Source organism: Engraulis encrasicolus, chromosome 2 (genome assembly GCF_034702125.1).
Source record: "Engraulis encrasicolus isolate BLACKSEA-1 chromosome 2, IST_EnEncr_1.0, whole genome shotgun sequence".
In the NCBI taxonomy this organism is placed as follows: Eukaryota; Metazoa; Chordata; class Actinopteri; order Clupeiformes; family Engraulidae; genus Engraulis; species Engraulis encrasicolus.
In genome coordinates this window covers 3,826,540-3,889,112 of record NC_085858.1, presented here as the reverse complement: position 1 = coordinate 3,889,112, position 62,573 = coordinate 3,826,540, and the positions used below count along the sequence as shown (strand labels likewise).

Sequence of the window (62,573 nt, the reverse complement as noted above, 5' to 3'; positions counted from 1 at the left end):
CTCCCGCGCTCGCTGAAGTATTTCTCGTCTCACCTGGTCGTGATGCACTCGTATAATGATCGGTCGAGGGGGTCCTTTGGGGTCTTTCTCTGCGAGGCTTCTGTGCGCCCTGTCACAGATAGGCAGCTGGTTTTGTTGTTTGGGCATGTCCAATGTTTCGTTGAAAAAGTCCTCCATAAACTCTGTAACCATTGGTCCCTCCGTATCCTCCGGGATGCCTATCACTCTCAAGTTTTGACGGCGGCTGCGAGATTCAAGGTCCTCTAGCCTGTTGCTAAGGGTAGCATTTTCTTTGGCCAGCTGAGCACACAGATTCTCCAATTGTAATGTCCTGGAGTCCACATCTTCCAGAGATCTTTCGACATCCGTCAACCGTCCCCCAATAGACGTTACAGTTGTTTGTACCGCTGCAATCGACTTATGGGTTTCTTCCCTGAACTTTTCCAACAGGCTCATCAAGTTAGCCAATGTCGGCTCGGTGCTGTTAGCTTTCACGTNGTCAGCCGTGTTGGCCCAGGTTGGCGTCGAAACTTGGCCTCTCCCCTTGGTCTTTCCCCTTCCTGACATTTTTATAGTAAAATGTGTCACTGCGGTTTGCACTGGCAGGTTTACAGCTGTTAAGTATCAAGTTTGCGTTACATTATTGTCGAATATTTCAGGAGCTGGTTTGGGACACGTCTACTCACTATCCATGCTCAGCAGCGCCTAGAAACTACATTTTAACATATGTTAAACTGTAGGGAAAGAGAAATATTTCAGCAGTGGAAGAATTTTAATAGGTGTTACAGAAATTACTTTGTGTGGATTTAAACAAAAATAAGTGTGTGCATAAATATGGGCACCCCAAAGAAGATATGGTAACACTTTACAATAATGGTGCATTATTTGTAATGGAATAATGTTGGAAGTAATGTATGATTCATGGTGAATTAATACATAATTTATGTATGCAGTGATGTTTAATCTATTATTAGTCAATGAGGAGTCACTATTGTAGTCATGATGACTCACCATTAAGTAATTGTGGTACAACCAAGGGTAATTAATGGTGTGAATTACAAGTGTTAATATATCATATATTAACACTGCTGATAAAAATCCTGATATATCGATCCAATCATACATGAATCCGACCTTAATTAATGATGCATGAGTAATAATGGAATAATGTTGTAAGTAATGTCATCATCACCACTGTGGATAATAATCCTGCCATATGGATCCAGTCATATCTCAATCACAGGTCAGACAGGTCATAACTAGTCCTGGTTGTAAAACCATTTAATTTCACTGAGGAAAAAATAGACTAAGCTAGGGATGCCTAGGTGAAAGTGGTCAGGGGGCTAGAATTTTTTCAAGACTTTATTTCTGACCTGAAAATAGGCCTACTACACTGAGTCACACATTGATATGCATGAAATTACACAGAAAGGCCGATACATACAAAAATTGCATTGGTACCACAGTAGCTTCACAATGAGGCTTAAAACGCCCTAGCCTGTTCTAAAGAAGTGTGCCTTTGAAAACATGATATTGCCCTATCCATGCAGGTCTACATTTATTTAGATAGGCTAGCGTTACTCAACGGGGGCAGTACAGCCCCCCAGGGGGCGTTGTAGAGCTCTAGGGGGGCGTTGAGAAGGATACAGGTGAGAGTGGGCGGGGCTTAGTTCCCATTAAAGCGGATAGTCCATTTTATTTTTCAATACTAAGGGGGGCATTGGCAGGCTTATGATCAGGTCAAGGGGGCGTTGGGAGGCTTACGATGAGGTCCAGTGGGCGTTTCCTTAAAAAAGGTTGACAACCACAGAGATAGGCTATTAAAAACTGGATGCAAACAAAACACAAAAGATTGGTCTTCACACCCCTGACTCGTCACACTCAAGTCGGAGTCACAGGACTCGAGTCCACATCTCTGATAACATTACTTACAACATTATTCCATTATTACGCACGCATCATTAATTAAGGTTGGATTCATGTATGATTGGATCAATATATCAGGAATTCCATCAGCAGTGTTAATATATGATATATTATCACCCAGTGAGCAGACGCAACGTCTTCTGATTGGCTGAGCAGGTGTCCTTTATTCCCCGGTAGCAGGACACCTATGATGTCATGCGGGCGTGCGGGCGTCCAAGTTGCTTCTTCTCTAACTTTCTGGCGAAGTGCCGTTACTAGTTCTATCGCATCTGGTTGTCTAGTCAAGACCGCGTCGTTAGTTCTATCGCATCTGGTTGTCTAGTCAAGACCCCGTTACTAATTCTATCGCATCTGGTTGTCAAGTCAAAAACCCAGTCGTCAATTCTATTGCATTTGGTTGTCAAGTCACCAACATTCTGCGCGCGTCCTTACATGCCTCCGATAGAGGCGCGTCTCACTAGATTAGGAAGTGGTGTCCATGGCAACGTACCAAGCGCAGTGGTGAATCTACTTTCTCACGAAGCCTTAGATCAAGATATTAATAAATTAATACTTCAATACTGGTAACCGGGTGATAAGCGGAATAGCGGCCTTCGAGGTGTCCCGATATCAAGGGAAAATGGACTTGGCGAAGCGAACAGCCCTTCGGCTGCGCCGTCGGGCTGTTTAGAACGCTCCGCCTCGTCCATTATTTCCCTTGATATCGGGACACCTCGTCGTCCGCTATTCCATACTTAACACTTGTAATTCACACCATTAATTACCCTTGGTTGTACCACAATTACTTAATGGTGAGTCATCATGACTACAATAGTGACTCCTCATTGACTAATAATAGATTAAATATCACTGCATACATAAATTATGTGTTAATTCACCATGAATCATACATTACTTCCAACATTATTCCGTTATTATTCATGTACCATTATTGTAAAGTGTTACCGAAGATATGCCATTAATATGAAGTAGAGCTCACCTTTGCTGACCTAATGGCCTGTGTATACTTGCTACACAAGAAGACTGTCTGGTGCTACTGAATAGTTGCCAATTATTCTATCCAGAACCCCTCTAATTCAGTCAGGTTACTGATCCGTCTTCTTTAGACATACTAGTTCAAATAAATTCATTCTTTTTCAATAATGGTGATATCTCAAGATTGGTATGACCATTTCAAGACATTGCACTTGTTATTTTGCATTAACTCATTGTTGAATTTTGATCAATGCAGTGCAATCACTGTCCTGCTGGAAAGTCCAAACTCTGCTCAGCTTTAATTTTGTGACTGACACTTGAACATTCTTTTGAAAAATCTGCTATTTGAAAGGAATTAGTGAGGCCCTCAACTGTAATAATTTTGTAATAATGTGAGAGCCATGCAGACCTAGCAGGGTATACTTCCGGCTAGATGTCATAGCAATGGGCGGTGGACATGGCAAAAACACACAGAAATTCTAAGGTCAAATATGCTCAGTCTCATCTGACCACAGTATGATGATCTCCCAAAATGTTTTTAGCTTGTCCAGATAAGCTCTCTGCATAAGTTTAGCAACTTATTTCTGATGGATACACAGGAAAGCCTGTTAATGCATCACCCATCCAATGAGCTTTTGCCTTGTGAAAAGTATACGTGGAAGGACCCATGTCTAAGTCTGCACTATCAGCAGCTATGGTCTTGCAGTTCTATGGAGGTGTTATGTAGTGTGCCTGTTACCATTCTTACCATCCTTTACTCATGCCTTTTTAACTATTTTTCAACAAACTGCATTTTCCTTTCACGAGGACCATTCCTGTGACTTTCCATGCTTTCCACTCAAATGGATTTCCATTTCTGGCAGCGGAGAAATATTGTCCAAGACATCCAGATTACTTTGTGTACCTTTCTCGCTATTCATAGTAATGAATTATCTTTGCTTGAGGTCTGCAAAGAGTTGTTCAGAGCCCCCTATATTGCCACTCTCCAAGACAGAACTTAGGACAAGCCTAGCCTGCTATTATGTGTGATAAATAACATTTTAATGACTAATCACTTCTGTCTTAGTGACTGAAGGGATTCCAAAGTCATTAAAAACAATTTGTGCTGTAAAGGTGAGCTCTACTTCATATTAATGGAATAACCTGTTTGGGGTGCCCATATTTATGCAAATGCCCATTTTTGTTTAAATCCACATACAATTGTTTCTGTTACACCTATTAAAATTCTTCCACTGCTGAAATGTTTCTCTTTCCCTACAGTTTAACATATGTTAAAATGAAGTTGTTACTTTAAAAGCTCAATGAGAAATAAACCAATGTAATGATTTTCCAAAAGGGTGCCAAACTTTCTCATGGCACTGTATGTGCAGATATGAATACATAAAAGGTTACTAGCCAGGTGGCTAATGACGTGTTCAGGCCAACAGAACAGGGATAGTTGGTTCACAATGCGAAACGAAAACTACTTGGTTTGTCATTGTGAACCGTGACAACAATGGGTACGTCAACAGGCTCACCCGGGTAACACACAGTCACGTGCTGAAAAGTACAGGGCCAGTTATGGGTGCGGGTAGTTCGGGTGTGGGTGGCACAGTGTGCCAAGCCCCCCACAATTGGGCTTGCATGCCCATGGGGACCCAGGTTCGAGTCTAGCCTAGGTAATCAATTCCCAGCCCTGCCCCATCTTCTTTCCTGTCTCTCTATTTAAAACCTTAAATATCTTTTGAAAAATGTATTTTTTAAAAAGGCGTGTGCTCACCAGTTCCTCCACAGTGGCAGGTCCTTTGGATCTGAGACGCAGCGTACCTCTCCCAGTGCCAAGCTGAACCCCCGACCTAGAGCCACCCCTTTGGCTGATCATATCTGATAGAGAGTGCGCACGCACACACACGCACAAACACACACACACACAGACACAGACACACACATTATACATCTGACAACATGTATATGGGTTAGTTAGTGCAAGTTAAAGACAGTATGGTATTGGTGGTTTATTAGTTTCCTTATTAGCTGATGAAGGCATCACTACTCTTCCAGGCATCTTCTTTTCCAGGCTCAGGCACCAGGCTCTGTGGTGGTGGCGTGTGTCTGTGTGTGTGTGTGTGTGTGTGTGTGTGTGTGTGTGTGTGTGTGTGTGTGTGTGTGTGTGTGTGTGTGTCCGTGTGTGTCCGTGTGTGTGTGTGTGTGTGTGTGTGTGTGTGTGTGTGTGTGTGTGTGTGTGTGTGTGTGTGTCTGTCTGTGTCTGGGGGAGTATTAAATAAACCCTATTACACAGCAGATAATCAATTGATAGGAGAGCAACTGAGTTCAAACTCAGGCTGCAAATAGCTTGCTAGCCTAAAATGTTCATGATGCCTCTGGAAGTTGAAGGAAGGGGATTAAAAACAAGAGTGTTGTATATTTCCTGAAGAATCCTCTCCGATTTAATATAACACAAAGTAAGAAGAGAAAAATACTCAAGATGCTGTTATTTCCCTAATAAGAACTACAATATAAAACAGAACATATGTGCTGTGCATAATTGATGTATGACTGGTAAAGGGTTCCTTTGGAGAGTCCATGGTTATGGTCAATGCCAACGGCAGCCCGTTCCTAAAGGAGCAGCCCTAGCAGTGGCCATCTGGTCGGGTCAAGAGCTTACAGTTTAAGACAAGAGGTGTCGGCTTATCACTAGAGGTGCGAAGAGGTGAGTAGGATTTAACCACACCACCATGACACACAGTTTAACACACAGTTAGCTAGTCAGAATTTGTACAACTTGGGATGAAATGGGGACTGGTTAGTGTAGCTGAAGAAAATGACATCAGTTCACATCACTTACTTTGTAATAAGTAGTAAAAGTTAACTATTATGACTTGTGTTATTTATAATAGTAAACTATCATAACTTATTCATGCCTCTAACACCAGTGACAAACAGAGGCAAAATGAGTGAGGCGAATTGAGGTGAAATTCAGTGTTCCATTCTAACAGCTCAATGGATTATAGCGGCGAATTAAATCAATTGAAACATTTGTGCTGTTGATTTCATTGGCCACCACAGGCGGAATTCGTTCCTCATTTGCAGAATATTGAACTTGTCTCAATATTTTCGCCTTCAATATAGGCCTAAAGTGCATGGTTAATCCTGGTTTGTGTTCATAGTATGGCCCTTGACGGACTTAATAAAATTTGTGCCCCCTTAAATGACAAAAGTTCCCCACCACTGCTTTAGGGGTTCCACACTTTGAGAATGCGGTTGACATAACTAACCAACTTCATTAACACTAGTAATAGACAACCATTATGACTAATATATGACCAAGTACGACGAGCACTTACCGAAAGCCTTTAAGGGTTCCACCAGTTTGAGGACAAAGTTCTTGGCCCTGGGCAGCTCCTTGAGCATCTTGGCAACCTCGTAATGTCGACAGCCAATCAGCATGTGGCCGTTGATGGACTCGATCATGTCCCCAACGTTGATGACCTGAATCTGGTGGATCACGCTGCCTTCTCTTATTCTCTAAAATTGCACAGAATGGCCCAGACAATCGTCAACTCACTAATGCATACACTCATGGAGGTTCAGATTAAGTGGTGGATCAGGCTGCCTTCTTTTATTCTCTAAAATCGCACAGAATTGCCCATATAGTTATCAAATCACTGATACACATTGATAGATCCAAATTAACACCTGCCAACCGGTCACATACTGGTGAAAATGTGGCTGGTGATGATACATTTTGGCTGATGATGATTAAAAAATAATAATTTAGGGTCCTGCATACTAATGAAGGCTGGCTCACAAAGTGGTGGATCACGGCGGCTCATCTTATTCGCTACAATTGCAGATTTGCACATATATTTTACAGTTTCAGTGCGTGTTAATGACACATTCCAACAGTTTGCTTCAAAGTCAGGATTGCACACTGAATAAGACACTAAGGTCAAGCAGAAATTGACCTTTCTCAGAGCAGAGCAGGTGCTTCAGGTTTCTGCTACATCAGTGCTCTCTGTGCTCACATTACAAAAACTGTGTTACAGTTAGGGCTGGGCAATATGACGATATATATCGTTATCGTGATATAAAAGTCTATATCGTGACCTTTCTCCTATATCGTTTATATCGTGATAGTAATTTTATCAGTTGTATACAATTAGCCTTTCGCAAAACCCCTCCCACAAACGGCCGCCAACCAATCCGAACTCAGCAACGGTAACTAAGGAGTGTAGAACTTGTCGGAGGTCCGTCAAAAACCTGCGATTTTAGGGAGACATAAAACGTGTGCCTATGGCACCGTCACGGTCCGACACCATCTGAAGATTGATTAGGACCTCGTTTTTTCACTTTCCCGAAGCAAAAACCTCAAGCGGACTGATAACAGGGATGGATTAAGCCATGTGGAGGCTATTAGCTCCACGTGATCATATTTAAAAGTAGCAGGCTAACTGTGCAGTCTTGTTTGCTAATAGGGCCTATAGACCCCTTCCCCCTTACATTTAGCTGGCAGCTGGTACCCTAAACAAATAATCAATGCATCGCTCAGACTTAAGGACAATATTATATTATATTATAGTTTTGGATTCACGGCATTATGATTCAAATTTTATTGGGAAACTACTAGTTGCGTTGTTTAATATGCGCCAAATGCACAGCCCACGGAGCAGCCCCCACCCTATCTGCTTCCCGGTTTGTGTCTGTGTAGCCTATATGCGTTGAGTGTGACAGGACAGCAAAAAAAAAGTAACACTGAAATGGGGCTGCGCTTGTTCCAACCTTGTTATGAAGATATTAACTGTCAACTAAAACCATTAAAGTGAACAGAAGAGAGACGCCCAGTGTGACTGCCCAAGAGCTGCGCAGTGTGCCCAAAGCCCGTCAAAGGTCTTGGCGGACGGCTGCAATGTCCCAGTTTACACCAACTATGAAAATGTCCTGGTTACAGACATTACATCGCCATCATCAAGTTGTTGTATTTCACAGTTGAATATGGCTTCTAGTAATCAGCGTGTGTAGGCCTATACAAGAAGTGTAGGCTACACACATTTCCTATGAAACGCAGCCAAAACGTGTGCCTGGTTCTAAGTTTTTGACGGACGTAGCAACAATAACTAGGGGGCGTGGCTTTTGCGAAAGGTGAATTGAATATCATTTAATTACATTTCATGTTGTCACAATACACACTATAAGTTCATGTAACTGTAAAAATAACAATAAAAAGATCCATTTTAAAGAAAGGTTGTTTTGCGACATGAAAAAATAAAAAGCAAATAAAGAGAATAACTGAAAACGCATGTAATTGTGCTATATCGTGATATATACAGAGTTCCCACTCTAATTCAGATATGAAATTCCATGATTTTCCATGACTTTCCAGATCCAAAAACGGAATTTCCATGACCACTTCCGTAAAAAGAAATGACCTAAAAACGTTTTTCAGTGGGCTCATTGCATTCTAGAATGTTGCACATTACAGCGCAAAACCAAACCGTCTATGGCGAAGCGTTGTAGTATAACCAGTAAGAAACAATGTTATATACCAAACAAAAAAGATTTTGCTTTTATTCAACTGTCAAGAGAATCCCATGATATTCCATGACTGTGCATGCAAAATGGTAAAATTCCATGACTTTCCATGACTGGAAAAACATTTATGAAATTCCATGATATTCCAGAAATTCCATGACCCGTGGGAACCCTGTATATATCGTTATCGTGATATAAAGCAATCCATATCGTGATATAGGTTTTTTTCTATATCGCCCAGCCCTAGTTACAGTTTTCTTCCAACACAGGTGACTTCACCCGAGTAGTACCTGTGCTTATCGCAATCATCTGATTCGTAGCCGGTTGGATAAAAATTGTGTTTTTTATTTTCTGAGCCTGGGATTGGAATTTGGAACCTCCGTTCTCACCTCAATGCAAGACACATCATCTAAAGAAATGACTCCACATTGCATTACACTACACTTAGCTGGCGCTTTTATCCAAAGTGACTTAGCTAATTTAAACACAGGGTATTAGTTACAGTCCCAGTGTGGTGTTAGCTGCCTTGCTCAAGGACACTTCCGTCATGGAGAGGGGTAGGGAGTGGAACGGTGGGATTCGAACCTGCTGCAACCCTCTGATATAAAGCCCATCTCCTTAAAGGGGTATGCCACTATTTTGGGGCTTAATACAGTTAAAATCGTTGGCTGGGGTTTATAAAGGTGGAAAAGTGTCTTATTTTTCATGTTAAGCGTTGTCTTGCTTTAAGACAAGTTAAAAGAGGGAATATGTCGCTAAGCTAGTGAAAGTCAATGTATCCGTGTAGCATTGTAGCATGCTACATGGATACATTGACTTTCACTAGCTTAGCGACACATTTCCTCTAAGTAAGCAGTAGACAGCAGCAATACACAACATTGTGTATTAAAGAAAACAGTGAAATGATCAGTGTGCGGGAGTTTTCTCAAATTGTCTGATTAGTGACCCATGGGTCAACCCCTTTGCACCTGCCAGCTGAGACCAAGGAAAGCCCCATAAGTTTAACAAATTAGACAGCACATACTGTACCTTGATAAAGGCGTAGCCAGCTCCGTTGTCGGTGATGGTGAGTCCCAGGGCGTCCTCCCCCTTGTACACCTCCACCTCTTTGCGCTGGCCCTTCACGTGCGCAAAGATAAAGTCCTCCAGCCCGATCTGGCCCCCCAGCAGCTTCTCCATGTCCACCTTATGCGTGTTCAGTGTGCAAAACATCACCTAGGAGAATTATAAGGGGAAAAAGGTGACAGAGAAAAGTGAAAAAGGTAGAAGACTTAAGGGGAAAAAGTGATATGGATAAAAAGCAACAGAGGGAAAAAAGGTACAACTTGCAACAAAAATGGCCTGCGGCCTGACTAAAGAGAAAACTGCCGCTCTGTCTAGACCAGTGATTCTTTGCCACCTGTACTCATTGGTCTATAATGCAGCTCTGCACATTCCAAATGACCTGATTTCCCCTGTCCAATTCAAGCAGGTGCTTGCCTGGTTGAATGATCACCTGGTTGAACTGGACAGGTAAAACCAGGTTATTTGGAATATGTGGCACTGGATTGTATAACTAATGAATCCAGGTTGCCCATCACCACTCATCCACACAACAGGTGGAAGCGTGTGACTGTCAGGCATGGCGTGCTCACCTCAGCAGGGGGTATCCCAAAGGCCTCGCCTATCTTGGCGTAGAGTTCCCGGACATTGCTGAATCCCTCGATTCGCCCCGTGGGGCTCCCGTGAGCTAGCTGAGTGTGGAAGATGAGTCGTGGGCGAAGGCTGGTGGGCGGGGGTGGAAGACCCTCCTGGGCGGTAGCTTCCCCGAGCCCGCCGCCTACTCCGTCCATGCCATCCAGACCTGGCACGTTCATGCCCGCTCTCACAGGCTCTGCCTCTTCATTCTCGACTAGTGGAGAAGCCTTCTTTCTTCGGCCCAGTCCTAAAGGCATCTTAATGTGTCTTAAGTCTTTATGGAGGAGTGACTGTGACAGTAGTGTTTTCTATGTGTCTGTGGCGCACTACAAGCCAACAGAATAATGAATATGTGGACACTGCACTGCACGCCTTGCAGTAGCTGAGATCTTGTGTGGGACAAAGGGTTCTAACTCTTCACATCTCTAGGCCATCTCTCCAAGCAATGCCTGTAAACATGACAAGGCAGAAACAAAACAGTAGAGAAGACAGAGTGGCCGTGCATGATGAGGTGGTACCTTTGAAGAATGTGTTTTCCAATCTAAGTTGTTGGTTAGCACTGCACTGCGTGTCATGCTCATAACGGCGAGCATTGCTCTCGACTGTCAAACTGTCAGTGGATAACTAGACTGGACATGATGTGTGATGATTGACTTCCATATTGATTTGCAGCTAAATTAGCAGGAGTGATTCACACCCATTGATTGAAACTGCCACTGACTATTATCAATGTATAACTCAAGAGTGCGTCAGACAGTATTGCTCAGGTTTATGATAGAGGTGTTCACAAACAGCAGCTGACGGGACGATAAACAACTGAGCGGTGTCTCAAAGCTAACTAGCTGGGTTAACGTTACCTAATCAGCTATCGTTAGCAGTGATGTCTGGGTTAGCTCGTTGATTGAATTTGCCAGGCTGATTAGCATTTGTAAACTTCCCATAATGGCCCGTCGGTACACCTCGTGATTGTAGAAATAACGGTATGCACCCCACTGAATAGTGCAATATATTTGTAAACAGTGCATGTCACAGAACTAGCTGCCTGCTAGGGAGGACTGTTCGCTTAATGCGTATCACAAATTGCCTTGGCGTGTTAGCATACCTGCTACAAATAAGCAGGCAGAATGAAGAAATGTTATTTCGGAGCGAAGCATCTTAGCTAGCATAGCAAGCTGTGGTTAATACAATAACTTACCGACTCCGAGAAGCTGTTACATTCATTCGCAGCTGGACATCTTCACCATGTCAGAAAAAGCGTTGGCTGTAAAATTTAATTCCTGTGGTTGTTCCAATGTTACTTCTTTCTCGACGAAATTTTAGCCACCGCTAATAATCGAGAGGGTGGGACATCTTCGTTTTTCTTCTTCACTTCTTAATATGGCCCAGCCATCACAAACACAAACCAATACTGCCACCTACCGACAGTACAGTATGAATTAAAAATACAATGGGCTTATGCAATTTTCGGTCATGACTACATTTTGAAAAAGGCCAAAAATCATGTTGGGCTTGCTTTAATATATGAAATGGTCATATTTTATCTTGCGTATGTCCTATTTTGTAGCCTAGTGTGTGCAATATTTCTAACTTCTACCCAAATGGCCATAACAACAGTCATAAGGGCAGTCATGGCTAAGCGGTTAGGGCGTCACACTTGTAGCCCAAAGATTGCCCGTTCGACTCCCAACCACCAGGTTGGTGGGGGGAATAATCAACCAGTGCTCTTCCCCATCCTCCTCCATGACTGAGGTACCCTGAGCATGGTACCGTCCTGCCGCACTGCTCTCTAGGGGCGCCATTGAGGGCTGCCCCCTTGCACGGGTGAGGCATAAATGCAATTTCGTTGTGTGCAGTGTCCACTTGTGTGCTGTGGAGTGCTGTGTCACAATGACAATGGGAGTTGGAGTTTCCCAGTTGGGCTTTCACGCTTTCATAATACAGACAACACCTAATTTGTTAGTCTCAAGAAGCGGCATGTCTTCATGTTTCAAAAAAGTGATTTACCTGGCCTCCTGGAGGGGTTTGGGCCCTGTATCGCAAGGACCCCATCTGTCCTTTTGTCTGTGTGTGTTTGTATGGCTGCTGTGTGCCTGGGTTGTCTGCAGGGGGCGCCAAACACACTACATCAAATGCATCTGTTGCTGGGCAGTGGGTCAGGCTGCGATCTCTCTTTTATTTATTTCTTTTTTTGTTGTTCAGTTGTAATTCTGATGTAGGAATCAGGAAATATTCATCTCTGAAGTGGACCTGTCAGGCCGAACTAGTCTCCCATGACAAGGCTCGCATAATTTTGCTCTCATCTTTCTTTAATCGCCCACATACATTTCGGGCAGAGCCCTTCTTCAGCATGTAATGGCTAATAAACAAAGAAAAAATCTGAAGAGTGCTGTCCGTCGCTTCCAACATTCATTCATATATGTTGATGTGGGATTCAGCACCCAGTCAAAAACGATGAGAATTAGGCGATAGTGCATGTGAGTGCCCCCCCTCCACTTATTAAATAACCTGGCTCTCGTCAGAATAGATGAATTGTGGTTCTGCCTGAAGCTGAGCGGAAACCCTCAGATCTGGTGAGACCCAGGTTACACATGTCAAGCCCTGATGTTATTGAGGATGACCAATCACAGGAGGGAAAATACATCAGGACTCAGCTGTAGGAAAGGGGACACTCATTCAAAGACACTGAAGTACACATGTTGGGAGATAGGCCTACAATGGGTGGTTTGTGAAGGGAGAGAGGGATCCTTTTGCCATTTGATCACCTCACAAAGCCAACTTTAAACAGCGAAAAAGGCTGTGTGTCACTATCTGCTACTCATATCTGTGTGTGTGTGTGTGTGTGTGTGTGTGTGTGTGTGTGTGTGTGTGTGTGTGTGTGTGTGTGTGTGTGTGTGTGTGTGTGTGTGTGTGTGTTAAATTGTACCAGGCCCACTGACAGGGAAGACAAACAGGCCTGTTGTCCTGGGCCCAGGGAGAGAAAGGCCCCAGAATTGGGACCATATTACATTGAGAAGAAAGCCCTATTGAAAGTAAGGCCCTTTCAGACATTCAGATTTGTCCTGGGCCTGGCAAAAGCTGTCACCAGTGATGGGCAGTAGTTTAACTACATTCCCCAGTAGCTTGGTCTTAGCTTCACTACTTTATGTATTAAGTAACTTCCCTGTAGTTAAGCTATTTTTTGTCTCAAGTAGCGATGTAGCTTCCACAAAAGCTACATTTTGTCCCGCAATGTTGCTCGAAGAAAAAATGTTGACTATCTTTCCTGAGATCTAGGCAGTCACACAGGGGTTCCAAGACCCACCTGCATGAAATGAAGTCAGAGGTGGGATATACTTGTAACTTCGGTGCACACGCCAGGGAGTGCCCCATACCGTCCCTCAGAAACATATCCATGTCCCCCCTTGGACTTATTGGGGTCACCCTACGCCTGTGGCCTATAATGATATTTGAAACATAGGCTACTGAATGTATAATAAATATCAATAAAATATAGTAAAATAACGTTTTTTTTAATGAAAGTAGGCCTATATCTGTTATTTTATCAAGCTGACATTATGTCGGGACAATGTAGCTTCTGGTGTAGTGAACTCAGGGCTCCAGACTAACTTTTTTCACTGGTTGCACTGGTGCGCCTAAAATTTTTTTTTAGGTGCACCAGCACAGAATTTAGGTGCACCCAAATGTTTTCACCACCCCATACACACACGCACCTCAGCTTTAAAAAAATAAATAATAATAATTAAAAATAATGACAATAGCAACAATAATAGAATAATAATAATAGTAATACATTATTTTTATCATAAATAATAAATTATTATTATTATTATTATTCTATTATTGTTGCTATATTTTAAAAGACCTGGGGCCTCATTTATAAAACTTTGCGGAAGGAATGCGCCAAAAGATGGCGCACGCACGAAACCCAGGATGTGCGTGCGCAAGAAAATATTCAGATTTATAAAGCATGGCGCACGCACGTTCCACGTCGATTTCCCTTTATAAATCCCAACTGACTCTGAAGTTGCGGCAAATGTGCGCACCTGTGGACACACCCATAATTATCTATGAATATTCAGTGAAACGCCCAAAATGAATATTTATATCTGTGGACGGCGTGCGGAAAGCAGACGAGATAGCCTATTTACCACATGTGGAGCAAACAGTTTTATTAAATAGGCCTAGAGAACGTTGGACAAAGTGGAGCGGTTAAGTTTGGGAAGTCGTAGGCTACAAAAATAAAACCTTGAATTGCAGCATGTGGATGGTTATGTTGACAAAAATCACGCTATACCAGAAGTAAAAAATAAATAAAATAAGGATGGCATGGACATGAACCTGCCAAGTCATGGACATGTAGGCTAGTATTAATTGAGTTGTGAACAAAGGGAAAAATAGCTGCGTCAAGCAAACATCTCACATGGCATGTCCCCATGTGAAATTCACCGGTAGAAAATCTATTCGCTGTGTCATCGCACCTCATACACTGAAAGAAAAGTTATTTCAGATATACATGATAATATCATGGACATCGGTTGCACATGTTATTTTCATGTTTCCTAAAAATAATGTATTCATGTCATTCAAACATGATATTGGCTTATAGAACAAACATGATATTTTCATGTTAATATTTTATGTATTATTTCAGTTCTTATTTCATGTATAATACATGTTTCTGCTTTGCAAGAAACATGTTTTTTTCATGTTTCATTTACATGATAATATCATGGACATCGGTTGCACATGTTATTATCCTGTTTCCTGAAAATAATGTTTTCATGTCATTTGAACATGATATCAGTCAGTTTACAGTGTATGACAGTATATGAATGTCTGATAAGTAGCAATATATATGGCACATAAAAACATGATTTTATAAAATATATAAAACATTTACATAAACATAATTTCTGTGCTAACTTAACACAGAAATTGTTTTGATGTAAATATTTTATTTTATGTATAAAACCATGTTTTTATGTCCTATATATATTGCTACTTGATCAGACGCTCATATACGGTCATACACTGTAAACAGATATATCATGTTTATATTGTTATATATTGCTACTTGGTCAACCAATATTTACATGCTTTTATACTTGAGAATGAAGAGACTTAAACTGACTTAAAACTGCAGGTTTTTTTATTATGATTATTTCATCAAATACACTTTCCAACGGTACTCAACAGCTTAACTCATTCAGTTAAAAGTGACTGACACCCCCAATATGCCAAGTCATTTTGGAGAGAGAGAGAGAGAGAGAGAGAGAGAGAGAGAGAGAGAGAGAGAGAGAGAGAGAGAGAGAGAGAGAGAGAGAGAGAGAGAGCATTAAATGCACACACAAAACTACATCCAAGAAGATAAAAGGCACCTTCATTTCAAAACATTCATTATGATTGTACCAAAACATACAAGCACTTGCCAACAGCTTTGAGAGAACAAAAGGAAATGTCAATGGGGAGCTGCATAGATAGATAGATAGATAGATAGATAGATAGATAGATAGATAGATAGATAGATAGATAGATAGATAGATAGATAGATAGATAGATAAATTCTGTAGACAGTAGTAAAGTTTTAGTTCAGGGACATAACTTTAGGCTACTTCACAATGAAAACTCCAATGTATTTCCAATTCATTTTGAACAGCCAGATCATGGAAGACCCTTCAGGTACATTACGTAGACAAATGTTGAAAATGAACTCTTGTCAAAGTATCTAAAAAGCAATGACCTCCTAAATGCACACAAATTCTGTAGACCTTAGTCAAATTTTAGTCCAGGGACATGACTTCAAGCTATTTGACAGTGAGACCCAATATGCAAATTGAACTTTTCCAACAGAACACTTAGCCAAGTCATTCATTTCGTTCGGGCTTGCTCTGCTCTCTCAGTCTCTTCCAGTATGATTGTGTGTGTGTGTGTGTGTGTGTGTGTGTGTGTGTGTGTGTGTGTGTGTGTGTGTTTTGAATGCTTGCTCTGAGGTGAGGCTCAGTCTCTTCCAGTACGAGTGTGTGTGTGTGTGTGTGTGTGTGTGTTTTGAATGCTTGCTCTGAGCTGAGGCCCAGTCTCTTCCAGTACGAGTGTGTGTGTGTGTGTGTGTGTGTGTGTGTGTGTTTTGAATGCTTGCTCCGAGGCTCAGTCTCTTCCAGTACGTGTGTGTGTGTGTGTGTTGTGTGTGTGTGTGTGTGTGTGTGTGTGTGTGTGTGTGTGTGTGTGTGTGTTTTGAATGCTTGCTCCGAGGCTCAGTCTCTTCCAGTACGTGTGTGTGTGTGTGTGTGTGTGTGTGTGTGTGTGTGTGTGTGTGTGTGCTTTGCTGCATTGTTGGCTGGTACGTGTGTGTATGTGTGTGTGTGTGTGTGTGTGTGTGTGTGTTTTGAATGCTTGCTCCGAGGCTCAGTCTCTTCCAGTACGAGTGTGTGTGTGTGTGTGTGTGTGTGTTTTAAATGAGTTGGTTTTTCAGTACCTGAACCTTTTTGGACAGCATGGTGCCTTCCAGCTCCATGATAATTTTCTGCAGGACTTCAAAAGTGCGCTTGAGGCCGTCGGGGTAGTTCAGATTTAGGGCGTAAATCAATCCAAACAACAACGCGACAGCCAATGGCACATTATCCACATCCTGCAACACCTGCTGGCCTTCCAAAATGATGCCAATGTCATCTGCTTTGCTGGTGGCATCTGCTTTGACGATGTAGATCCCTACAGTCGTTTCCTCCATTCCCTCTTGCACTTGGATTTCGTCTTGTGCCTGCAGAGGGAACAGTCAAACGAAAGAGAAGATCAAACAAAAGAACAGTTGTTCAGTTGGAGTTTGTTGGGAAAATGGGTTAGTGTTTGGAGTTGGTGGTTTATAGAAGGAACTCCCAACATCCCTTTCATGGAAAACTCTACTTCTACGCCGTAACCTGTTTTTGGGCAAAAGGGAACGTAGCCCCTGCGGATGGGGTAGGCTGCAGGCCTGCTCACTTTTTGCTGAAAGTACTCAACTACCATAACATTGCAATGACAGTAGCGAGAGCCATAAGTAACAGATTCAGACATAACCATTACAATTTCAGTGACAGTAAGGTTAAAACATAGGCTCTGCGCTATGGAGGTTAGAGAGAGAGAGGGCACAGAGAGAGACAGTGTGGCAGAAGAGAGACAGAAATAGTGAAGTGTGAGAGAGGGGAGAGAGAGTGAAAGAGCGAGAGAGAGGACAGAAAGACAGAGAAAGGGGAAAAAGACTGAGACGGAGAAGGGGCACAGAGAACATCATCACCTTGCGACATGCACAGCACACTGCTTGTACTCACCACAAACGCGCGAAGTAGACATTTGGGGTCTTCATTGAGGTACACACACAACGCCTTCAGGATGCATTCACGTCCTCCATCAACATCATCCTGCATCAAGGAAGGATACATTATTTTATGGAATTTTAACAAGGAACACACACAATGCCTTCAGGATGCATTCACGTCCTCCATCAATGTCATCATCATCCTGCATCAAGGAAGGATACATTATTTTATGGAATTTTAACAAGGAACACATACAATGCCTTCAGGATGCATTCACATCCCCCATCAACATCATCCTGCATCAAGGAAGGATAAATTATTATTTCATAGAATTCTATGTCAACACTAATCAGCACTATCCCAAAATTCTCAAATTCTCTTACCTCAGTCATGCAAGCCAAAATGTTCTCTAGGCGTTTGTCAATCTGTCCTCCTCTGTTTTTGAACAGCTTCAGCAGCTTGTCAGACAATATGTCTAGCTGGGACAGGAATCTCGACTGCAAGGGCATTGTAGTTATTCTCTTGAATTCAGCATTTATCTGAAGACACAAAAGAGACAAATCACATACAACTTATAATGCCAAACTCTATGCTAACTTCATATAGGACAGTGGTTCTCAAGCTTTTTTTGAACAAACGCCCCCTTGGCCTCATCATAAGCCTGACAACACCCCCCTTAGTATTAAAAAAGAATGCCCCCCAATAGCAACTAAGCACCTCTCCCTATCGGCTGTATCCTTCCCACCGCCCCCCTAGAGCTCCCTACCGCCCCCGTTGAGAAACACTAATATAGGGCATAACTCGTCTACTTCAAAAATCGAGAGAGAGAGAGAGAGAGAGAGAGAGAGAGAGAGAGAGAAAAAGAGAGAAAGAAAGAAAGAAAGAAAGAAAGAAAGAAAGAAAGAAAGAAAGCGCGCAAGAGAGAGAGAGCAAGAGAGAGAGATAAAAACAGTCAGTCAAGTCTCTGTTTTTGACCAACTGTTGCATGCGCACAGTGATGCAAAATTAAAGCATTCCATGTCTTAAATGTGCATGGACATTCTGAAAACATGCATGAATACCTTGCAGGGCGACCAAAGTCCCGAGTTTGCGCTTCTAATGGGTCAGCAAATCGCCTTGCTGTCAGCAAAATGCCTTGTTGGAACGACTATGAGCGCCCCTTACAACGCCACATTCACCTGAGAGAGAGAGAGAGAGAGAGAGAGAGAGAGAGAGAGAGAGAGAGAGAGAGAGAGAGAGAGAGAGAGAGAGACAGAGATAGAGAGAGAGACAGAGAGAGAGAGAGAGAGACAGACAGAGAGAGAGAGAACAACAGTCAAGTTTTTCCGTTTTTTGAATTTTTTCACCAACTGTTTCATGCACCGTGATGCAAAATTAAAGCATTCCATGTCTTAAATGTGCATGGACATTCTGAAAACATGCATGAATACCTTGCAGGGCGACCAAAGTCCCGAGTTTGCGCATATAATGGGTCAGCAAATCGTGACTTGTTGGAACGACTATGAGCGCCCCTTACGACGCCACATTCACCTGAGAGAGAGAGAGAGAGAGAGAGAGAGAGAGAGAGAGAGAGAGAGAGAGAGACAGACAGACAGAGAGAGAGAGAGACAGACAGACAGAGAGAGAGACAGACAGACAGAGAGAGAGAGAGATGAAAACAGTCAAATCTTTTTGTTTCTGATCAACTGTTGCATGCACTGTGATGCAAAATTAAAGCATTCCATGTCTTAAATGTGCATGGACATTCTGAAAACATGCATGAATACCTTGCAGGGCGACCGAAGTCCTGAGTTTGCGCATATAATGGGTCAGCAAATCGTGTCTTGTTGGAACGACTATGAGCGCCCCTTACAACGCCACATTCACTTGAGAGAGAGAGAGAGAGAGAGAGAGAGAGAGAGAGAGAGAGAGAGAGAGAGAGAGACGAAAACAGTCACATCTTTTTTTCTGACCAACTGTTGCATGCGCACAGTGATGCAAAATTAAAGCATTACATGTGTTAAATGTGCATGGAACATTCTGAAAATGTGCATGAATACCATCTACTTGCTGCACCCCAGTACCATAATCAAGCAAGACTAACTTACCAAACAAGACCAAGTTTAGTACAATCACACAATACATACAAAATAACGGAAAGATAATGACATTAAGTAATGTGCATTTAGCTGCTACAAGACAGAACTACCGTTATGACATGCATGTCCTTGGCAATTACGCGCCATTTAGCTAGCCATGCTAACACTGGTGAATGTTAATTTTAACCAGCCTTCGCTGCTAACACTGTATTACACAATATGGGGCACTGAACCTAATGTTCCCTCAAACTCAACATTTCGGATTTTTTTTTTAAACTTTACCTTGCAAATAAGTATTTCACTCGTCTTTTAATCTCCGAAGTGAAAAAAGTTCTTCACGATGCTAACAGACATAACTACCGTAAAGACTTGTACCGGTATGTCCTTGGCAATGATGAGCCAGTTACATTGAGAGTCTCAATGGCCAGTTAGCTAGCCACGCTAACACCGGTGAACGTTATTTTTTAGCCAGGCTTCCTACTGACATCGTGTTACACAATATGGGGCACTGAACCTAATGTTCCATCGAACTCAACTCAAACTCAACATTTCGGAAAGATATTAGTAATTTTACCTTGCCAATAAATCCTTCCATCGTCAAATAATCTCCGAAGTGTAAACGTTGTTCCCTCCACAGCCGATTCTGTAGTTACTCTTGTCGAGGCAGATGAGAAAGGAAAGATGGTGGGTGTGCACTCACGGCATAAGTGTGCTTAGAATCATCTTTTTTCTTCCAACTGTCAACTGTCTTCCCACAAATGACCTCTTGTACAAGCAGGAGAGAAACAGAAAATTTCTGGATCTACTTCGCCTGATTGCCGACCATAGCTGAAGCTGAGGCAATTTCAAAAGCGTTGCGTCACCGCTAGGGCAGGGCCCAGGCAGCATCTCAACCTCGTTTGAGTTTTTAATGACGTGTTTAGAATCAGATTGGGCGGAGATTAAAAAAAAAACTAACAATTTCATGTTTTCTCAGCATGAATTTATCTAACAAATTGTTCACCGTCCTGAATATAATAGTTCTACATGATTTATACATGTTTGGAGAAGGAACATGAAACAATCATTTTCAATATACTAAATAATTACTTAAACATTCAACAACCCCTGATTTCCATTCTTTTCAGTGTATGCACCGGGTTTAAACTTTTTTCAACAATTACCGTTGGTCACTGCGCGCAGCTGTCTGCTTTCAGTTCAAAGCGACGCCCCAACTGTCGATCGACATATCCACAGACAGCATGACATATGGGCATTCTCTAGTCTGTATTTATTAAATGTGTGTATTATAAACGTACATTATCAGTGTATAAGACCAGCTGTCAAACACCTCTGCTTTGATGACGAATAACCGCATGGAAAAGAAATGACATGCAACAAGTGAAACGAAGCTGTCCATTAGCTACTTGCGCTTGCCTGTATGGCTGAGAAAATCAACCATTACAGATGCACTTGGGACTCGAGCAGATGATTCTGCAACTGGTTTAAATGTTGACGTACTTCCTTGCAGACTCGGAACACTTTATAGCCTACCGATACGATTAGGCTATAGCCCGATACTGGAAAGGTCCGTGGTTATTGTTAATATAATGTAGGGTATTTCCAAATGTAACGTAGGCCTATCCTAAACGTAGGCTACAATTTGAAGCGTCTATTAATGCATGTGGCTATGGATATGCCAGGTAGGCCTACTTATTATTTTCCACCATTACCAAACAACAAACAACCGCGTTTTCGTTGCGAACTGGATTAACTAATGTTAAAGTGGCTATCGTGACACGTGACCTTTGATTTTTTTTCTTCAACCAATTTCGGGTCGTTCTTCCAGCTACCTCCCGAGGTCGCGCTTTCCGCGTTTGGTCTTTTGTTTAGTGCCTACGCATGGGTCAAACTTTGCGTGGAGCTGCGCATGTTTACCGCCAAGTTCTTTTTCTATTAGTAGAGCGGCTACAGGAAAAATCGTGCAAATTATGATACAAGCGTGAAATTCGGCAAGTATGTGCTCAAGACCCATACGATCAAATCTACCCGATTGGCCACTTGAAATGGCGGCCATTTTCCAAGATGGCCGCCAAAAAAGACCCCAGAAATGGATTTATTGCATAGAATTGACCTAGAAAATTATGATACAAGCATGAAATTCAACATGTATGTGCTCAAGTACAATATGATAAGATATACCTGATTGGCCACTTGAAATGGCGGCCATTTTCCAAGATGGCCGCCAAAAAAGACACCAGAAATTGATTTATTGCATGTAATTGACCTTGAAAATTATGATACAAGTATGAAATTCAACATATATGTGCTCAAGACCAATACAATCAAATCTACCAGATTGGCCACTTGAAATGGCGGCCATTTTCTAAGATGGCCGCCAAAAAGGACCCCAGAAATAGATTTATTGCATAGAATTTACCTAGAAAATGATGATACAGGCATGAAATTCAACATGTATGTGCTTAAGACCAATACGGTCAAATCTACCTGATTGGCCACTTGAAATGGTGGCCATTTTCCAAGATGGCCGCCAAAAAAGACCCCAGAAAGTGATTTATTGCATAAAATTGACCTACAAAAGTATGATACAAGCATGAAATTCAACATGTATTTGCTTAAGACCAATACGATCAAATCTGTCTGATTTGCCATTTGCAATGGTGGCCATTTTCCAAAATGGCCACCATGAAAAACTCTAAAAATGGATTTGTTGCACAGAATTGAGAAAGGAAATTATGTTACAAGCACAACCAAGAAATTTGGCAATTACAGTATGTGCTTACGACCAGCACAATACATTCTAAAATATTTTCCAGTTTAAATGACAGCGATTTTCCAAGATGGCCACCAAAAAATACCATAGAAATGGATTTGTTGCACAGGATTGATCAAGCAAGTTATTATACAAGCATCAATTTTGGCATGAATGTGCAAAAAAAACCAATACGATCAAATTTTCCTGACTCGCCACTTGAAATGGAAGCCATTTTATAATATGGCCACAAAAAAGGCTGAATTTAGCCCAAAGGTGAGCAAAAAAATGATGATACAAGTATGTAATTTTGTGTGTTTGTGCTTAAGAGCAATAGGCCTATAATCAAATCCACTCATTTGCAACTTGAGAATGTATGGTATTTATAATATGGCCATCAAAGAAGACACTAGAACTTCATTAATTGCAATTAATCTAGCAGATGTGGCCCAAATCAATGTTAACATTCACTGTTTGAATTTCCAATGATTTCATCATAGAAGGAAACACAATCAAGGAAAAAGGCATATAACTACAGGTATAGGCTACCAATGGTAACCCCAGCTCTCTGAGGCATATGAACCAGACATCTCACTATGGGTAACGCCCGCGACCATTCGCCAAAACTTGCTTTCAATCTTGCCGTCATGCCAATGAGCTGCACAGCTGGGGATCCCGCCCTCTCTGAGACAAAGCCCAGGTGCACTGGGCTCTGAGCTTCAATCTGAGGCAACTAACCTTTGAGCTTGTGGGTGAGTGTAGCAATCTAGTGAGATGTCTCGTTCATCTCCCTCAGAGAACCAGAGTTACCCTCGGTAACCTATTGTTCTCTCTCTGTGGAAACACTCAACATCCAACTATGGGTGCTGCCTCCATTGATATTAATTCATTTAATATCTTTATAATTTCATCATCCATGCTAACATATTTAAGGAGAGTGAACAATTATTTCCACCGAATTTGCAATATGCACATATGACATTTGCACATTTCTAGGGTCTTTTTGGCCGCCATCTTGGAAAATGGCCAGCATTTTAAGTAGCAAATAAAGTAGACTTGATTGTAGGCCTATTGGTCTTAATCGCATACAAGCCGAGTCGCATACAAGCCGAGTTTCATCATAAATTGCTTGGACAATTCTGTGCAATAGATCATTTTCTAGGGTCTTTTAGTTTTTTGGCAGCCATCTTAGAAAATGGCCGCCATTTCGAGTGAGTAATTGGGTAAATTTGATTGCACTGGTCTTAAGCACATACATGTTGAATTTCATGCTTGTATCATAATTTTCTAGGTCAATTCTATGCAATAAATCAATGTCTGGGGTCCTTTTGGCGGCCATCTTGGAAAATGGCCACCATTTCAAGTGGCCAATCAGGTAGATTTGATCATATTGGTCTTGAGCACATACATGTTGAATTTCATGGTTGTATCATAATTTTCTAGGTCAATTCTATGCAATAAATCAATTTCTGGGGTCTTTTTTGGCAGCCATCTTGGAAAATGGCCGCCATTTCAAGTGGCCAATCAGGTAGATTTGATCGTATATGTCTTAAGCACATACATGTTGATTTTCATGCTTTTATCATAAATTTCTAGGTCAATTCTATGCAATAAATCCATTTCTGGAGCCCTTTTTGGCGGCCATCTTGGAAAATGGCTGCCATTTCAAGTGGCCAATCAGGTAGATTTGATTGTATTGGTCTTAAGCACATACCTGCCAAGTTTCATGCTTGTATCATAATTTGCACGATTCAAGCCAAATTGGCCTTGTAGCCGCTCTACTATAAATACCAAACCTTGCGGTGAACTTGGCGTGCGCAGTCTTTTGTGCGTACGCACCCGTTATAAATGAGGCCCCTGGAGCATTTCATGTGCTATAGACTAGTCTTCCAAATGTGCTCCTTATAAAAGACATGACAGTAGGCTACCTAACTAACACATCTTGGCTACAAGCAGTTTGGCTGGTAGAAAAGACCAAATTAGTAGCCTTTTAGTCAGTATGTGTTTGACTAGTAAGATCAACATACCAGCCATTTCTGCAATAAGGCAACGCACACGGCACAAGCACAGAGTTACAATATGAAGATGGATAGATGGATGGATGGATGGATGGATGGAACAAACCCTGCTAAAAATGTCATGATTTAATATGATATGATAACATGATAAAAACCATTAGACACAAATAGCCTAGCTTATGTTTACAGTGGAATCTGAGGTGGGTTTTGTCTATTTCCCCGTTTTGAGCGCTCTCCCTCTGCATAATGATTGTGGTATCGTATCTTAGCAAGTGCTACGAACAGACACGACAGCACTAGTGCGCTCGCTCGCTCACTCTCTCTCTCTCTCTCTCTCTCTCTCTCTCTCTCTCTCTCTCTCTCTCTCTCTCTCTCTCTCTCTCTCTCTCGTGGTGCATGAACGATGCCTTGCCGACTGAGGCAGTATGTAGCCTGCCCTAGTCGCTATCAAAAAACTCTCACAGAAGTCCCGACAGACTAGCGCGTCACCTGTTGTTTGGCCAACTCTGCACGCGGCTCAAACGGGCAATTATTCGCAGCCGTCTGCGTTTTTGTGTGGCAATGTTTAATATCCGCTCAAGCCATTTCGTTTTTCCCCGTGATTGTGACTCTCGTGTTTAAAATATCCTCACGTCATTTTGCTGTTTTTACCGTGCTTGTAGCCTAACTCTCTCGTCCGTTGCAAAACTCGCCTGGTTGAGAACACAAAACTCGCTGCCACATGTGAACTCGGATAGTTGAGCGAAGTCGAACATTCTATTCTGAAACGTCGGGCTGCCTGTGAACGAGGAAGGGGGAGAAAGCTACGGTAGTTCAGCGGAGTTGAAGGAATGACCGCATCGACACGTTTTATTGTGTGATGATGGGCCACTACTGTAGAATGACTATTCATTTTATGTCCATTAAAACGGTTGTTTGGTAATTGATTTGGTTCTACTGATGGCTGGTCGCACCGGTGCGCCTAAAAATATTTTTTAGGCGCACCATTGAAAAAAATGGGCGCATATGCGACCAAATTGGTCGCACTCTTTTTCCGCACATTTTTGTAGCTTAGCTCACTACATTTCTGATGGTGGTAGCTTTAGTGTAGTGAAGCTTAATTTATGGTTGAGTAGCTGATAGCTTAGCTCACTACATTTTACAAGTAGCTTGCCCAACACTGGCTGTCACTAGTAGCCCTGACCAGTAAGAAAAGCGGCAGGCATCAACATTTATTCAACATTGAGGTGTGTTTAGGAAATATCTTTATTATTGTAAGAATGTGTAAGAAGAAATGTAATTTCAAATTCTTTGTATGACCAGTGCATGTAAAGAAATTGACAATAAAACCTACTTGACTACTTGACTTGACTTGACTTGAATGTGCTTAGTGTTCAAATACCTTAGCTACCTCAGATACCTCAGATCTCAAGTCCGGGGCCTAGATCTATATTAATTATGTGCACGCACACTTTCCACAGATTAAAAAACAAAAACAAAAACAAAACAAAACACATTATATAAATGTTGAGCTTGGTTGATGACGACTTTGTCCCAGATTTTGATTCTGGTCCACTGTGAACACCCCTGTCCTGGATGTTGGCCTAATGTTTATGAGTGATGACGGTTTTAAATCAGTGGTTCTCAGCTTTTTTGGACTAACACCCCATTGACCACCTTGTAAGCTCCCCAACTCCCCGTCGCCTCCACATAAGCTTGCCAATGCCTCCCTCCCACACTATCACATCTAGACAGAGGAAAGGGTAATTATATGAGAATGCTGTTCATTGATTATAGTTCAGCATTCAACACCATAATTCCCCTCACTCTTGTCAAGAAGATGAAGTCACTGGGGCTAGACTTACCTCTATGCAACTGGGTGTTAAACTTTCTCACAAGCTGCACGCAAGTTGTTAGAGTGGGTGGCACAACATCTAACACCATCACCATCAGCACTGGCTCACCTCAAGGTTGTGTGTTAAGCTCCCTACTCTACAACATTTACACCCATGACTGCAGAGCCAGCAGCAGTCAGAATTCCATCATCAAGTTTGCTGATGACACTGTAGTGAACACTGTATAGTGGTGGGACTGATCAATAATAACGATGAACAGGCATATATAAATGAAGTTTCTAACATCTCACAATGGTGCCAGCACAACAACCTGGCACTAAACGTAAGCAAGACTAAGGAAATAAATGGTGGTGGACTTTCGGAAAAAGAGGGGAAACTACACTCCACTTTCCATCTGCAAACAACCAGTTGAGAGGGTAGAGTGCTTTAAATACCTTGGTGTTCACATCACAAATGACTTAACATGGACAAACAACACACACAACATCATTAAGAAATCCAGGCAGAGACTGTACTTTCTGCGCCTGTTGAAAAAGTTCAAAGTTTCCACACCCATCCTAAAAGCATTTTACTCCTCAGCAGTGGAGAGCATCTTAACAGGGTCCATCATTACCTGGTACGGAAACGCCACAGTGCATGAACAGAAAGAACTACAAAGGATAGTGCGCTCTGCTGAGCGCTGTATTCGTCAAGCTCTGCCTGCCGTGAAAGACATATACACAAAGAGAGTGCTATCTAGGGCCCATAACATTCTCAAAGACCAGTCACACCCAGGATATGGACTATTTAAAAAAATGAGATCTGGAAGGTGACTGTGCTGTCACAGAGCTAGAACTGAAAGACTGAGAAAGAGCTTTTTTCCTCATGCCATTTGCTTACTGAATTCCTCCTAATTACTTTGATTGAACACGTGTACACACAGACACACACAGACACACACACAGACACACAGACAGACACACAGACAGACACACAGACAGACACACACACACACACACCTTTTATTTTTATTTTATTTCTTCTTCACCCTTCTTCTGCACACTTGTTTTGCAACGGCCATGCATTTCATTACAAGTGACACGAAAGTGTCTCTATGACAAATAAATATCCTTGAATCCTTGGTATTAAAATATAAAATAGACAACTCCACCCCAGCAATTGACCCCCCTCTCAGTTGCCTCCTTTTCAACACCCTCCCTACTGCTCCCCTGGGTCGCTTTAGATACCCTGTTTTAAATGTTCATAACACATATCCAAACATAGCCCTCAATATCAGTCATTCTGGGCCATTGGGAGGGAAAGTGGAAAACAGCGATCCTAGCGGTTACGTTCCAAACACCAGGGTGATCCTATTGAAACTCCCATAGACAAGTTTTTAAAAAAATCCCACAAAGATATGACTTGGAAGTATAACACCAGACACATTTTTCAGCGTACACAATAGGATGAACTGCTACCTGTGAAAATCTCAAGTCATTTTTTGCCCTTTTAAGAAAAATAGAAATTGTGCCAATCTGGTCGGAAACGGACTACAGCTCCCAGCATGCTGTGCTTCGCGCCTCGTTGACAACACAGAGAAACAAATGAACGCGAACGAACGCAAGTTCTTCGCATATCTTCACATTCTTGTAATCCTATGAGTTCCACATTGTCTTCTTATTACACATATATACACGCGATCATTTTGGTATGGTTTTAAATTCTCTAGTAGATATGATGGCTTCTGTGGTGACGAGTAACCACCTCTCTGGCTCATGTTTGGCTATGCTAATTTGGCTATGCTAATTACATGGAGTAAACAAGCCACACATGCCAGTCAGTGTAGTTCTATATTAGCTTTTTAAAGAATATCAAAATCAGCTCAGATCAGTGAAAAACCGAACATTTTACCACCTGGTTCGATAAAACGGGCCAACGTGCCCATAATATGACTGCCACTACTTCTACTTCGTCGTCAGGGCCGAGATGTAATTTTTCAAAGAAAAAAAACATTCATTTGTTGCAGGGGGTTGGAACGTTGCCAGCAGGGGGCGATGAGATTACTTTCCCTCCCTATAGGTCAGAGCTCCAAAATATCTCCTGCAGGCCAGGTCACCAAACCATTTGGTCTGCTATTCTGGTACAGTGGCTTCTTGCACACCTCATGACATTACAGACCAGCTCCTCATACTACTAGACATGATACACAGAGTACCACATTTTATAGAGGTCAACAATATAGCCATACCATTCTGATGTACAGATGACTCATCTGAAGTGGTTGCTAAACTCTCGCATTTACCCCCTTGCTGTAGGCTACTTACTGTGTGCATTTTCATTACTGTATGTAATTAACAGGAACTATAACTTGATTCACTTTATGAGATTAAGATTTGTGAGTAAGGTTGAGATGAAAGGATGAATCATAAGACATCAGACAAATTAGTGGATTGAGTACATCTTATGTTTAATCAGTACAAAATACTGATAACTTTACATCATTCACACATCAGTCCTATAACAAGGTTGGGTGGGGAACGTTTCTCGGGTTGCATGAAGGTGCATTGAAATGAAACAATGTTGGTGAGTTCGGAGAATGAAACTGGAGTTTGCAGTCAGAACACGACACACTGGTTCAGCTGCTTGTGTAAGAGTTAGGCTACATTGCATCCCAATAGGGACATGTGCATATGGTTTAATCCCCCTGCAAGACAAATTCTGCAATAGACATACAGGTCAATGACGTTTTGGTAGAAACACACATCAGGGCGGTGCAACCACAGCTAACACTACAATTGTATGGATTACAATTTGTAATGGATCATCTAAGAAGCATATTCAGTGCAGTACATTAAATATCAATATTACATTAATAACCAATTACTAATGTATGATGGGAAATAGCTGTGATTGTACCGCCTGATGTCTGAGGCCAAAAAAACATCACTGACTCATACATAGCTGTGTCCATAAGTGTGCATAGCCTTGCAGAAGTTGAGAAACATGGGCCTCCTTTTGATTCCATCAAAAATCATCCAAAAACAAAAAACACCTTTGAATTTCCAACTTATCATTCACCATGCAAGTGGAAATGCTTCTTTATGGACACCGTCTCTCCTCAGTGACTTGTTTATTCTCAATAACGACTGCTCTGTTTACTATTGTAATGTTGCTGCAACTGCTGTTTCGTATTGTAATGTTTCTGCACATTTGCTCCTGGGCTAAACTGATTTCCCTTTGGTGCTGTGCCACGGAAACAAAAATACAAAGAACTGTCAAAAATACCAGTGCAAAATGGCAGGTCAACATTGGATAAACTTTAATCCTCTCCCTGATTAACACAGATTTTTCCCACAAATCAGTAATACTATCCGGCTCGGACAGCACAGCATTTCGATACAATGCGCAGATTTTTCTGACTAGAGCAATAACCTATGGAGAGTTACTTGGAATTACCACTAAATAATACGGGAATCAGTCAACTATCAATAGGGGTAGCCGTGGCCTAATGGTTGGAATTAAGAGCAGCGGGTTGCCGGTTCGAATCCTACACTTACCTCTCCGCACACCTACATTTATGGCCCTTGAGCAAAGCACCTAACGCCACATTGCTTCAGGGGGAGTAACCAATACTCTGCAAATATCAAATAAGTCGCTGTGGTTAAAAGTGTCAGCTAAGCGTAATGCACTGGAGGGAAACCATACGCTCATGATAATAATCAGTGAAACCGGAACATGTACAGTAACTATAAACACTTCAACTTTACATGTAACATCCCCACTGCACTCGCTCACTGGTATGGAAAAATCAGGATTAGGCCTTTTGGTGACATTGCCCTCATAATTACTTCTAATGGGATTGAATTAACATAATTGAGTGGCTGAATGGCTAAACCTGACCAGCACCATCAAACTGCCTAAAATCAAATAAATAGTCCCTACACAGTGGAAAAAGGGAGCCAACATTTCCCAAATTTTGCAGCGGGTATGTACATTTATGAAAACAATGTTATGTACATATGTATATCATGTATATTATATATTGTTCTTCAAGAGAACAGAAACGCTTGCTTCAGGCATTCTCATACCTGAGATACAAATAGGACCAGATTTAAAGGTTTGGCACACAGGTTTAACATATAACAAAACGAAAATCATGACCTTGCGTCGTCGCAATGACACACAAACACGTGGAACAGGAGCAGTCACAGGTCAGGATAATGTTCTGCACAGGCTAAATCTCTGCTAAAGCCTTTGGGAAAATCTGGGGCTTAATAATGTGCCTATAACTTGAACCCTCAGAGGCTGGATAGGAGGGACGTTTACCAACTGAATTCATAGACCATGAGGGTATACTAAGAAGCTGGTTTAGTAGTAAACCAGGTTAAGTTAACCTTGTGGTAGAGGTAAATCATCTAATAGCAGTGCCTGGAGTCCTCATTTTCTTAGCTAAATGATGCTCTCAGATATATCTATTAGCAGGGTCACCACTTCCTGCAGGTTACCCAAGCCTGGTTTATCACTTAAACATATTCTTAGTATTACCCCCATAGGTCTCCGTTTGTAAACGCTTTGTTTTCACTGGCTGGCTACTATAACACCCATTGTAGTCACCAAAGGCTGAAAGTGTCCTATCCATGCATCAGTGGAGTGGTTGCCCCAGGTCTGGCGTTTGTTCGAAATGCGCAAAAAATGTCATCGGCGCATTATCTACAGCGAAATAAACTACTGATCAAGGGGATGCATAGGACTCGCACTGCTGTCCCATCTGCAATGTGAAGCTACATGGGAATGACTACTACTGATGCATAGGGGTTAAGACATAACACAGCATTGCTGTCTGCTATGACCCTTCAGATTGTTCACAGTGATTGTGAGTGTTTCAAGTTATTAATGGGTGGCAGGGAAATTAAAATGGTCAAAATAAATGTTATATACAATAACATAAAATAAAAACTTTTTTTTAAAAAAAAGGAAGGTGTGAGTGCATGTGTAGTTGCACTTTTCTTTTTTCCCCAAAGTTCACTAGAAAGTTCTCACTTGATCTCAATGGTACATACGTAGAAAAGAAAAGCAGAATATCAGGTGCAAAAGCAAGAGCGCTACTGGGATGAGGCAGTTTGTTTTTAGTGTGGGATGGCAGCTCCTCTCCTGCCGTCCCGTATGCTGAACATCACATCACGTCACAACCCCAACATCATCATCATGAGGGCATTGTAGCGAAGGGGAGTAGAGTTGCCCCGCCAGGACTGGAACCCAGACCTTCTGGGGTACCAAGCTGAGGCTCTGACCGCTGGCTGCAGGTCCGAGTTTGAGTCCCGGCGGGGCAACTCTACTCCCCTTCACTACAGGCATCATCGTCGTCCTCGTCGTTGTCGTCACGGCGGGAGGATCTGACTGAGTGCTTCGCGAGTGCCCTGGCCCAGCTTGTCTGGGAACTTGACCACAAACTCCACCACCATGTCCCCCCTCTTATCCGGACACTTGGAGAGCGGCAGACCCTCCCCCACGATGCGCTTCTTCATGCCCGGCTTGATGATGTCACGAGAGGTCACAGTGATAGTTCTGCCATCCAGCGTCGGGGCGCTGACCGTGCAACCACACAGAGCCTGCGAAGGGAAAAGCGACAGATGTTTGTGCATTAGAATTGGCATGAATTAATTAACAGATTGGCCATCACAGTACCAGTTTGGGAGCTGATCGTGCATCCACACAGAGCTTGAAGGGAAACAAACAGATGCATGTGTGAGAATCTTTATATCTTAAAGGGACACTGTGCAGGAAATGGCCAAAAAAGGTACAGCAATTATGCTGCTCATTGAAACTGGGTTGGCTATCGCCAAATTTGTTATTTACATGAAAGTTTACTAAGTAATAAACAAATATTTTCTAGTATGGTCCAAGTAGTCATTTTTGCAGCTAAAAATGGCTATTTTTGGAAATTCAAAATGGCGGACCATGGAGAAGATCCCCCTTTTCATGTATGAAAAGTGCAATTTTTCCAGTCATAATGAATACTTAGAATTTGATGGTGGTGGTAAGTATTCATGAAAAAGGTAACATTAATGAATGGGCAGCATGGAAATAAACAACTAAAAGTCTCACACAGTGTCCCTTTAATATTTATTTTTTTTGTTTTGTTTTGAGGGTGGTTAGCTATTCCTGATCCTCACTCCAGTCCAGAGGTGGTTTGCCAACCACAACAACAAGATGATGTTTGAGAATCAGCATTGGAGGTAGAGTATATAGGATTGTGGGCTGAATAGGCATTGCAACTATACTGGTAATTTCCATTGAATCTAAATTCAGGAATATTTACTTAGTTATAAACCATGATTTACTGCTCTAACCAAAGTGAAGCAGGTTTTGCAGCCAATGATGTCCATTTCTGATCATTCAAAATGGCAGAGACACGTTGAAGATCCATCTTTTCATGTATGAAAACTGTAATTTTCCAAGTAAATGAATAGGCCGGCGTAAAAACTGACAGTGGTGGAAAATATTCATGAAATAGGTAACTTTGTGAATGGGCAGCATAAAGCGTGAAAGTACACTACTACTCTACATACTTCTCATACTACTACACACACATTTGATTAATAGATCGGCTGTTACAGCAGCTGTTGATAAATATGTGCAGCACCTCACACAGCCGAATAAATGACTTATCTCTACTAACAGAACAAGGCTAGTCTTGTCTGACCATTACGTCAACTTCCTGCTCCCGACATTAAGCCCTGGGATAGGATATACTTTTAATGCAGGAAATAAAACAAGATGGATTTCCTGAAGGAGGATGTGTGAGGGGGTGAGTTATGATCGGGGGTCACTAACAGGCTGCCGTTGACACCTTCGTAGGTTGCCTATGGGAAATCGCATAGCAACCAGAGACACTCTACATGAGACGAAACGGTTAAGAAAATGTCAATAGAAATGAACTGGGGCGATTCGTAACGTCAATAGCGTGCTTGCACATCTCCCATCTTTCTCTTCAACTACACACTTCAACTAATGGCCTTTGTATAGTGTGTTGATGGAAAATTTCACATTATTAGCCATATTTTGACAGAGGTGAGCCCCCTTCTCCATTTATTTCCATTTCTCAGACCTACCTCATAATGGCTGCCACGGATTGCCGTGAAAAAGGGTGCAGGCTCAGCTCTAGTCTAATGTTCTACCTCTATGAACACAGTCCAGCTCACGAGACCACAGTGACAAAATGGAAACGTCTGGCAGGACCAGGTGGACTCAGCACCATTGGCTTCCTGCCAAACACACATATTATATTTCAAGAAGGGGCTAAACCTACAGTTGCTAGAGACCAATTAACAAGGGATAACGTAAAATCCCATTGTAAGAAAACGGCGGCTGTGCTGTGGACTAACAAATGAGCTCATGGACCCACGTTTTCAGACAACCTGTTGAATACAAATCTTGAACAAATCAATCCAGGGGAATCAGGATAAGGAAAAAGATTACAGCCTGGAATTTAAGAATGTGATGCATTGAGTGTATTTTTTCTCTTTCTCTCAGACGCTGTTGACACGTACGTATATGGATAACTTTGAAAACTAATTGGTTTAGGCCTTTCGTTTACACGTGAAGAGTTTCAGAATGCGCATGTCATAACTCTGGTTTGAAAAAATAACACATTTAATGTTCTTTTTATCCACGTCATGTTTACGTAAACAGCTGAAATTAAAACTGCCTTTAAAAATATCAGCATATGTGTCACATCCATGCAGCGGAATATAACTCACAAAGTTGACAGCAGGACATTATTCAAGCACCCATTTCTTAACTCGTACTGTAAGGACACGTGATGAATGCAAGCTTGTGTGGTTCCTTGGCCATCCCTTATGGCACGTTGACCTCATGACAAGCGACACAACAGACACCGTACCGCATTTTTGGACAGCCTGTTGCACAGGTAAGTTAGTACTAGTAGTTGGAATAGAAGGCCAAAGTGGGCTACACCTACAGTATGTGGCCAGCACACACTTCCATCTTTGAGGGATATCGAGACGGAGTAGAGCAACAAGTGCATCTTTCTGGCTCCCTATTCACTAGAACTAGGCTCAGCATACTGATGTATTTAACACTTTCATCTTTGAGGGAAATCATGGTGCTACTACAGTACATCTAAAGTAGTGTTTCTCAACAGGGGCTCTACAGCCCCCCAGGGGAAATTAGGGGGCCCTAGGGGGGGGGGGGGGCGTTGAGAAGGATACAGCTGGGGGGTGCTCAATTGTATTGCCAGGCCTATAATGAGGTCAAGGGGGGCGTTGGGAGGCTTGTGAGGACAAGGGGGAGTTTGTTCAAAAAAGATTGAGAACCACTGATCTCGAACCATTACGTGGGCAGGGCATCTTTAATGGATATCCTGAAGGAGTAGACCACGTCCTATTCATTACAACTAGAAGTAACGCACAGTGTTCCGTACAGCGCCACCTCACAGAATGGCGTTTCCGCAATCAAAACAATGCCATTCGGTGTGATGGCAACCATCACACGTATTGAATGGCTCATGTGAAAGAGGAGGTTGTCGTCTTCAAAATAAGACCACATCGACTTACAGTGGAGCATTGTGGTTAATGTATGGATTGATTATTTGTGCCAAGTGCCGGTTAGCCATGAGCCGCTAGCTTCCGTCGGCCTGAACAAATAAGTAACAGTATTCCGTACATCTGATTTACCTTAAAATGCTGCATTACCAATGGTTTTCATGCAATTATAATGTTGGTGTGTTTGTTTGTTGTCAAACTATCCCTTCAAAACAGAGTTTGAATGACTACAACACGGTAAAGATAACTTTGAAAGCAACATGCATGCTAGCCGGAAGTAGCTTGTTGCAACCTTGTTGCAAAAAGCTACATTGCAGCCAAGAATGGCACTTCCACACGCGGTTGCTATGTTATTTTTACCGTGTTATATTCACTTAAACTCTTCATGGAACGAATAACAATTAGTTTAGCACTTCACAAACACATACACATTAGATCGGTCATGAAAACCATTGGTAGTGCACCGTTTTAATGTAATGAAGTTGTACGGAGTACTGTTACTTATTTGGTCAGATGTGTTCGGAATACTGTTACCTATTTGATTTAATCAATCAACCCATACATTAACCACCGCAATTCTAGTTGGTCTTATTTTGAAGACGACAACCTCCTCTTTCAAATGAGCTATACAATAGGTGTGATGGTTGTCATCACACTGAAAAGTTTATTTTAATCGCGAAAACAGCATTCTGCGAGGAGGCGCTGTACAGAACACTGTGCGTTGCTTCTAGGCTCAGCATATGTGTTTTACACTTATATCTCGGGCAGAGTAGACCCAATTGAGTACTTGTAACTTGTTAAAACTTTTAAAACTTTAACTTGTTTTATTTTATTTCATTTTATATCTTATTGTTCTGTTTTACCAACATTCCACATCTCAAGATGCTCTGGTGACTTTCTTTTTTATCTGCACATATGAGTCCTTTCACATGACGCACCAGATTAAGTGAAAGAGCACTGAGGTTATCTTTCTCCTCCATATGTATTTCACTGTATTGATATCCTGGCTGAGTGGACCACGTCCTATTCATTAGAACTAGGCTGTCAGCCTACTCAACTTGGCTAAATCTACAATGGGTGGGCAGTACACACACTTACATCTTTGAGGGATATCCGGGCCGAGTAGACCACGTCCGATCCGTCCCGTCGGAAGACGGGGTGCACCTTGTCCTTGACGACGAACACCACGTCGGCGGGGATGTTGGTGGGCGTCTCGTCGCCCTCGCGGGGGAAGGTGATCTTGGTGCCCTCCTTCCATCCACGTCTGATGTCCACCGTGAGGATCTTGTCTTCGCTGCGCATCGAGCAGCCGTCAGCGTTCAGCCGCTTGCGCGAGATCTTCATCTTCTTGGTGCAGCCGGAGAACACCTCCTCCAGGCTCACCTTCAGTTCGTGGATGACGGGCGGGTCCTTCTTCTTCTCGCGGCCCCCATGCACGCCCCCGTGCACGCTGCCCGGCCGCGACTTGAAGGAGCGCTGGAAGCCCCCCATGCCCATGCCGGGCATGCCAAAGGCGGCGAACGGGTCGTCAATGTCCATGTCATCGTCTCCTCCTCCACCACCGTGTCCGTGCGAGGAGAAGAACTGGTCGAACGGGCTGCGGCCGCCGAAGAACTCAGCAAACATGGCGTGCGGGTCGCCATGGAAGGTGTAGTTGTAGGTGGGGCCATTGGGGCCTCCGCCACTGGGAGCTCCTTTCAGACCTGTGGAAAGAGGACAAGCGCATTATAGTGAGGTAACAGTGGCATAACATTACATACCGGTAGCCTACCTTACCTCTTGTGGCAGAATAATACGACAGACGAAACAGTGTCATAACAGGCCATGTCATGGCTCAAATGGTGGGGCACTGCCGGGAAGTCCGACCCTAGGTAATATCCCGAATCTCCCCCTTCTCTTCTGCTCATTTCAGGTCAAACTCTTCACTGCACTGCATAGTAATAAAGACCCCCCCCCCCCCAATGTTTTAACAGAAATGGTGGCATAACATACAGGCATAACATACCGCTTATGGCAGAATAATGCCCATAACCTAGCAGACCTTCCTATGTCGGAGTGATCTGACGCCACATTACACAAACGGCTGGTTTAATAGTGGAGAGCTGGGCTACATTGTTAGCATGTCCTCAGATCGTCACGTCAGCTAATTAAAAACCACGAACAATGACTGCATTCTGGCTGTTAACTCCACTCCCAGCATTGTGGCACTGCGTCCGCGCCAGCCTCGCTGATGCGCCGCTTTACTCAAGTAGTTAGAACAAACTCGTTTGGCAGCAAAACCACGAGCAACTGACCTCGCGTCCTGTCTGACTACCATCCAGAATGTAGAATAACTACATGTACTATCTCCATCTGTCCACCAGTTCACGAGCATGTCACCAAATTGCCCGGACCGGACAAAACGGAAATGTCTAGCAGCATCATGTGGTCCCTGGGCGCACTGCCAAATACAGGGGAAAAAGCTATCTACTGATCTTGGTGACATGTTGAACATGAGACGACGTAAAAATCCAGCGAGAAGTGAGCAGTCCAACATCTGCCGTATTATCACCAATTAAGAGTCCTGCTAGGATCATGAGAAACATCAGAAACACGAGGACAGCCGTTGGTCTGGTCCATGCCCCCAAGCATACCTGGCCAGCCATGGTATGTGGATAGCTGTCAGCAGGTCATCCAGCGTATACACTTAAGAGTTAGCATTAGGCGAACCTAATCGCACAACAAACTGATTTGTCCACTTATTGTTGCTAAAATGCCACATACCTTCTTCTCCATATCGGTCATAAATGTCCTTTTTCTTCGAGTCACTTAGGACATCGTAGGCCTCGGCAATCTCTTTGAATTTCTCCTCTGCTCCGGGCGATTTGTTCTTGTCTGGGTGGTATCGTAATGCCTGCTTTCTGTAGGCTTTCTTGATTTCATCCTCCGACGCACCTTTTTGAATTCCCAACACTTTGTAATAATCTTTACCCATCACAAATGCTATCACGGATTTCCAATCTACTAATTATAGAAGGCAATGAGTCACTTACACTCAGTCCGATGCCATGTCAAGAAGCACTGCGACGTTAACTGCCTGAATTCTGAGATCACAAATAATATACTTCCAGCAGTTTAAACTGGTTCCGTGTAAAGGTTTAGGAGACAGGTAAACACAAACAGCTGTCAGGTATTAAGCCAGCGAGTTAGCTGCCTTGAAGCCAAGCCGATAGTAAAGCTCTCTAAAGGGAGCTACGCTAGCTGGCTAATGTATTTGCCAACCCCTAGTTGCGTTAGCAAGAACAGCATCCCATCATTTAACATTGGAGTATAACATGTCTGTCTGTACAACACACAGCGCGTATCGAGTCTTAACACTGAAATCTTCGAAGGAAATGTCCTATTTTAACAGACCTACATTACTCATCGCGTATTCTTATCTTCTTGCAACGTAGCCCTGTACAGAAAGTTCCAGAGACAGAATTTTGTCTTCCTCTGTTTTGAACTTATCAGATGGAAGCACTACGCGTACGTTGCTACCACCATCTGGCGTGGATGTCGAATAGCTCTGATTCAGAATGCTGCAGTGTATGATCTTTCGACATTGAGGTGAGATGCATGCCATAAACAGGCTATTCTAGATTAGGCCAGTATAGTCCTATGTGTTGGTCTAAATGATCGCATACACACTATGTCTGAGGCTTCTCACCATATTAAATGCGTCCCTTTTATGTTTTCCCCATAAGAAACAATGATTTAGTACTTTGAGAAAAGCTGTTATTTTTAACCTGCAATAGACTGATTTGGGCCTATTTTCTTATAGCCTATATTTTTCCTCTCTAACCATGGACATGATCTTGGTGGTATTTTCTTTCTAATGTTTGTGTGGCCTTTCCTTGAATTCCTCACTCTCACACACACACACACACACACACACACACACACACACACACACACACACACACACACACACACACACACACACACACACACACACACACACACACACACACAGGCCAATGGTTTAGTTTATTTATTGGTTGAAAACATTTAAGCATCACATCATTTTTCATATTACAATCTGACGTTCCTTACAAAAACATCAGTCAAAATGTGGAGGTTTATGTGGAGAGCAGGATCAGATTAGGCACTTGTGAAATGGAGACTAAAATAATTTTCACCATCACAAACAATTTTCACCACTTTAGCAGTGAAATAGATGATTATAAATAGCATTAGTACTTATTTTTTTACCATAGGATGCTTTTGCACACTTCAAATCAAACAGGATATAATCAATGGATCAATGTAGAAGAAAATCCGGAACACCATCCATTTCCATGTTTTGAAACGACCAAAACATTGTGAACGTGCAAGTGGACGATATGTAGGATAATTATTATTCAATTATGAACGAGGATCTTGAATGCCTTCTTAGTTCCTCTTTAAAGCATTCTCTCGCTTTCAAAGTACTGAGTCATCTTGATGTCACTAAATACAGCCAAGAAACCCTGAAAAAGACATCAAAGGAAAAGTATAGAATTCTTTATAGACTGCATAGGCCTCAGACATTTTATATAAAATACACACACACACAGTCACAGTCACAGACACACACACACACACACACACACACACACACACACACACACACACACACACACACACACACACACACACACACACACACACACACACACACACACACACACACACACACAGAGTAAGACTGACCTGCTGTATCTGTAAAACAGGTTGCACTAGTTCGACTCCCTTCTTCACCGGCAGTGGAAAGCCAGCCATCAGTTTGGCTAAAAAGAGAAGCGGAAAAGGGAGTAGGTTAAAGCCTGCACAAGTAAAAACGTCAGACCTGGAACTGGGAGCAACCCAATGACTAGATAAAAAACTTTTTTAAAAATCTGCTTTGACCAGGATTTTAAAATAAAGAAGCATAGCAAGGATCTTAACCCAATGGTTCTCACCCAAAACATTACTTAAAAACCTTTTTTAAAAAGTGGGAATAGAAAAATCCTGGTTGAAGAGGACTTCTTAAATGTTTTAATCTTAACAAAAGAAACATACACCACATCACAAGGTCACACTCAACATTAGGAGCTCACATTGACACTTCTTTCATAATCATGTTACAAGTCAGAACAAATTACGGCAACAAAAATGACAGGTCTGTTCACACATGTGTGTGTGTGTGTGTGTGCGTGTGCGTGCGTGCGTGCGTGCGTGCATGCATGCGTGCGTGCATGCGTGCATGCATGCGTGCGTGCATGCGTGCATGCGTGCGTGTGCTTGTGTTTTCAAACACTACTAAGGATGATAGTGTTGAGGAAAAGGCATTCAGCAGCAGGACGCAAGATCAGGGTGGTTAATTGGTGGAAAGGTAAAAAGCAACAGGTCACACTCACCATTCAGTGTTGGCAGAAGAAAAGTCTTCACCCCCTGTGCCATGACAGTCTCCAGGGACAGAGTCTGTTAACAGGCCCAAACAGGGATGCGTTAGATAGATGACAATATTTTTAAAGGTTGAAGTATTGTGGAATTTCAACAATGCTGCCTTTTGAAAACATGCTGGCCATTACCAAATCTGATCAATTTCATGAATATTTACTAAGTAATAAACTAATATTTACTGGTCTGACCCAAGCAAGTTTTGCAGCTAAAGATGTCTATTACTGGAAGTTAAAAATGGCTGTCAAGGAGAAGAACTTTTACATATGAAAAGTGTAAAGTAAGTTACTAAACAAAATAGGCCCACTCTACCAATAAATAATTCAATCATCAATCATTATTCAAATTTACAGTATCAAACATTTACATAAGACAAAAATTAGATTAAAAAATCTAGAAATAAAAACAAAACAAACCTTGAATGTCCCAATCTTACTTGATACCAGCGATAAGGTCAAACTAATGCAGATAGAAAAAATAGGATGGATTAAGTTTATCAATTGCCTTCATGTCACTACATGTAGATTGTTGTATTTGTAAATGTCTATATTTAGTTTTAACAATCATTTACTCACTTGTTAAACTCCAGTACTCCAACCAGTTTGTTATCAGCAATGCTTAGTTTGCCATTGAATTTGGTTGTCTGTGAACGAGAAAGGTTTTTAAAGTTGTTTATTGGTCAAGTTGTTTGTGTGTGTGTGTGTGTGTGTGTGTGTGTGTGTGTGTGTGTGTGTGTGTGTGTGTGTGTGTGTGTGTGTGTGTGTGTGTGTGTGTGTGTGCGTGTGTGTCAGGGTTGGAACATAACACCCGTCCACCCGCCAATGACGGGTAAATTTCAGGGCTGACAGGGAAATTTTTCAACCCACCAGTCACTTTGACGGGTGAAAACTTTCACCTCAACTTTCACCTCAACTCTAGCCTGAATGTCCAAGCGATTTTTTTTTCAATGGGATTTGCCATTCTTCACCTTAAAATTGATTAGAATTAATAAAAATCCAAATATTTCTGGGGCAGGGCCCCCAGACTTCATAAGAAGATGTCCTCCTTTCTGGTGTTAAGGACATGGTCAACCTGACGCAAATATAAATATATAATCATAATAATAATTCTAATAATAATAGTGTTAATATTAATGAACTGATGTTGTTGTGTACTGTTTGTATGTGTGTGTGTGTGTGTGTGTGTGTGTGTGTGTGTGTGTGTGTGTGTGTGTGTGTGTGTGTGTGTGTGTGTGTGTGTGTGTGTGTGTGTGTGTGTGTGTGTGTGTGTGTGTGTGTGTGTGTGTGTGTGTGTGTGTGTGTGTAAGCTATGTATTCATGCATGAGTCTGTACATGCGTGCGTGCAAGCATGTGTGTAAATACATAGGCTAGGTTACACACACACACACATACACACAAACACACACACACACACACACACACACACACACACACACACACACACACACACACACACACACACACACAGGGTGCGCTATGTAATACTGTATGAGCTGTCTGTAGGCTACTGACCAGCTTGAGTGTGAAGAGGGGGAGGAGCTGGGAGCAGTTGAGGGCGTAGGCGTTGATGGTGGTCGACATGGCGACGGAGAAGGAGTCCATCTGGAAACAGACAGCTGGAGCCTCCTCTGCAAAGACCTGCAGCTCCATCAACATGTTGGGGAATAACTTGGGCAGCTGCAAACACACACACACACACACACACACACACACACACACACACACACACACACACACACACACACACACACACACACACACACACACACACACACACACACACACACACAGAGAGAGAGAGAGAGAGAGACCGACAGACGGTTACTTGTATGATTGTTGTGTTTCCTTCAGGGCAATTGAGTGAAGCATCTTCCATGTTTGTTTGTGCTGCCGTATTGTTTTCTTCATCTCCCCCTTCAAGCCTTTTCAACTGATTCCACTGTACTCTGTGTTGCTTTCACATGTTTACACAGACATTTAGATGAAACAAAACCTGAATATGAAAAGTGTGTTATTGTCTTATCTCTTTTTTCTAAAGATATTTTGGTCTTTTTAGACTTTATTATGGACAGGACAGTATGCAAGGTAGACAGGAAACGAATGGGAGGAGAGACGGGGAGGGGTCTGCAAAGGACCCGGGCCGGGAATCGAACCCGGGTCAGCCGCATGGCAGGCGAGTGCCCTACCAAATGGCCACGGCAGGGCCGTGTTATCTTATCTCATACCTGTGGTACGAATGCACCAAATGAGCTGGTGTTGAGCCTCACAGGAGACACTTTTGGGATCTGGGAGGGAGACAAATGTCGTCATGGTTATTAATGTTTGAATGTTTTATTATCGCTGTAGAGTAGCGCCCTTTGGGGCTTTACAGTGTTGTAAGCAATAATTTGTATTGTACTGTTGTTATTGTTATTCGTACAGACACACACACGCACACGCACACACACACAAACACACACACACACACACACACACACACACACACACACACACACACACACACACACACACACACACACACACACAGACAAATATAAAAGGTCACACTCTCTCTCACCATGTCATCGGTGATATTTTTCTGCAGGAGGCCCGCACTGAGGTAGGCATAGCCGAGGGTGTTGTAGGTGAACTGGGAGATGCCCACGCTGATCATGGAGCCCGGCCTGGGGGGCAGCTGGAAGTCCTGGGCCGCAAACGGAGGCTCCTTAGGGTGCTGCTGGCTGTAGAACACACCCTGCCAATCAACAACAGAGCAGGCGCGTGATTGGGAGACATTAGCTTGACCCCACCCATTAGGGGTAACCTGGAGAGCTAAACGTAGGCTACTGTCTGTGATTGGACATTGAATTTCACATTCATGTTAGCCTGGAGAAATAGGCCAGACATGCTTAGATCTTGTTGCGGGCCACGTTGTTCATGAAAATAGTGGAATGAAAATCGGAAAATGTACATGACCCAGAATTTTGCCCATATTTGCACATACAGTATATCGACTTATTTTGGCCGCCATTTATTTTTTATCTACTAACTGTCACAAGAATTCCTCCAAAATGGCACTCAATGAGCCCAATGGCACTGCCCATGAAACAGTACCTCTGTCTGCACGTCTATGTCATTTGTTAAGGCCAAGCTTGGGATGCATAGCCTGCATAGCCATGTGCGTATAACCATGCCCTCCAGGCAGAGGCTCTGTGCATGCTGACACACATCTCAAAAATTGTCCTGACCACACGACAAATGCACTGCAACATACACACACTGCACACAGCCTTGAGTGGGCCCTCGTCTGTATTGGTGGACAAGTGCTTCGCGTCACTAGACCTGCAGACAGAACATGAGACGTTTTTCATGTGCAACTCGGCTGTGCCGTGCCATGTTGTCTTGAGCTGAGTGGTGCTGAGTGGTACTGTCAAACCAGCCCGGGTTGTGTTTCCATTACAAACCCTGTTACCCGGAGTATGGTTGGAGTTACATTTTTTTGGCGCTGTCACGTCGCATTACTTTACATAGGCTTGTCGCAGCTATCTAAGTAGGCAATAAAGAGTTTCAGCGACATATTTGGATACAACAATGTTGATTTCTGCCTTCTATATATCATATAAAAGTAATACCATGTCTAACTAAACAGCATTCCAAAAGTCTTCCAAGTCTAGAATCACGGAAACAACCTGAAGAGAGTACCAACTAAAAAAATTTTAATTAGAAAATGAAACAGCATATTGCTATGCTTACCTTTAAGTCCATTTCCATGTTTGATGTTGAAACAAGTGGAGCGTTCATGAGAGAGATGTCAAAGACCATGCCTTTGTCAACAGGAATTCTGACTGCAAAACAGAACATCACATTGCTTAGATACACGACCGTGCACACGTTCTCTCTCTCTCTCTCTCTCTCTCTCTCTCTCTCTCTCTCTCTCTCGCTCTCTCTCTCTCTCTCGCTACCTTTCATGGCTGCCATTAAGACTTCAAGGTCTCCAACTTGCTTCTCCAAAAGAGGACAGATCTGAGTGTGACAACAAAACAGGTCAGGTCAGGTCTGAGGTCTCATGTAGTCATCTTAATCTAGAAATTGTATAGTCTTATTGAGAACACTTACCCGTCCTTCAATGCGTCCTTTGATTAATCCAGGAAACAGTTCTACAAAGGCCTCGATAATGGCACTGGTCAAAATGAAACATAATTTTACAAACAGAAAGAGCTATAACACACATCATGTCAGTGTAGTATATTCCTAGTGCCGTCTTTTAATAACATTTTTAATAAGGCCAACATTAGATAACCCTGATGAAGGCATAAGCCAAAAAGTTGCTGTATACATGCGGTACTGCATGAAGTTCTCCCTTATGACATCATCATGCAACCCTCCACCTGCCTGACAATGACATTACAATTTTTATTTTTAACTGTTTATCAACTCTCACCAAAAAAAGGATGAGTAGGAAGACAAATTGTGAAATCTTTCCATTGTTTCCCACAGAGCAAGTAGCATTGTGCGGTGCTACATGTAAAGAAACCCTTGGGCCAATGCAGGTGTTATGAGTGTACCCCCACTGACATATGTGCGGCGGTTGGTCAATTTGTGGTGCTCTAAGTCTCTATCCAGCCCCCGACATCATTTTAATGTTATGCAGTTTCACATGAAATATGACATGTTTTGTAAAGGAATCTTAAAAATTACATTTGAAATATAATTAAGTTATATGTTAAGGGGACCTATAAAGATGGGATCTGTTGTAAAGGGGGCCACCTTCAATACAGGCCTAATATGCAGGGGGAGATCTTAGTTTGTGTTCATAGTACAACCCTTGGACTTAATAAAATTTGAAGTGGCCCTCCAATGAAAACGGTTCCCCACCCCTGGTTTATGGGATACACTAGCCTACTTTCTATCACAAAATCAGAATCCAATCATGGAGTTTCCAGCTGCATTAGGCCCTATTAAAAAAGCTACCCAGTGTATCATTGCCTTAACGCCTTAGAACCATTTTTACGGTAATGGCCAACTAAAAGAAGTATTCTTATTTCGGTATCCTTGGGGCACTATGGCTCAGTTGATTAGGCCATCTGAGTTCAGGTCTGACCCAAGGTCGTTTCCCAATCCTTCCCCATTTCTCTCTCCCCACTCATGTCCTGTCTCTCTCTCTGACTTTCCTACCTGAATAATGAAGGTGTAAAATCCCCAAAAAGACATTAAAAGTATTTATATATTGGCACACTTTACCCAGCTCCACCATGGAACCTAACGTCAACTCTGTCCAATGAAGCGCTGCAAGACAGGCAGTCCACAGATACACGTCCTTGGGAGTCATTGCCCAGCTGTACCGTCAGGGAGGAGGAAAGACCAAACAAAGCCATTTCGAAGGTACCCCTATCCTTACTGTGGAGTGGAATGAAAAAGATGACTGTTACTTAAAGATATAACTTACATTACAAAATTATAACATTATTCATCATTAAAGGGACTTTGAGTGTCATGAAAAAAGCTACAGCCTATGAAACATATGTATGTATGTATGTATGTATGTATGTATGTATGTATGTATGCATTATTATTATTATTATTATTATTATTATTATTATTATTATTATTATTATTATCATTGCTATTACAATGCTATTATTGTGACTTGTGAAAAGTGTACACTGAATCTACAAGAATGCAGACCAACACACACACTAAGTAAACTTAACAAAATAAGCTATGGAGGTGGTAAAGGATTATTGGTTATTGTTAAATGCAAAGCTTTTTCTGCTGGGACCCCCTTTCGCACATAAGAATATTTTCACGACTCCACCGTAACAGGATATTCCAAACACCAAGTAATTTACAGCTAAATTTAAAATGTATGTTTGAAATTCACAGGAGAAGTAGGCCTACAAACATTTATTAACTGTAGACGTGAGTGCTATTACAAACCATTGTATGGAAGTATGTCAATCCCAATGTATGGAATTAATTATTTTAACTGTTAACCTAAAGCTGTCCTGTTTTAATGCATAATCTCTCTTACCTCTGGGGCTCCCCCTAGAGTAACTCTGCGGCTCCCGAGTCCCGACCCCTAGTTCCTTTAGTTGTTAAAATGAGTTATTCAGTTGGTGCTTCTCACTTCCTCCTTTATACAGTCACATGACACCATGTCAAAACAATAGGAGTGCAAAAGGGAAATAAAGCAAACTTACATGATACCAAATCTAGTTCTCCAGTTCCCTGATATGGCTATGCTGAGCCCACTGACCTCCACAGACACCCCCACGTCCTGCACAAAACTCACGCTGGGCTGAGGCAGATCCACCTTCACCACTTTCATTCTGAAAATAAAAAATGAATGAATGAATGAATGAATGAATGAATGAATGAATGAATGAATGAATGAATGAACAAAGAAATGAATAAATTAACAAATGAATGAAATAAAACCCTCATAAAACCCTCATCACCCTCATATGTTGTCCTGAGTCTGATTAGCCCTCACCCACAGATATTATTACCAACAACTGTGATGTGCCATCAATTTACTGACCATAACTCTTAATGATGCAGGCTTGTGTAAGTATTTGAGGAACATCAAACAACATCAAACCGAAATTGTGTAGCTTTAACATTTTATCAATATTACTTGGACTGTCAACTTTATTTGCAGTCTTACGGTCTGAAAATGAGGACAAAATGCTGTTGACTGTGGTCACTACTAGACATTTATGATCAAATCAGGAGTAAAGTGCTGAAGTGCTTGGTAACTTACTGTGTAAGAGCATAGTGAACATTTCCAATGCCAATGGACACACTCCCTTCTACAGGTGGGAGGATTGCAGTGAGAAGTTTTTCCTGTACCCTGTCGGCAACTACATTTTTCACTATTGTGCACACACCCGCACACACACACACACACACACACACACACACACACACACACACACACACACACACACACACACACACACACACACACATACACACACACACACACACACACACACACACACACACACACACACACACACACACACACACACACACACACACACACACACACACACACACACACACGCATGCACACGTGCAGAGAGAGAGAGACAAAGGAGTCGGTTGACATTCGGAAAACAACGGATTATAGGCCTATTCCATTGTGACACTTTCACTACATAGGACTCATGACCCACAGAGGGTCACACAACTTTACAAAACTTAGTATCCTGTCGCTATTCATGGAGCTTAATATCACTAACACCAACTTTCACATGCAGTGTAACGGATGCCAAGTAGAGTTGGGTGGTAGAACATTAGTAAACCTCCCTCCCAAAGACTCATTCTGTATCAGTAACGCTGAGATAACAGTCTGGACCTTTCGCTTATTGTGTGCCTCCCATGTCTGAGCTTAAACGTTGACTGATAGGTGGCAGGTTGAAAGCCTGAGTGGAAAACTAGTGCAGATGACCTCAATTACAGCAGCATCACCACCAATAACTGTAGAGGTTTTGTTTTCCGAACTTTCTACTGCCTCTACACCGTGTATAGAGTTCAGCTTACCATAGTCGAGGCCTTTGGAGGTAAAAGCCACTTTGACACCAGGATGGGCTGCAAAGGACTCAGGGGCCAGAAGGAGCACCATCAGCAGGAGGATCAGGAGGGACCGCATGGCTAGCCTAGGACTACATTACATTACATTGGGAGGGGCAGCCTATGTGACTACATTATATTACATTACAGTATAGTACATTGCATTAGGTAGACGCTTTTATCCAAAGTGACTTTCAATCTAAGACATCATAACATAGGCCTACAGATACAAAGTACAAATATACAGAACAATATGGTGCAAATACCAAGTAGGGCTATTTTTTTTTTGACAACCTGGTCGAATGCCACTTCGCTTGTGCCTGATGAGTGCATAGTTGTCTTATTCATATAGAATTTTGATGAGATATGTCAAGGAAGTTACAGAGCATCATACGTATTACAGTGTTCGTTTAACACTTTAAAAACGACCAACTACAGTGTTAAATTCCCCTCTCGATTAGTAATAGCAAATCAAAATGTAGGCCAATTGTGGTGAATTCCCAAACACTGCAACTGACATTTATCAACTGATTTATTGATATTAGTCAAGGATGTTGTCAAGTTCATAAATCTTGCTTGCGGAATAAGCCGTGTACAACAGTAATTAGTTAGAGTGACTGTTATCTCCTCCGACACAAAGTCTTTAGGTGAACAAAAGATTTAGAATAGGCCTATCTATTTTGTATCATTGTTACATTCAGTGGTATTTATATCCCCGCACAGTGTTCTGCATATACACGTAGCCTAGATGGTGTCAACATGCCAAACAATGAAGCAAGGAGGAACTCGCACACCACTGATGCCGATGCATAAAGAATTTTAATGCATAAGGAAAATAAAGAAGGTGCTACCCAGTGAAGTGCAAACGTTTTCGGTCCTTCAAACCATCATCAGTGCCACTTCACTGGGTAGCACCTTATTTATTTTCCTTATGCATTAAAATTCTTTATGCATCGGCATCAGTGGTGTGCGAGTTCCTCCTTGCTGCTTTGTGGAACCTACGCACCCTCCCGATACAAACCTAAAGGCGCGACACCCCTTTGGAGTAAATACAACATGTCAAACAATGCCATGAAAAAAGTGATGTGACTTCTTAAGCACAAAAAACTGCTTGGCCTCATGCATCCTAGATGTGGATAGCAACCAATTATACTTTGACTGATGCATCAAACCACTCACTGTTAAAGTTCAGGGGATGAGCCTCAATGAAATGTACATTTTTTTAACCTCCATCATCATAGTTATCAAGTAGATTAATATCTGTGTTCAAAGTTTATCTCTGAAATACTACATTAGGACAGAAAATGTTATCAGTAAACATATCTGTATTTAACCGGATTACACCGCACTCTCGATTAAAAGGTGCTAAATATAAGCAAAAACTTTGATAAATGAAAGAAAAACGTCTGAACTGAACCCTGAGGAAGGTCAGCAGAGCAAAAGCTTGACAAATTAAAAGAACACAAGAAGGATTCAAGTGTGCATTTTCAAGACATTTTCTTTCATTTATCAATAAACATTATGTAGGCTAGTTAGACACTGTACAGTACTTTGGTCAGTTCACACTGTTTTCAAATGTGCTTTATAACTAAAATGCACTTACTTACTTTACTAAACATATATCATATAAATAATGCATTTGGATTATATGGTGGAGCTCTCTTACCGGAATCCCTCTGCTGTTCGGTTATGTTGTCCTCCTGTGTGACAGCGATCTTCTCAGGGGTTTTTTTACAGTCTCCTACTTCCCCCTAATGTATTATCTGACCTTCGCACAACTCACTCAATTCATATAAATATACAGCATACGTCTGCCACTCTCCTAAATACGTCAACAACGTGAGTTTTTTTTTTTTTTTAATCAGACATGTACATACCAGGTGCTGGGGAGATAGTGAAGGATTGGGTGCTAAAAAGTTAAACAAAGTTTTGGTTGATTACCTCAATGCTAAATGTGAGACCCTTCACGCTCAAATGAATACACAAAGAGAGATTGTGAGAGATTTCAGTTCCATCTTCTCAGTATGCGAAAAAGAGGAAGCCAGACACATGCACTTTGGTTCAGTCAGTGTCACATCCTCATTTTCTCTTTCAGATGAGCAAGCAGTCATCCCAAACACTCTCCCGCTCATGCCATTAAACACACACACATACACAACCACACACACACACGACCACACGCACACACGCACACACGACCACACGCACACACACAGAGAGAGAGAGAGAGAGAGAGAGAGAGAGAGAGAGAGAGAGAGAGAGAGAGAGAGAGAGAGAGAGAGAGAGATGGACGGACAGACGGACATACAGACCACACACTCCCACTACAATTCCTCTACACAAACAGAGAGGGGGGGGGGGGGGGGCAATCTCACATGAAACAGAAACTTACTTCAGATGCGAAGTTGTCTGTGATGACTTACAGAGGCAGTTGTGGAGTACCATGAAGACATACAGTAGTGAAAGAAAGCCCATTGGGAAACTCCAACTCCCACTGTCATTGTGACACAGCACTCAAGTGAACACTGCACACTGCACACAACGAAAGTGCATTTTATGCCTCACCCGTGCAAGGGGGCAGCCCTCAGTGGCGCCCCATGGGGAGCAGTGCGGTGGGACGGTACCATGCTCAGGGTACCTCAGTCATGGAGGAGGATGGGGGAGAGCACTGGTTGATTACTCCCCCCACCAACCTGGCGGGTCGGGAGTCGAACCGGCAACCTCTGGGATGCAAGTCTGACGCCCTAACCGCTCCCCCATGACTGCCCTCAAATGTACTCACGGAATGCCACTCCACCGAGTGGAGTAGGTTATATAGTGAACCATTATCCGCCCTGAAAATCAGTGTTTATATCACAACAAGGACTTGGAGCTGCACCACTTGAGATTTAGCATGATGGTGGGGTGAGAGTGTTATTTGACCTTTATTTAACCAGGAAGGACCCATTGAGGCAAATAAACCCCCGTTCTTCCAGGGAGTCCTGGCCAAGACAGCATGATAAAATACAAACAAACAGAGAAGACACGTACAAAGATTACAGACAAACCAAGGAAGCACATGTAAGGATACTATACTCAGGGGTATTCAATTAAATGTCAACGAGGGCCGCACTACACGTATGTAGGCCTATCATGGTTGACGACTGTGAATGAAAAAAATGCGGAACACTTCGTTGAGGTGGGGTGTTTGGGGGTCCTTCCCAGAAAGTTTTGCATTTCTTATATGTAATTTCCTGCATTTTAACATCCTGTGTCCTGTTTCAGCTCGATACAGAATCCGTACTTTTATCTCTAAATTCCGAACAACGTTTCCGTTTTTCAAGGGGCTTGTGGGGGGCCAGAACCTTGCCGTCCGAGGGCCGCATCTGGCCCCTGGGCTGCCATTTGAATAGCCCTGCTATACATAAATAATAAAAACATCAGACAGAGGTGCAAGCAGAATGACAATCTACAGAGGCTAAGGAATGCAAGGCAGGCAACTAACAAGCAGTGTAAAACAGCAATACAGTGTCATCGGTGGAGTGGCATTCCGTGAGTACATTTGAGACATCGGTGACCCATAGGGCCGTCATAATAGGTGACCCTGGTACGAGGGACCCAACTGTTAAGTGTAACCTGAATTGGGTTGTCGGAATGGCGGGGCGTTTCATGAAAAAACAGATTCCGTCATTCCGACAATTGAACGTCAATGTCGGAATGGCGGTATGGCGGAATGGCGGTTGCCCACCAGTGGGACCAGTAAATTAACTTTTTCCCCTGCCAACCAAAATACCTGGTAAATGTTCATCTTACTAGCCAAACACACACACTCACTAATGGGTCAGAGTGGCTAGCAAGTTTTATTTTCTACCAGACAAACTTAATTTTCAGCAGCACTTGGGCAGTATGTGGGTGTTAGTTTAGAGCCCTGGGTGGGCCGTATGTGTATCCCCGAACAGCAACCCTACACTCCACTTGGCTCTGTCTGTTATTCTGCCTATAGAGACCATTGTGATATTTAAGAGCAGGCTCATTATGTTAACTCAAATAAAGTTGTAAATACCCTTGACAATGAGTAATTACGTACCTTGTGTTCACAGAGCACACTTACCGCATACTTAACTAAGCCAGAGATACGTATTCCAGTATTTTCTCTTGCCTAAGCCGCGTCAGTCCACCTAGATCACCTCAGACAAGGTCACAGCAGAGGCTGCACAGAAGGAGTTGGTATTACCAAGGCCTCAAGCAGGTGGAAAATTCTGGGCTATAATGCATGTACAACAAGATCTAATGGAGCCCACTTTATTAATAGGCCTATGTAAAAAAGGAAAAATCAGACTCTCGTGGGGGCCCCTTGTGTTGAGTTCTAGTGACTCTGATAAACCCTGACACCCACCCCACCTCACCCCACAATTTCGGCCTCAAGTATTAGCTGCTACCACTAGCAGTGTGGAATTGTATTTCAATGGGTCCTTGCACAGTAAATGTAGCAGTGTTAATTCAACACTGAGCACATATGATCCCACTCAATTTAAGTGGAGTGTTACTGTAACTTAACACTGTGAGGTCATTTGTTCTCAGCATAGTGTGGGATAGGCCTATAAAACTCTATATGTTAATTCAACTCTCAAAGGGTTAACTTTAACACTGTTCTGAATGGGACCATACTGAAAACAGTGTTGAATCTTTAACACTGTACATTTTGGTCTGCTTTAGGGCCCATGTTTGGTTCTCCACCCTGCTTCTAGTAGAACACTCTCCTTTGTTATTGTTGTAGAAGAGAAATTAAAGAACACAATGTCCTTTCTGTGTTTTCTGCAATGCAATGCTTTACCGCAGGACCTTGTGTATTTTGACCACTATGCTATCTATGCAGGGCTTGGGGAACCACAGGAGCCAGAGATGTGGAAGCTGTCTGCTCTGTCAGCAAATCAGCTGGAGGCACAAAAAATATGAAAATGCTATGTTCTGCGTTCATTCGTGTTTGACATTTTAAAGATGAGTGACTTGGGGTTTTTCGACCTGCACCACTATTTAAACCCAAAGAAAGTCAGAATTGAGCAAATCAAGCTAACAAAATCCATGTCATCTAATTATTTGTAGCCTAAACAGTGAAAATAAACATCCATTACATTCATTCATGTACTATTCTAAAACCATCATGTGGATCTTAGTCACTGCAACACACTGCAATCCTAAGAAGAAAAGCTTCCTAGTTACACCCCTTCCTCTTCCTCACCACTCCTTCTCTTCCTCTTCCCGAGACCATCCATTGCGCAGACTAGGTTATCTTCTGTTGTCCTTTTATCTTAGATTGCGTTTTGGTCCTCCTGACTTGCAGTGTTTTGTCACCAGCTATGTCTGGTAGGCCTATCTGGTTTTCGGTATGGAGACGTGTTTTGGCGTGTTGTAAGTCGCTGTGCAGTGTCAGGCCTTGTGTTTTACAAATTTCGATGACGAAATGTGAGCAGTCACCATCTCCAGGGGCCTCATTTATCATCAGTTCATAGAATGTCTTCTAAAGTGTGTCTTACGAGTGAAATTTAGAATGTTCGCAAGTACAGAAAAATCGGGATTTATGAAACGTGCGTTGGCTGTTCCTACGCACACGTCTGCATGATAAATCCCACACCTTCCAAATCACTGTGCACGCGCGCATTCGGGGTAATTTGCATCCCGAAACGCCTCCAAGTAACCATATATGGCAGGCGCGGAGTGGCCATCGGGAGATCGGGGACTTGTCCCGGTGGGCCGCGGCCGCGAAATATATTTCAGCGGCCGCATTATGTTCTCAGCCGGCCCCAAAGTGCTTAATCACATAATGTTCTCACCCAGCCCCAAAGTGTTTGTGTGATATATCAAAGATTAACTAACTCCAATTCACTACTTATCTGTAATATTGATTCACCACTATATATACCGTCTACCCGACCGCAATACCTCAGTGACGGTGTCAAACAGTAAATTGGCCACACCCCTCCTCTACTGATAATGTTCATACACCGTAAATCGCGGATTTTTACTAGATCTTAGTAACATAGTTTCGTTTTCAGTATTTCAAGAACCTGTGATATTTATATTGGTTACCAAGGAATGGAAATATTAGTAAGTTGTGATTTATTTTCCGATTTCCACATGACTGTTACAGTTTACAGTCTGCCACTCCAGATTCACTTGTTCTGTGGTTATTGACTTGGGTTACGAACAGACTCCACCAAGTGGTAAGGAGGTGAACTGCAGCTAAGCAGGAAAACACGTTGTACATGTTTTGATGGCATTGGTTTGTTAGAACTAGCGGTAGGCTTATATCTCCTTACAGTATAATGTATATCATACATATATTTATATGTGGCACATTTAGGATGTAGCCTATGTAATGTCTGAAGAAATGGAACAAAATAATTACCACAAATTCTGATGTGAGCAGTGCTGGGTGTGTAGCCTAAACTGTGGATTAAAATGTAATTGCAAGAAACAAAGACATTTGCTGCGACGAAGACAGCGTTTTAAGGTAGGCCTATCCGTTTGGCTATACATTTTGTTGACTTATGGTTGTGCTTTGAAGTAGCTAGGTTTGGCTTATTTGCTGCATGGTGGGTTTATTGCACAATGTAGACAGACTTTTTGTAAGCTATAGGCCTAGGCTACTATACTATATTTTGTAAGCCTACTCTTCTAAAAATCCCCACACTCAAAACTTTGTGCCCATGCTAATCCTGTCTTCCTTAAACGATATTTCAATTTCAAACTGTCAAAATGACAGTGGAGTGCACATTTCCATGATGTAGTGATGTAGCCTAACCTAGTAGGCCTATGAATGCTTTGGACTGTGATGATGGCTCCAGTGGTGTAGTCTACTTTTTGAAGTGGGTATACTGTATATTTGAGCATTTTTTGATGTGTAGGCCTACTGTATATATTTGTGCTATTGTAAATAATGGATCAATCAATTTTAAGTGGGTATACTGTAATCCCTGAAATTTTGAAATGGGTGCGTATACTTCGTTTTACGTAGACTACACCACTGGCTGTGCATTTCATCAAGGTGTAGGCTAAATTCTCCAATTCAGGTTGATATTTTGACAACACTAATGTTCACATGTAGTACGACTGCAGATTTCGTGGCTTTTGTCTTTTTGGTTAGGAAACCATGTTGTTCGCTTTCGTTTTTTAAATTTTTTTAATTTTTTTTTTAAAGAGGGCCGCCAAGGGGAAAATTCTCCCGGTGGGAAAAGGTGGGCCACTCCGCCCCTGGTCGCCAACCTGTCCCGTTCCCACCATTCGAATCCACTGCGGTGCGTCAGGCCATTGGGGCACGCCAGTTGTGGCATGGCGTGTAAAATGTCTATGCGGCATGGTTTGTAAAATGTCTTAAATGAGTTACATTGATCTGAACGAAATAGATTAACGTCATTTGGCCATGCGCCGCTAGCTATCACATTTCCCCAAAAATATCGCTAACAAAACTCATTTGGTGGTTGTGAAATCACGTGTTTTATGCACAGGAAGAAGGAACATCTATGCAGTGGAATCTCATTATAGACGACCTATGCAAGCATGCCAGCAAGTATACATTATGGAGTTTAAAAATATATGTCGTTGGATTAAAATTGCGCAAATGTGTGGTCTAACCAACTGGTTCAAGCGCCAAACCGTATGCTTGGTTGATTTGCACAGGTGAAAAAATGTGCCCGCAAATTTGGTTCTCAATCATGAAACGAAATGCCATGGGGCCAAAGTAATTTGAAGCAATCCTGGGGCCTCATTTATCAAGCGTTCTTAGGCACAGATCTGTGCGTAAAGCGTGCGTGCGATCATTCCTGAGCAAAGTATGGGATTTATGAACATGTACTTGAACGTAGAAATGTGCCTAAATCTACGCACACCTCAGACCATGCGTGCGAGTGGAAGAAACACGAAATTGCAAATAATATTGACCGTGCCAGGTACAGTTTGCTTTGAATGACAATGGAGTATGACAGTGTGCTATTTTACAGTGTTTTCGTCCATGTGTGTCTCCTTCTTTTACTTATTTTGAAACACTGTCCTCCTCCTGTCGAAAGCACCTCCACTTCTGCTGCGGAAATGTTTCTATCTCCACACTTCACGCCAGCTGGCGCGTGTGTCCGCGTGTGTTCATGTGTGTCCAAACAGGGTGGCGCCTTCGAATTCACATGGCATTTGAATATATTTTAATACCATATATCAGGGGCGGAGTGGCCCACCTTTTCCCACCGGGAGAATTTTCCCCTTGGCGGCCCTCTTTAAAAAAACAAAAACAAAAAAAAACCCAAAGCGAACAACATGGTTTCCTAACCAAAAAGACAAAAGCCACGAAATCTGCAGTCGTACTACATGTGAACATTAGTGTTGTCAAAATATCAACCTGAATTGGAGAATTTAGCCTACACCTTGATGAAATGCACAGCCAGTGGTGTAGTCTACGTAAAACGAAGTATACGCACCCATTTCAAAATTTCAGGGATTACAGTATACCCACTTAAAATTGATTGATCCATTATTTACAATAGCACAAATATATACAGTAGGCCTACACATCAAAAAATGCTCAAATATACAGTATACCCACTTCAAAAAGTAGACTACACCACTGGAGCCATCATCACAGTCCAAAGCATTCATAGGCCTAGCCTACTAGGTTAGGCTACATCACTACATCATGGAAATGTGCACTCCACTGTCATTTTGACAGTTTGAAATTGAAATATCGTTTAAGGAAGACAGGATTAGCATGGGCACAAAGTTTTGGGTGTGGGGATTTTTAGAACAGTAGGCTTACAAAATATAGTATAGTAGCCTAGGCCTATAGCTTACAAAAAGTCTGTCTACATTGTGCAATAAACCCACCATGCAGCAAATAAGCCAAACCTAGCTACTTCAAAGCACAACCATAAGTCAACAAAATGTATAGCCAAACGGATAGGCCTACCTTAAAACGCTGTCTTCGTCGCAGCAAATGTCTTTGTTTCTTGCAATTACATTTTAATCCACAGTTTAGGCTACACACCCAGCACTGCTCACATCAGAATTTGTGGTAATTATTTTGTTCCATTTCTTCAGACATTACATAGGCTACATCCTAAATGTGCCACATATAAATATATGTATGATATACATTATACTGTAAGGAGATATAAGCCTACCGCTAGTTCTAACAAACCAATGCCATCAAAACATGTACAACGTGTTTTCCTGCTTAGCTGCAGTTCACCTCCTTACCACTTGGTGGAGTCTGTTCGTAACCCAAGTCAATAACCACAGAACAAGTGAATCTGGAGTGGCAGACTGTAAACTGTAACAGTCATGTGGAAATCGGAAAATAAATCACAACTTACTAATATTTCCATTCCTTGGTAACCAATATAAATATCACAGGTTCTTGAAATACTGAAAACGAAACTATGTTACTAAGATCTAGTAAACATCCGCGATCTACGGTGTATGAACAATATCAGTAGAGGAGGGGTGTGGCCAATTTACTGTTTGACACTGTCACTGAGGTATTGCGGTCGGGTAGACGGTATATATAGTGGTGAGTCAATGTTACAAACAAGTAGTGAATTGGAGTTAGTTAATATTTTCTATATCACATAAATACTTTGGGGCCGGCTGAGAAGTGTGTGGTTAAGCACTTTAGGGCCGGCTGAGAACATAATGTGGCCGCTGAAATATATTTCGCGGCCGCGGCCCACCGGGACAAGTCCCCGATCTCCCGATGGCCACTCCGCGCCTGTTGGCGACCCCATTTTCACGCATGGATATAATCTGACTGACACGAGTTATCTGCAAACAAGGGTTCATTTTGACCTACAAACAAAATATTTGTCCATTTCCCATGTAATAGCCAGTTAAATCGTACTACGACTAATAATTTAATAAAAAAACACGTAAAAGCGTAAAACCAATAAAAATAGGCCTATGTTCGTTTAGTTTATTCGCTGTTTATTGTTGAATACCTTTTGATATCATATGAAGACATAGGCTACGTGGAGATAATTGAAGACAAACGAAAGTTGTCTTTTTCTTTGAAATTCACCTCAATTTATGGCATCTAGTCTACCTTTTCCTCGCCTAACGAATATTGGAGGGATGTGGAGGGCGTAGCTCTCAGTTTATCCATTTAAAAGTACGATTCTATCAAAATTATTAGGCTATTTGTTTCGTGGTTTAATGTCAATTCTTTGGTGGTCAGAGGATTATTCCCCATTTCTCAAAGGTTCTCTTAGCAGTTAAATTAAACATTCAAGCAAAAAGCAGACCAACTGCAATAGGCACGGCAAATAAAATATTTAATCTTGTTTCATACACACAATCATTTTCTTTGTCACATCTTCGTCGCTGACATCACATGAAGAGAGTATCACACAGGGACCAAGTTTGTCACACAATTAGAAAACAAACATCACCACAGGATCTTGCACCTCACATTCACGCTCACAGATACACATACGATTAACAGCTAGATGCGTTGGGGTGGCAACTGGCCTCCCGTCAAAAGAAAAAAAATGTGCTGCGTAATCTAGGATACAACAGTTTCTGGCCACGCCTTTAAAATGGAATGTGCGTGGATGTAATAAATGAAAGCTACCGATAACGAAATGTAGCTTCTGCTCGGTCTCTGTGCTATATTTTTATATAGGAACATATCAACCTGAACTGAAAGTTTTTATTAATATCACTGGCCAGAAAGTCCAAATGTCAGCATCTTTGGGCTACCCTTCCTCCCATGTTTTACCCTGTTTTTTTTTTCATCTTGAGTCGCGGCGATGTTCTTTTCTGAGATTTTTATGAGGAGCAGCAAAAAAATCTCTTTAAACCACAATTCACGAGAACATCTATGTGCTGTAGGCTTTTTGCATAGGGAGGTGTTGTCTCTAGCATCCTTTTCAGCTCAGCGTTTCACCTCAAAATTGCATCCACTTTGATATAAAGACTACCACAAAACAAACACAATACAGTTAAGACATCTATTGAGATATTGCACGTTATTCCTTTTGACAAACCCGAGAAAATATTTATTAATGAGCCTAAAAGTAATTGCTTGACGTGTCATATTCCCTTCTGGAAGCGGACCTACAGTGGATTGTATTGGTATTTCTATACAATCTGCTCTCTTATTATTAGGCTATTCTTTTCCCCTTTCATCGTGTCGAACATCCTAATCCGGAAGGTTGTATTTGAAGGCTTCTATGAGCCCCTCGACGGAGTGAATAAATCCAGACACGCTGCAGATCCCTCCAATGACAAATATGGAGACGTCAAAGAAGACGTGGTGCCACAAGAGTTTCCTCCACATCAGCCTCAGGTGGAAGAGACTGGGCAGCAGGAAGCACAGGCCCGCGCCCGTCAGGCTCCCGGTGAGCCCCATCAGGAGCGCAAAGTGCGGGACGAAAATGGCCATCATCAGCGTGAACACAACCAGCAAGATGCGCAAACCCAAACCCCACGACTTGAGCTTTCTTCCCGGGCCGTAACAGTCTGGTAATAAACTCCCCTCGTAGAAGAAAGACTTCTCTAGAACCTCCACCGCGGCGAAGAACGGCAGTGGGTAAGACAGGAGAGCTTTGGCCACCAGGAATATGTTTACCCACGCGCGGATGCCCCCGGGGAGGTTGTCCGTAATCACTTCCTTTGTGTCGTCTGCCCACGTGAGGTAGGCCACCAGGGCAAAGAGGCCCTTGAGGACGCACGCGGCGATGTGTGTCCAGTCCATCATGCAGTGGAACTCGCTGGGCTTCTGCATGTTGCCCTCGAGGGAGGGCAGGAAGATCTGGGAGGTGTAACTGAAGACGATGATGCCGATGGAGATGGGGAACTTCTTGACGTCGATGTAGAACTTGACCTTCTCCCAGGCCCAGTCGTGCGCGCGGGACAGGCAATAGGCGATCACCACGATGTTGATGACGAAGTGGGCGAGCGTGCAGAGCAGACTGAACTTGGAGACGGACTTGAGGTCCTTCAGGAAGGCGCACGGCAGGAGAGCCACCGTGGCCAGGACGGACCAAGCCTTCTGGGACACGGGGAGGCCCGGGAAGCTGTTTATCATCAGGTTCCCGCTGACCACCACGTACAGGATGCAGGTCATCACCAGCTCGATGATCTGTGCCACGTTTACGACGTGTCCACCGAGGCTCGGGAAGCGAGGCGCGCAACAGGCGTTGGCTATGTCCACGTACGAGTCTCTCACGCGCACTAGCTGTCCGTCTTCGTTTTCTTCGTAGAGGCACGCGATGAGGATCTTACCCGTGTAGCAGCAGACCACAGCGGCGAAGATGATGAGGAAGAGGCCCAGGTAACCCCCGTGGAGGATGGCGTACGGCAGGCCAAGGACGAACATACCCTGCGGACACACATGACCAAGAGAGTGGTGGTGATGACATGGACATACCCAAACTACCAGTTGCCAAATATATATTGCAAAAATAATGAAGTTTACGCTGGCATAGTCTGGCTTGAAAGGGTTTTATCGATTTGGATACAGAGGATGGCTATGCGTAATGTTCGGAATGCTATGTTGGAAACAAAGGCCACCTTATACTGAAATTGTTTGTATTGGCATTACAAATAAGATGCAAATACACCTGTCTGGGTACAGGACAAATGGATACATTAAAAGTGCATTTTTATTTTATTTATTTACGGGGAGAGGTAGCCTGCTGTGACGTAACAGGCTGGAGCCTCGGGACCTCGCCAAGTGGCGATTTCAGCAACATTCATTTTAACGCGTTGCGATGGAACGGGGTCTGGGTGGGCAGAATGAAGGGATAAAATGGCAGCATCACTGTTGGCTCCCCTCCCCCTAGAGCCGCATACTGCCAACCACTCAACACATAACCACACTAACCAAGAAAAAAAGCATGATGACAGTTGCGCATAGCCTACTACAACTGATATTCTTTCTTGGAAATGCAGACCACTGACCTTCAGTATAAACAGATGTGGCCTACAGGCCCGTTTCCTTTTACAATTCTATTTTTTTTAACGTCTAACAATTGCCAAAGGAGCGCATCTAACCTGGATGGCGTTGGTGACGTTCCATCCGGCCTCCCAGGCGGTGATTTTCGGCTTGTCCCGCTCCATCTCCTCCACACCGCCGGTGCTCTTGATGGAGCCTCGGTGGCGGGTGCCATCTCTCTGGTAGTGGCTGTCCCCCTCCAGCCCGTCCCCGGTGCCCGATCCGCTCATGTCCGAGCCGGCATCGTCCGGCTGAATCACATCCATGCGCATCCCCTGCCTGTAGTCATAGTCCAGGTCGTCGCACTCGGCGAAGCCCAGTCCCTCTTCGTCCGTGGCCGCCTGGAAGCCCATGCGGGCGAACACCCCGCTGACCTTCGCCTGAGACTTGTTGGTGGCCGTGTTCATAGCATTTGTGATTTTGTTGGAAATCTTGTGTCGGATTAAGTGAGCCATGATTTTTTTTGTTTTTGTTTTTGTCTGTATTAAAAATGTCTTCCTTTTTAAACTAAAATAATTTCCTTACTGTCAAATATCTGGCTTAGGTATACCACTTCTCGGATAGATGGAGGAAGAACTGTCAGTGTTTAGACGATCAATACATTCTTGGTAAAATGCATTCTTGGATTCCTTGCTGGATTTGCGTAGAGATGGAGGGAGGCTGAATTATCCCGTTCTTGCCACATGCATGTCTCTTGTCCTTCAACATCCGCGCACCCTTCAGAATTATTCCAAGATGTTCTTCAAGATATCGACCATGATTTCCACTGCGCGCAGCGAAAAAAGGCAATAATTCCGTTGTATGTGGTGAAGGATGATATTTCTCCTTTTTTTGCTAATAAATATCCATCCAAATGTTCTCTATATCCAACGGTGGCAATAAATGGCTGCTCCGCACCGCCTTGCTTGTGTGCGTGTGTGTGAGTCAGTGTGTGTGTGTGTGTGTGTGTGTGTTACAGGACACGTGCCCATGTGTGAAGAATATACCATCTCCCTTTCCCTGAATTTTAGCGCATTTCATCTGCAAAGAAAAGGATAAGGCTGAGCAAATACTGATGGTCATAAAACGATGGGGATGAATATCGTTTCATTAATAAAATCGGATTTGTTTCCTGGTGTATATTCAAGATAGGCTACACGAAATTGCAAATTAAAGAATTAAATCTCTCTCTCTCTCTCTCTCTCTCTCTCTCTCTCTCTCTCTCTCTCTCTCTCTCTCTCTCTCTCTCTCTCTCTCTCTCAGAAACGCCAACGAGTAAATGAGGAGGAAAAAAGAGAGAGATCATGTCAGAATAAGCGTATAGGCTGCTAAAATGCGTTTGCAATTCAGATCCTGAATTCTAAACATAAAGACCACCTAATTCGATTGTTGAAAATAATTATTAAGGTGTTGCTATGGCATAAACTACCCAAAATGTCCACAATTTGCGGATTTGTCACTGTTTCTGCGGTAATATATTTTATTTCGTTTGAGTCGTGACGCAGATTATTGTACACGCACGTGTTCCATCATTTGAGTGAAATATTACAGGCTGGACCATTTTTAACAGTGATGCTAAATAGGCTACTGGGAAGAAAGCATTGGGAAGAAGGAAACATTATTTCCAAGCCTATGAAAGCTTAAAAGACCAGTGTTTGCTCATCTCTGTAATGTTTTAACTTTTATTCTCTCTCAATGCTGTTTTCATTTTCGTTCTTAAAAACGGAATATACATAGCCTAACGATTAACGCAATAAACCCAGCAGAATGTGTAGCTAATGTCACATTAGTGGGAATTTGCTTCAGTCTCGTGTAGCCTTCCACCGTCAGCAATCTTTGTGTGAAACGCAACAGCATAGTCTATCAGTCGCGACTGCGGCACTTCATCCATTGGCTGGGAAATGGTATCTTCTCTTTAAAACACAGCAATATGAATGGTAAACAGAAACATATATAAAGAAAGACATTATATTAGCCTAAATATTTTTGAAAACATAATGACACATTCAGGGAGGAAGCAGCAATGCAAGACAAAGCGC

At 42.6% G+C, this 62,573-nt stretch overlaps 4 protein-coding genes across 4 annotated transcripts in view; all 4 read right to left on the bottom strand.

Moving 5' to 3' along the window:
- gipc1 (GIPC PDZ domain containing family, member 1) overlaps window positions 1-11,452 on the bottom strand; it is an 18,431-nt gene extending 6,979 nt beyond the window's left edge. The window contains exons 1-5 of the mRNA XM_063219972.1: window positions 11,282-11,452; window positions 10,044-10,535; window positions 9,439-9,624; window positions 6,225-6,405; window positions 4,661-4,764 (exon numbers count right to left, since the gene is read on the bottom strand). Coding sequence (XP_063076042.1) covers window positions 4,661-4,764; window positions 6,225-6,405; window positions 9,439-9,624; window positions 10,044-10,343 — 771 coding nt within the window. The 5' untranslated portion in view covers window positions 10,344-10,535; window positions 11,282-11,452. The remainder of the gene's footprint in view (window positions 1-4,660; window positions 4,765-6,224; window positions 6,406-9,438; window positions 9,625-10,043; window positions 10,536-11,281) is intronic.
- An 18,911-nt stretch (window positions 11,453-30,363) lies between these two features.
- Window positions 30,364-38,078, bottom strand: LOC134466061 (dnaJ homolog subfamily B member 1-like). Its single transcript, XM_063219962.1, has 3 exons — window positions 37,365-38,078; window positions 35,700-36,304; window positions 30,364-31,646 (listed from the first exon to the last, which is right to left on the bottom strand). Exons 1-3 carry the CDS (start codon window positions 37,573-37,575, stop codon window positions 31,416-31,418), a joined length of 1,047 nt encoding a protein of 348 aa, XP_063076032.1. The 5' UTR covers window positions 37,576-38,078; the 3' UTR covers window positions 30,364-31,415.
- Window positions 38,079-38,598: 520 nt separating this feature from the next.
- On the bottom strand, window positions 38,599-49,574 carry bpifcl (BPI fold containing family C, like). Its single transcript, XM_063212596.1, has 16 exons — window positions 49,267-49,574; window positions 47,571-47,692; window positions 46,786-46,897; window positions 46,223-46,351; window positions 45,264-45,419; window positions 44,139-44,202; window positions 43,985-44,045; window positions 43,776-43,867; window positions 42,601-42,777; window positions 42,269-42,328; window positions 41,556-41,720; window positions 40,619-40,686; window positions 40,460-40,502; window positions 40,001-40,064; window positions 39,315-39,391; window positions 38,599-39,091 (listed from the first exon to the last, which is right to left on the bottom strand). Exons 2-16 carry the CDS (start codon window positions 47,677-47,679, stop codon window positions 39,026-39,028), a joined length of 1,443 nt encoding a protein of 480 aa, XP_063068666.1. The 5' UTR covers window positions 47,680-47,692; window positions 49,267-49,574; the 3' UTR covers window positions 38,599-39,025.
- A 9,184-nt stretch (window positions 49,575-58,758) lies between these two features.
- Window positions 58,759-61,010, bottom strand: LOC134460122 (vesicular inhibitory amino acid transporter-like). The gene is made up of 2 exons (XM_063212588.1): window positions 60,615-61,010; window positions 58,759-59,940 (listed from the first exon to the last, which is right to left on the bottom strand). Exons 1-2 carry the CDS (start codon window positions 61,008-61,010, stop codon window positions 58,759-58,761), a joined length of 1,578 nt encoding a protein of 525 aa, XP_063068658.1.
- Window positions 61,011-62,573: the final 1,563 nt, after the last annotated feature.

Bases quoted from the DNA above. Each gene is read 5' to 3' on its own strand.
- LOC134460122 (XM_063212588.1), bottom strand. From the start codon at position 61,010: ATGGCTCACTTAATCCGACACAAGATTTCCAACAAAATCACAAATGCT. The intron at 59,941-60,614 runs GTTAGATGCGCT...GTGTGTCCGCAG, and splicing joins ACGTCACCAACGCCATCCAG to GGTATGTTCGTCCTTGGCCT.
- LOC134466061 (XM_063219962.1), bottom strand. From the start codon at position 37,575: ATGGGTAAAGATTATTACAAAGTGTTGGGAATTCAAAAAGGTGCGTCG. The intron at 36,305-37,364 runs GTATGTGGCATT...CTCTTTCCACAG, and splicing joins TGACCGATATGGAGAAGAAG to GTCTGAAAGGAGCTCCCAGT. The intron at 31,647-35,699 runs GTAAGTGTGTGT...TTCCCTTCGCAG, and splicing joins CCCGGATATCCCTCAAAGAT to GCTCTGTGTGGTTGCACGGT.
- bpifcl (XM_063212596.1), bottom strand. From the start codon at position 47,679: ATGCGGTCCCTCCTGATCCTCCTGCTGATGGTGCTCCTTCTGGCCCCT. The intron at 43,868-43,984 runs GTAGCGAGAGAG...TCTGTTTTGCAG, and splicing joins CTTAATGGCAGCCATGAAAG to TCAGAATTCCTGTTGACAAA. The intron at 39,392-40,000 runs GTGAGTGTGACC...TTCTCTTTTTAG, and splicing joins TCTTCTGCCAACACTGAATG to CCAAACTGATGGCTGGCTTT.